The sequence below is a fragment of the Papaver somniferum genome, chromosome 3, assembly GCF_003573695.1.
Source record: "Papaver somniferum cultivar HN1 chromosome 3, ASM357369v1, whole genome shotgun sequence".
NCBI classification, from domain to species: Eukaryota; Viridiplantae; Streptophyta; class Magnoliopsida; order Ranunculales; family Papaveraceae; genus Papaver; species Papaver somniferum.
In genome coordinates this window covers 90,564,347-90,636,435 of record NC_039360.1, presented here as the reverse complement: position 1 = coordinate 90,636,435, position 72,089 = coordinate 90,564,347, and the positions used below count along the sequence as shown (strand labels likewise).

The 72,089-nt window shown below is 36.3% G+C and overlaps 1 protein-coding gene and 1 pseudogene across 1 annotated transcript; both read right to left on the bottom strand.

Moving 5' to 3' along the window:
- Positions 1–42,207: 42,207 nt before the first annotated feature.
- On the bottom strand, positions 42,208–45,236 carry LOC113359728. Its single transcript, XM_026603316.1, has 8 exons — positions 44,977–45,236; positions 43,969–44,048; positions 43,489–43,523; positions 43,284–43,366; positions 43,118–43,173; positions 42,643–42,773; positions 42,442–42,532; positions 42,208–42,330 (listed from the first exon to the last, which is right to left on the bottom strand). The coding sequence occupies exons 4-8, from the start codon at positions 43,324–43,326 to the stop codon at positions 42,208–42,210; spliced, it is 444 nt and encodes a 147-aa protein (XP_026459101.1). The 5' UTR covers positions 43,327–43,366; positions 43,489–43,523; positions 43,969–44,048; positions 44,977–45,236.
- Positions 45,237–47,656: 2,420 nt separating this feature from the next.
- On the bottom strand, positions 47,657–52,204 carry LOC113356792 (annotated as a pseudogene).
- Between the last annotated feature and the right edge of the window lie 19,885 nt (positions 52,205–72,089).

Below are 72,089 nucleotides of genomic sequence, written 5' to 3'. Positions count from 1 at the left end.
CTTGTTTCTTACTCAAAAAGGATCTCCCCCTTCTTTACAACTCGAATGACTATTTATAAGGAAATACATAGTGGATGACAGCTAATCTGTCCTTTATTTTCGGATATGGTCTGCGACATTCTCGCAACCTTGCAAATATTAATTTCGCAAACTCTCTAATTTTCGCAGGACTATCATATCTTTCTCGTGATCTTAGCTGTCGTCATTTATTTTATCATTTCTGGAATTGTTCTGCGACGCTTAAGTGTTGTGTCATTAATAATTTTGCTGAAACATTATCATTGCGAGATTCTGATCCTACACCACCACCATCTCCTGATATGTCCTCCATACAGTATAAGCTAGCTTCTCGCAGCGTATAGCCTCTTGCAATGCACCCGTCAATGTACTTTCTATTACGCACCAATCCTTTGAAACCTTTCATTAACCTGTAAAAATCAGTGGCAAAAATTTAGTATTCAATATCGCAGTTCAATAATGCCAACTTCTCAAATTATAAATTCTAAAACAAAGTAAGTTGGGTAGTTACCTCTCAAAGGGGTACATCCACCTAAATCTAACCGGACCGCAGATTAAAGCTTCATCCGCTAGGTGCACCATCAGGTGAATGCTAATAACGAAAAATGATGGAGGAAAATGCTTTTCCAGTACATACATTGCTTCCACCAGACTCGATTTTTCTTTTAAGAGATGTTCTCTATTAATTACCTTCGCACACAGAACTTTGAAAAATATACTTATCCGCAGAAGTGCAATTCAAAGATCTTTAGGTAGTGATGTCGCGATATGAACCAGTAAAGGAAATAGATGTTGCATTAGAACATGGTAATCATGAGACTTCAGATTCCTTATCTCCGGAGGATTGATGCTGATGTTTTTGCGAATATTGGAAGAGAAATTTGAAGGGACCTTCAAGTTCTTCAAGATAGTACAAAAAAAAACTTTCTCTTTCTTCGTCATTGCAAAACTTCCATCTGCCATTGTTGCTTTATCAGTCACTTCATCTGTTTGCAGCCATAACTTCCTTTTAGTTCCCATAGCCTCCAAATCCTTGTGCGCATTAGGACCATCCTTTGACTTGTTATTCCCCATTATAGTATTTATAATATGCTCTGTTATATTTTTCTTCGTATGCATAACATCGGTGCAATGCCGAATAGAGTTTGAACTCCAGTTTGGAAAATCATATAAAATGGACCTTGTTGAAAACAAAGAGTGCTCAGATACCTCTTCTTCTTCATCAGCACCGTATTCAGATCCTCTTTTACGTTTCTTTGATGGTTGTTTTCCTTTCCCTTGTCTGCATTTCAAATTATGTACCATGTCTTCAACCTGCTGCCCTGTTGGTGGCCATGGAGCTGTACCGCGTTCTACCCCTCCAGAGAAATTCAATCTATCCTCTCTGCACTTGCGTTTTGATGGCAGCCACTTACGATGTCCCATGTAACAGATCTTCTTGTTGAACGGCAGCCACTCAGAAACTGTATATTCTCCACAAGTTGGGAATGCATAATACCCATGAGTCACACATCCAGACAACGTACCCAAAGTCGCGAAATCATGGATAAACCACAACAGCCTCGCTTTTATCATAAATTCCGTCTTACTGAAGGCATCGTATGTTATAGCACCTACATTCCATAATTGCTTAAGCTCATCTATCAATGGCTCTAAATAGACATCTATATCCTTGCCTGGTGCTCTTAGGCCTGATATCAACAATGCCAACATCGAGAACTCCCGCAACATGTAGTACGAAGGAGCAAGGTTGTAAGGCTGGAGAATTACCGGCCAACAACTATAATTCAGAACAAAACATCCATTCGGGTTAAAGCCGTCTGTTGCTATCCCGAGTGTAACATTTTGTGGCTCCTTAGCGAACTCTGGAGAGAACTTATCCGCACACTGCCAAGCTGCAGACTCAACTGGATGTCACATCACATTCATATCTGACTGCGCTTTAGAATGCCAAAGCATTGCCTATGCTATCCATGGTACACTGTAAAACCTTCTCAGCCTTTCAATTATTGGAAAATATCTTAATGTCTTTTACGCAACTTGGGTAAGTTTCCTCTCATCATTGAAAACTTTTATATATCTTGGTTCTTGACAAACAAGACACTTCACCAATGTACTTCTGTCCTTCCAGTATAAGATGCAGTCATTTACGCACGCATCATACGTTATATAATCCATACCCAGTTCTTGAATCATCTTCTTAACTTCAGGGAACTTGCACGGAAACGTGTTCCTTCAGGAAGCAACTCTTTCATCAATTCTAAGACTGCGGTTGCACCGTTATCTGAAATTCCATACTGGATCTTGATGTTATTCAGACACATAGAAGCGCACAGAGCTATTTTTCCTTTAGGACATAAATCATACAACGGTTGTCTTGCACGCTCATGCAGATACTGTCTTCTCTTACTCCTGCTTGTTCCAGCATTTTCATCTACTCTGCTTGTTCCAGCATTCTCATCTACTCCATCTCCAGCATTCACACCAACACCTTCTCCAACATTCTCATTTGCACCATATGTTGTAGTAGGATTAACTGAGGGATCGACTACAAGTTCAAAATTGTCAGATGCATCTTCTACATTGACATCCACACCTTCTGCTGAAGTATCACCCCTATGTGCTTTTACCACAGATCTTTCACCATGAAAACGCCAAAATGTGTACGAAGATTCAATCCCATGTTTGAGAAAATGTAAGGAAATCATACCAAGTGGCACTAAACCGTTACAGTTGATACAACGCTTACAAGGGCATGAGAACAACGTACTCCCACCACCATTATTCTTGACAAACATTATAAATGACTTGACACCTTCTGTGTATTCTCTGACTTATGGGCACAATTCATCCACCTCTTGTCCATATCAGATGACATGACACCCTTCAAGATACACAAGATTAAATTAAGTAGACCTAGTGGTATTAAGGGTTGCCGAGGCCCTAATAGTTAACATAAGAAATATCGTCTTATGTATGCGACAGAATTAGCTACGAGTAGCCAATGTATAACCACTAGGACTAAATAACCACAACATACTTAAGACTGTAAAACATACCATGTACCTAGTAACTGACTACAAGATAGCAAGGATACAATATTGAAACATCTTTCACCTAGTTTCGATTCGGTTAGTTCTTTCAGTTTATAAAATCTTCTTCTTTTGTTTGTATTTCAGAGAGTTTCATCTTGATTTTCTTAGTTTCTATGTGACCTTTTCATATTGAAAATAATTCAAGATCCAAAATAAACCAAATCTAAAACAGCTTAACATAAAACACTTAATGTATTTCATCAATTAAACACCCAAATCTAAAAAAAAAAAAAGCTTGTTGCTTAGGGTTCCGGCGATTTTCAGGCGACTGAAAGCCTGAAAATCTTTCAGCCATTAAACTTAGCTTCAACCTCCATTAGATCACCCTAGTACACCTTTAGAGTTTTGCGCCTTTTCCCCTTCTTAATTAGGATACCATTTTTTCCTAGTTTCATCCTGATTAGGGGTTTAGAGATGGTCCTTTTTTAGGGTTTTTACTAGCATGCCTAGAACCCGATCTTCTTCAACCTCTCAAACCCAATCTTCAGCTTCAGTAGTTTCGTCTTCTGAGCAAGCTAACCATAACAATTTAGGACGTATTCACTGCCCTTTCAAGAATCTTGATGGCTGCTATGATGGCGTTGGTGGTAACGGTTATAGTAAATCTGGGTTTTACAGACATTTACATGATAGGCATCTATCGAACCCTGAACGTAAAGCAGCTTGCAGGGAGAGGATCAGTTCTGACAGAGCCGTCTATGATGCTTGTGAGAAATCTCTGCAACAGATGCAGATGTGGATGTGTGGGTCTTGTATGCATATACATGCTTGGAAGAAAACATGTAACTCTCATGTAGGTGATGCTATTGCTGGTCCACTTGATGGGTGTGCTGTTAAATTTCTCATTCACGGTATCGACAAGCCTGCTGATATTCTCGACTCGGATACAACAGACAAGTAGGAAGAGATTGTTCTTAATCTGGATCTTCTCAACACGGTCTTTCAGAAGCGCTTCACCACTGTTTACAGTATCCCCCTACCTTGCAGGCTTAGCTTCTCAAGGACCTTAAAGGTTGCTTTGGACAGAGTTTTGATCAGTCATTCGGATTTATCAGCATGGTTGCAACTTTTATTGCTGCCAATATGCACTTTGAACCTTTACATTCCTAGATGCTCCAGGGAGGAGAGAGCTGGTGCCAGAAAAAGGATTCAAATGGACAGTATCAACCAAGCTTTGCTGAAATGGAAGGAGACGAATGGGTGCATCCAAATCATCGAGCAGCTTCTCGAGTTATCCAAGCAGAGTCAACAGGTCAGGAAGCCTAAAAAGAAGAAGAAGAACACTAACGTGTTAGCTTGTAAAAAGAAGCTTAACTAGGGGAATTACACTGCATCTATAAGAGTTTTGTCTTCTAGAGGTATTGCACCTAACTCTGATGAGACTCTTCGAGAGCTCAAACTGAAACATCCTTGCGCACCACCGCCCTTCATTTCGTCTGAGCATGTTGAAGCTGTTGCCTTCTATGTGGATTCCAGGGATGTTATCGATGCTTTAAAATCCTTTCCCAAGGGAACTTATTGTGGTAGGGATGGCCTTAGGCCTCATCTGCAACGGTGAGTGAAGAGCTTCTTGCTTCCATTACTGGTGTAGTAAACTTATGGCTAGCTGGACAGTGTCCATCTGTTTTAGGTGAGTACATTGCAAGTGATCCCTTAACACCTTTGCTTAAACCAGATGGAGGGATTAAGCCTATAGTTGTGGGCACTATATAGCGAAGATTGTGTTCGAAATTGGCTGCTAAATCGGTTTGCAAAGACATACCTTGGTGATCACCAGTTCGGTGTTGGTGTTCCGTATGGTGCTGAGGGCATTCTTCATGCTGCGAACAGACTTCTGGAGATGAAAGGTACTGACCACACAATTCCCATGCTTATAATTGACTTTTCGAACGCGTTTAATATGGTGGATCGGACTACTTTGATTCGTGAGGTTAGGCTGAGATGCCCTAACATCTCCAGGTGGGTGGAGTTCTGTTATGCTTCACCTGCAAGATTATATTACAATGAATATATTATTTCATCTTCCCTTGGTGTGCAGCAGGGAGATCCCTTGGGTACTTTGTTGTTTGCCTTGGTTTTACACCCTCTTGTGAATATGATCTCAAGTCAATGCACCCTAGACTTCCACACATGGTACCTCACTGATGGTACAGTTGCAGGTGACACCTTGGAAGTAGCTAAAGCTCTCTCGATTATTCAAGCTGAGGGTAGTAGTCGTGGTCTTCATCTTAACATTAATAAGACTGAGTTGTTCTGTCCATGCAGTGATCCAAGGAGCCAAGCAAAAGGTGTATTTCCAGCCAGTATTAGTAGGCCTTCCTGTGGCGTAAAATTGTTGGGGGGACCTATCAGCCTCGACCTGCAGTTCTGTGGTGATATAGTTAAAAGGAAGATCGACAAAACCTTGCAGCTTATGAAGTCTGTTAAGCAACTAAATGATCTGCAATGCGAGCTGCTACTAATGCGAAGTTGCTCAGGCGTTTCGAAGCTCTATTTTAATCTTAGAACTACAAACCCTGTTGCGGTTCAACAGGTTACCCACTATTGTGATCAACCTTTGATACAGTTTCTGCGGAACATTGTAACAGGTGACGGTGCGGGGTTTAGTCCCTTACAAAAACGTATTGCTACGTTGCCAACAAAGGATGGTGTTCTCGGGGTTCTCACAATGGCAGACTCGTGTACCTTTTGCTTTCTAGCTTCCTGTTTTCAGTCTAAGGATTTGCAGGTGACCATTCTAAAAATCTCGCCTGGTGCAGATCCTAGACGTGCCTATTCACACGCTATGTCTCAGTACACGCTGGCTTGTGGACTACCTTCTTTCGACATCAATTCTATTTCCACCCGTCCTATGAAATCTCTGGCAGTTATGTAATTTGATGTGGTGAAGAAGGATATTCCCAATAAGTTTTCTATGTCTGAGCGTGATTCCATTCTCTGGAAATACAACAGACGTGACCGTGCGCAAGATTATCTCAAGGCTATACCAATAGGTGGGCTTAACCAAACCCTTGGGCGTCGGTAGTTTAGGGCTGTTGTTTGCTACAGGCTTGGTATTCCAATTTTCACCGGTATTGAGGCTTGTTCCCGTTGTAAAAGGAAGATGGATGATTTTGGTGATCATGCACTCCATTGTGCCAGTGAAGTAAGGCAAAAGTTTAGGCATGACCTTGTCAGAGATGTCATCTCCGATATATGTTACAAGGGAGGGGTTGCAGCTAGAAAGGAAGTTAATCTTGGCTTTTTATCTGATGATGCAAAGTCTCTAAGGCCTGCTGATATTATCCTCTACAACTGGGAAAATGGTCAAGATGATTGCTTCGATGTTACAGGTGTTTCACCTTTTGCTGGTAATAACGGTCGTGTGTTTACTCCGGGAGTTGTCATTTCTGATGCTATCTCGCGTAAGCACACCAAGTATTTGGATAAGTGCTTTGTTCATGGTTACGGTTTTGGAGTACTTGCCTTTACTACTTTTGGTGAACTTGGTGAAGACATGGTAATTTTTCTGAAGAGATTGAGAAATCGCATAGCTAATTATGACCTTAACTATAAGATTGGTAATTCTCTTTTTTATAGATTAGGTATTTCCATTCAAAAAGGTGTTGGGGCTCAGCTTGTCGCTAGGCTTCCCTCCACCGATGTTGTACCTAAATTCGATTTTTAATAATATGCCATGACGGCTCTTTATATAAAAAAAAAAGGTGGTTACTTTCAGTGTTCTATTCCCTAAAGAAAGTTTTTAATCTTATTTTATTTTCTATTTCAGAGAGCTTTATCTTGATACATCTTAGTTTCTATTTGATTTTTTTTCTTATTTAAAAAAAAATCCAAATCAAAATTGAAAATAAACAAATACCTAAATTTATCAAACACCCAAATTGAAAACATCTTAACATAAAACCACATGCAACATCTGATTTCATCTATCAAACACCCAAATCTAACATACAAGCAACTGTCAAACACCCAAATCTCAACTGACCTAAATTTCAATTTGAAAGAAGAACAAAAAGAGAAAACTTTATACCTAAAATTATCACGATTAGTTGTTAGTTGATGACTAGTTCTTCCAACTGCAACAGTACAACAAATATAAGTTAGACCTAACAATTGAAACGAAAATCAAAAACAAAATATGAATCTAACAGAGGATAAAGTGAGAGAGAGTTACACAGTGAGTGGGTGAGAATATGAATGCAGAAATGAAGTCTCTTCTTCACTCTAGATCTAGTTTAAAGGAGATAGTAAAGAGAGATAGAGAGAGATAAAGAACGAGTGGGGGAGAAGAGGTCGTACAGGGAAAAAATAGGGGGAAAGGAAAGAGATATCCCGCCCAAAGGTATTAGGGTAAAATATCTTGCACACTAGCCTTTCGCATGAGGGGCTGAAAATGTGTTTAGAAGTGTAGGCAACCACACGGTTTATTGGCACGCGTACAATAGGGTTTAGTTGCAAATCGCAACAGAATCAAACAGTTGCGAGTTTAGTAACAGTTCGAAACAGTTGCGAAATTTTTGCAACTGAAATTCGCAACAGCTTAAAAGATGTTGCTAATCTGAGTTGCTAATCCCTGAATTTGGTGTAGTATTCACAGCAAATGCAGCAGTAACTCCTTCTTTTAATAATCTGGATTTCAGAAGTATTGATGCAGTTCATCAAATTTGGTTGGAAAGAACTTTTTATGAGGAGGAAATATATGGTGCTATCAAGAGTTGTGGTGCAAATAAAACCCCTGGACCAGATGGCTACAATATAGAATTCTACAAATCTTGCTGGAGCTTTATGAAGGTGGAGGTAATGGCTGCTATGCAGGAATTTCACTGCAAGGAAAAACTAGATTGGAGATTGAATATGGCTTTCATGAAGCTGGTCCCTAAAAAAGAAGATTCTGCAACTGTTAAGGATTTTAGGCCTTTGAGTCTAATCAGTAGCTTCTATAAAATTTTATCTAAAGTGCTGGTTGAGAGAATTAAGGTGGTAATTCCAAATCTTATATCAAATGCTCAAGGAGCCTTTATAAAGCATAAGTAAATTTTAGATGGGATTCTTATTGCTAATGAGTGCATTGCTAGTAGATTAAGACAGAAAAACCTGGAATTTTGTGCAAAATTGATATGGAAAAGGCATTTGACAATGTCAACTGGCCTTCTCTTTTTTTTATCTTGAGGAAGAATGGTTTTGGTGATAAATGGATAAGATGGATAGAATGGTGTGTCAAAGGTGCTCAGTTTTCTATATTAGTGAATGAAGATGCTACAAATATCATTAGACCTTCTAAAGGTATTAGACAAGGTGACCCTTTGTCACCTTTCTTGTTTCTTCTTGTGGTTGAAGTGCTGTCTCTGTTACTTGATAAAGCTGTAGCAGAAAACATAATTGGTGGTTTTCAGGTGATGGAAGGTGGTACTGTGGTTTCTCATCTACAATTTGCTGATGATACAATCATACTGCTTAATGCTTCAACTGTGGAGGTAAGAAGACTGCTTGTTATTTTGATGTTGTTTGAACTAATGAATGGTTTGAAGCTGAATTTGGATAAAAGTTCAATGACAAGTATAGGTGCAAATGAGTATATTCAAGAGCTGGCTTTAGAGTTGGGTTGTAAGATTGATTCTTTGCCTATTACTTATTTGGGCATGCCAATTGGTGCCACTAGAAGAAGTGTGGCAATCTGGGATGTAATAATAGAAAGAATGAAGAAGAAATTGGCTCATTGGAAGAGAAAATTCCTCAATAAGGCAGGTAAAGTAACTCTTATCAGAACTTCTCTTGAGAGCATTGTTACTTACTTTATGTCTGTATATCATCTGCATGTATCAGTGGAGAAGAAGCTAAACAACATAATGAGAAAGTTTTTATGGGAGAGGATGAGGAGAGAAGAAAAATGAGTTGGGTGTCTTGGAAAAAGATATGTAAATATAGAAAGCAGGGAGGTCCGGGAATCAGAAATCTAAGACATACCAATAGAGCACTGCTAGCAAAGTGGCATGGGTAATACTGTAAAGAGAAAACAGCTTGTTGGATAAAAATTGTTTGTGAAAAGTCTAATTCTGATGAGCGTTGTCTAGTTCCATTGCAATCTAAGGAATCTGTGGGCAGAAGTATGTGGTTTGACATCTTAAGAGCAAATAAAATTTTTTATTTGGCAGGCACAATTCAAGTTAAAAATGGCAGGAGCATCAGATTCTGGCACGACTGGTGGAAAGGAAAATATGCTTTCAAGGATAAATATCCAAGATTGTATAAGCTCAGTAAGCAAAAGTTTGACACAGTTGAAATAGTTCAAGGCAATACAGGAAACATTTGGAACTTTGAGTTCTCAAGAGAACTGAATCCAGCAGAACGTATTTATTTGCTGGAGATAAAGTTTGAGTTAAGAGATATTAGGCTGTCACCTGTTGAAGAAGATACGCTGGAAGGTTTATGTAATTCTAAAGCTTTGTATGCAAAGATTGCAGAGACTGAAGAAGAATGGGAGTATAACAATGTTGTGACAAGCAAACTAGCGCCACCAAAAGCACTATTTATTTTATGGGCAACAATGCATGAATCAGTTCCAACAAGGGTTATGCTACAAAACAGAATAGTGGAGGTTGCTTCAACTAGTTGTTTGTTGTGTAATACTCAAGTTGAATCGCAAGATCATCTTTTTTTACACTGTGATTGGAAAAAACTGCTGGGACTTTTTCATGAACTCTTTACAAGTGAAATGGGTTGTGCAGGATACTTTACAAAGATCTTTACGGAGCTGGAGCATTCAGGGTATGTCTAAGAAAACGAAGACAATTTGGCATCTGATTCCTATAGCTATTTGTTGGGAGTTGTGGCTTGAAAGAAATCGAAGGGTGCATGGGGGAAGGATAAAAACAAAGGAAGAACTAATATGTGCTATGAAGCTAGACATTCATTTATGGATCTCAAGTACAGATATCTTTACAGGGCATTCTATGAACCAGATTCTTTTTCAATGGGAAGAAATTATGAATTGAGATAGAACTCCATGTTAGTTTTTGATTGGTTTTGCAGCCTCTTGGCTGAGCTTTCTGTACATATTCTGTAAATACTTTTTTCTTAATATATCCTTTCTTCTTCAAAAAGAAAAAGATGTACTATCGTTTTAAAATATATTTTTTGCAACTTATATTGGTGTATTCACTTTTCAAATTGATGAATATTAGCACATCATGTATAAAGCACAATAGTTATTAAATTACACTTGAGTGCATGTATTCATTCTAAATTATATGAAGGAACACAATCATTTATCAGCTGAAATAATGCATCATGCTTAAATGGTTACCTCGTGTCTTCACGAAATGCAATTCGAATTTAAATTTTCTGCAATCAACCAATTGAAAAAAATAAATTAGTGGGACTTTTTAACATAACTTACTATTTTACCATAATTTTATCAAATTAAATCATAATGACATACTCACTCGGTTACCGTAAGATAGTGCCATTGACTTCTGTTAAAAATCATAATGGCATACTCACTCGGTCGTCGTAACATAATTGACTTATGTTTACTTCTTCCATAATCGCTACAAAAGCTTCAATTCAATTGTTAATCACATTGAATATATTTTTAACATAGATCTTAGTTATGTTATTTTATTTCCGGTAAGATCTTCAAACGCCCTGAGTACACGGTTCAAAAACCTATATCCTTCATTTTCAAATGACTTTAAAGCAATGTTATTTGTAATTGAAATTCAGGCTTCCAAAACACCGACATATTCTTCATAACTAAATCGCATGATTCATTTCCTAAAACTTGCTAAATATAAGTACACATCGATTCTATTGTATAGACAAATAAATTTGCGACTTTAAACGCACGAAAGTACAACTCAACACCTAAAGAAGGTATTTGCAGACACGACGATTTGAATCTCATTTCGAGTAATCTTTCTAATAGTAATAGTAAGCGATTACTCATACGTATTAATAGCAGAGATAGATTTTCTCATGTCAAGTTTTCAAAACAACAGGGACAGAAAGCGATGAATATGAAATATCAATATCAATCAGTTATCATCTTCTCATGTCGAGTTTTCAAAACAGCTTTGACAGAAAACGATGATGCATACATATCAAGTGCTAGTGAGGTACGTCTTCTCAGATCGAGTTTACGAAAGAACAGTGTCATAAAGGCATGACAAAAAAAAACTCACTAAGTTGGATACTGTAAAAGGCATGGGTGACATGTAGTATGTCATCTCAAAACCATTAAATTTCCCTTGTTTCGTTTCAATCCATTAAAAAAATACCTTCAACTTTTATAGATGCCTTTGGTTCTTCGAAAGGTTTGGTTATCATGAAAACTTGGGAGACTAAAAACTCGCGTCGAGAAGTTATGTAAGGTTGGTTACAAACTGATACCTTCTGGCACCATGTGTGGAACTGTTACAAAATAGGCTTTGGAAATGCTCGCCAAAGAACCATGTAAATTATTAGATATTATGTATGGGTTAATTTAGGAAGCAATCCAATTATTTTATGCCTTCCAAGCAAACCATATCACCAGCTTCCGAGATCTTGAAACAATTACGACTGAAACCATGATGAACGTTTATCCAATTTGTATATTTGAATTTATTTATGTTCATACTAACAAACATCGATGTTAATGTTTCAATATTGCAGGAGAGGTTGACACAATTGAAATATTGTCATATAAACACCATGGAGTTTGAATACGAGGAGGTTTATCAACTCTTAAAGAAAAATTTCTTTGACTTCCTAATTGAGTTTAAAAGAATTCCCGATGATGCAGGATATTCTTCTTCCGATGATGCATGATGTTCTTCTGAAGAATAGTTAGATAATAATAGTGAAAAAGAGGGGGTCTAACAACCACACCCAATATTTCGCTTAGCAATATGTATGGACAAACTCCAATATACTTTTATGAGAATCAACTAGACAGTTAGACTCAATCAGTAGAAAAGTATATCATAGAGTTTATATCTCTATCTCTCGATTTGATATATACTCAAGCAAATAGAAATCTATGAGTCTTTATCAAATACTAGAGAGATAACTTGGATGGTACCAATGACCAATATCCAAGTGTCAATAAATATAAATCAACAACCAAAAGGTCGGATATTCTAACTGATTGAACAACACACAACCTGTGATTTTTCAATTATATAATAAAATATAATGCGAAATAGAAATAACACAGACACCAGAATTTTGTTAACGAGGAAATCGCAAATGCAGAAAACCCCCGGGACCTAGTCCAGATTGAACACACATTGTATTAAGCCGATACAGACACTAGCCTACTCCAAATTAACTTCGGTCTGGACTTTTGTTGAAGCCCAACCAATCTCACACTGATCCAAGGTACAGTTATGATCCTACGTCTCTGATCCCAACAGGATACTACGTACTTGATTCCCTTAGTTTATCTCACACACAACTAAGAGTTGCTACGACCCAAAATCGAAGACTTTAATAAACAAATCTGTATCACACAGAAAAGTCTAGGATAATAGATAAATCCGTCTCCCACGAATATACATACAAGTTTTGTTCCTTCTTTTGATAGAAATCAAGGTGAACAAGAACCAATTGATAAACCGGACTTATTTCCTGAAGAACAACCTAGTATTATCAATCACCTCACAATAATCTTAATCGACGCGGCGAAAGAAGATATTGTGGAATCACAAACAATGAGACTAAGTGTTTGTGATTACTTTTATATCTTGCCTATCGGAGATATCAATCTCAAGCCAATCCTTACGATTGTACTCGTATGATAGAAACAACAAGATCAGTTCCCAATGAAGTCTTTAAGTCGTTAACCTGGTTTAGAAGAAGAAATCAAAGGTTAAAGGAGAATCGACTCTAGCTTAGCACAATTAGTATCACCCAAAATGTGTGGGATTAGGTTTTCCAGTTGCTAGAGTTCTTCCTTATATAGTCTTTCAAATCAGGGTTTACAATCAATGTTATCTTGGTAACAAAGCATTCAATATTCACCGTTAGATGAAAACCTGATTAGATTCAAGCTAATATTTATCAACCGTTAGATCGAAAACATAGCTTGTTACACAAAAATTAAATGTACGTTTCTAGGCTTGTGTAACCATACCTAAACTTGTACATTTGTTGGTTCAACAATAGTTAACCAAATGGTTAGCCATATGATCACTTTCATATCAACCATATTCTTCTTCACCATAACTAGTTCAAATGACTCAAATGAACTAGTTAGAGAGTTATTCAATTGCAAGGAAATCTTATGTACTACACAAGACACAATTGAAGCAAAAACAATTTGATTCACTCGAATCGGTTCATGAACTATATAGCCACGGTTTGCAATTGCATTACTTAGTTAATATGAATAAGTTCACAAACATCGTTTTTAGATATAACCTATTCAAGTTTGCGGAGTGGGTTCGCGGACTTAAGTTCCCAGACGGAGTTCGCAAACTCCAGCAGAAATTCTCGGGTCGAGAACTTCCGCCAGTTCGCGGAATGGGTTCGCGGACTTAGCTCACGCCACTATTCCGGTTCACTTGATCAACAAATTTCGCAAACTTCGGTTCAAGGAATAAGGAGTTATACATATATGTGTTTCCACAACAATGCTTATATCCTCCAATGGTTATATTATCTAAACTCTTATTTCAATCATTTGGAACATTCTTAGAGGACTTTATTATATAGTTGTTATTCACAAACTATTTTTCGTCAAAGTAAGCAATTTCCAAAGTGATTGAAACTTGTCATGACTTTCGTCACTAGGCAAAGATGAACTTGGCTAAAGCGAAAGCTTACCAACACATATTTCGAGAAATAGATAGACGAGATAAACTTGGCTCGAAATACCAAATGTGTATAATCTAAGTCTATATAGCAAAACGACTTTTGTCTCAAGATAGGAGATAAATATACTTTTGAGTGATAGATAAGTTCAAGTCTCCACATACCTTTTAGTCGATGAAGATCCACCGGTTCCTTGAGTAGTCCTTCGTCTTGTATGATGATTGCCATGGAGTTCTTGAGCTCAACTATACTTTCTATCCTAGTCCGAGACCTTAGCTATAGTAGACTAGAAACCAAGACTTATAGTTTTGATTACTAACATTGACAAACATGCTTGAGATAGCAACGCATGCGAGTTCAACCGAGCAATGCTCTAACAATCTCCCCCTTTGTCAATTTTAGTGACAAAACTATCAATACATATGGAATACAAAAAATATATAAATGAACTTTTATAGCTCCTATTCCACATGCCTAATCTTCAACATTACTCGAAATCTTCGTCACTTCCAAGTACTCCAATGATCCCAAAGGTTGTAAGTTTAGCATCATCGTTGTTGAAAATCCGTAGCTATAACAACGAGAAAACAAGAGTTCTCAATCATTGTTATATAGTGTCATAGTTCAATTGTATCACAACTTTAACAACAATACTATGGTGATATGTCACTCCCCCTTAGTCAATACTCCATCTCACATGGAAACCACTCCCCCTTACATAATGATCCGAAAACCATATGTATTTGTAGTGTGAACTACATATTAATTCTCCCCCTTTTTGCCAATAAAATTGGCAAAGTTACAAGAACGGGATCCTAATGAAATTTCTGAAAGAGACATTTCATGACCAAAAGAAAGCATATATCATCTTATTTAGATGCAATCATAAATCCGAAGCTAAATGCATTCATCAAGGAGTTTATAAAGATACAAGATAACCCCTATAATATTCCACAGCCGCACTCCCCAAAAAGATTTTACAATTAAGCACAAGTTCAATTAAGAACTCTCCCCCATAATATGTCATTCTCGAAAGAACAACAAGATCGACCTTAATTTCAAAAAGAAAAGAAGGATTTCTTTGGACATCACAAATCACATACAAGTATGAATTTGAATCCAAAATATTCAATTAAATTAACCATAAGAGAACCCATGATTAATTTAATCGTACATGCTCAACATAAATAAACTTATGGAGAATCAAAAATACTCAATTAGATTAATCACAAGAAAACCCATAATTAATCTAATCGAAATACACAACTAAACTAATCACAAAAGTAATCAATTTAATTGGTCATGCTCGACATAAGAGAACTTGCGGAGCAATAACTAAATTACCAAAAAGATGATTAATTTAGTTGAACATGCTCGACACAAAGTATCTCATGGAGCAACAACTATGCCAAAACAATGACTCAGTCGATAAAGCTCAACATATGACACCTTATGGAACAACACAGTATGTACACAAAAATTGTGGATCGGAGATCGACCTTATACCGTGGAATAAGCAAGGACTCATTCTATTTTCCATCACCATTTGCACAATGACATACAATAGACATAATCCTTGAATATAAAAGATGTTAACCTATCTTCCATTAAAAATTGACATAATAGGCTTAACTTTTGTATTTGTCAGAAGTTTATTCATTCTTTTATCAATACATGCATATCGACATACGAAAGACTTTACTTTTGACAAAGTATGGGATAATCAAGTTCACAGACGTAAACACACATATCCCATAACAATATTGCAATATATAAAACCATAAAGATTAATACTGCAAAAATCATCTTCCAAACAAATTTAGAGTTTAAACCAATGAATCTAAAAACATGAAGATGAAAACGTTGGACATAGTTATGTGTAATCACAATAATGTCTATTCCAAAATCTAGTCATTCTTCTAAATAAAACAAGAAAAATAGAAGATTTACTAGGCAAATAAAAATCAACAAGCTAAACCAAAAACAGACTTCTATGCCAATGCCGAACACAAACTGAAATCATATAGACGGTTCTGGATCCTCGTGAGTCTTGAGATCGTTGAAATTGTGATCGACGACATCTACAACAACTTTCTAAAAGATATCTTCATTGAGAAGCTCTTTAATTTGTGCTTTCATGAGACCAAGGTCATACGTAACCTTTTCCAACTCAGTTCTTAACACGTTAAGAACTTCCAAGGTATCAACAAGCTGTAGTTTTTCTTCCTTGTAATATTTAAGAATGTCATGAACCACTTCAGCAGAGATCATATCCCCATTCTCAAAATCCTCATGTGAGTAGGTATTACGGTACTGCAAGTGACGCACAATGATTACGCGTTACAGAGTTGCAGGCCAAGTCAGTACTCCGCCGTAATGGTGCAATGCGAAGCCATAATAGCGCAACGTAAGCTATAATAGTGCAACATAATCCATAATAGCGGTATTACTGTATAGACTGTCAAGTGTCGAGAATGGCATAAACCCACAGGGCCAATGTAGTGCAAGTGCAACACTACATTGTAAATACATTTGGCTAAGTGATGAAGCTTATTGGCCGACACAATGAAGCTTCATTGAAGGATTGGCAAGACATGGGCAAAGTTGAAAGATGCAACATGCGATGTTGGCATCGATGCATATCCATGGAATTGAGTTAGACCAAACTTAAGGATGATGCAAGAGTAAAGAATAGGACAGGAGTTGGTCTATGGAATTAGTTCAAGGTTGGACAAAGCTTGAACAAGTGCAAACAAGTTATTAATGCAAGAGTGGCATTACTATTGTCATCCAAGTTGGCAAAGTGAAGCATATGACGCATGAGTAAATAGAGTGAGCTTAAGAAGCTGGCCTTGATGTTTGAAGCATAAGGATTGTCCGTGCATGAGCTTAGAGTGATAAGCATGCAGGGCCAAGAGGGCTGAACGTTGGAGCAAGACAGAATCCAGTATGGTACAACAAGTGTGCAATACGACTCAAGTGACGGTTGCAAGTTAGTTACGAGCTTCACAAGCGTGCCAATGATGTGTGATGATGTAGAAAGGTTATAAAGGAGTTTATAAGCATGGGAGAAGTTTTCATAACCACTAAGAACATGTGTGGCATCTGTTGGCTTGACAACACAAAAGGTGGCAGTTGGAAAAGAAAGCTTGCGGTTATGGAAACTACCTGATGGGACACATGGATGTTCCATGCGTGTGCAAGTGTTGTGCACGGTTTTGGCTAGTGGGTTTGCTGTATAAATAGTCCTAAGGAGTGGGAAAAATCAGTAGGCTTACATAGGAGAGTTAGTCTCATGTTTGAGAGAGTTAGGCATTCACCAAGAGGGTGAATGGCATGTTTTTGGTCCATGTGATGGACAAGTTTTATAATCTTCCTTTAGTGCAATAAAATGGGTTTGTTGCAGTAATCTTTGTGTTCATTATGTTGCTGATCTGTGTTAGTTGATCAATTGGTTTGATGCATGGCAGAACCTCTTATGCTTATGTGGGCATGAAGAGTTAGAGAGAAAGAAGAAAAGACTTCCGTTGTGCAATGCCTTATGAGTGAAGGCAGATGCGTACTTTGATGCAAGTATGCAAGGCTGAGTGATTGTGGGTGAAGATGATTCATTGAACCACAATCATTTCCGGTCATGTCCCATGAAAATTTTAGGTGATTAAATGGGCGTGTGACAGTAGGCATAGTTGAAAAAGCGGGGGTCTAACAACACCACCCAATATTTGGATTAGCAATCTGTATGGACTAACTCCGAAACACTTTGCTAGAGAATCAACTAGACAGTCAGACTCAATCTAGATAGAAAGTATCTCAAGGAGTTATTATCTCAATCTCTCGATTTGATCTTTACTCAAGCAAATAGAAATCTGCGAGTCTTTATCAAAGAGAGATGACTTGGACGGTACCAACGACCAATGTCCAAGGATCAATCAACTACAATCAACAACCAAAGGTTGGATTAGAGAAGTTGATGATCACGAATGCATAACCTGTATTATTTCAATTATATAAAATATAATGCGAAAAAGAAATAGCACAAACACCAGAAATTTTGTTAACGAGGAAACTGCAAATGCAGAAAAACCCCGGGACCTAGTCCAGAATGAATACACACTGTATTAAGCCGCTACAGACACTAGCCTACTGCGAACTAACTTCAGACTGGACTATAGTTGAACCCCAATCAGTCCCCCACCGATCCAAGGTACATTTGTACTCCTACACCTCTAATTCCAGCAGGATACTGCACACTTGATTCCCTTATTTGATCTCACCCACACCCAAGAGTTGTTGTAACCCAAAATCACAGACTTGATAATAAACATATCTGTCTCACACAGAAAAGTCTATAAGAGGATAAATCTGTCTCCCATAGATAAACCCTAGGTTTTGCTCCGTAGATATAAAATCAAGGTAACAGGAACCAATTGATAATCTGGTCTTATATTCCCGAAGAACAACCTAGATTAATCAATCACCTCTCTACAATCCTTCCTGACTACACAAGCGGATTGTCGAGGAATCACAAACAGTGAGACGAAGATGTTTGTGACTTCTTTATCTTGCCTAACGGAGAACTCTCACGATCTCAACCCAATCAATCGATTGTACTCGTACCATAAAAGATGCAAGATCAGATCACACAACTACGATAAAGTAGTATCGGTCTGGCTTCACAATCCCAATGAAGTCTTTAAGTCGTTAACCTGATTTTAGAGAAGAAAATCAAAGGTTAATGGTCGACTCTAGCGGGCTCACTAGTAGCACACAGACGTGTGGGGATTAGTTTTGCACAATGATAGATGTCTCCTTTATATAGCCTTCAAATCAGGGTTTTGCCTTAGTTACAAAGCAATCCTTATTCACCGTTAGATGAAAACCTGATTTAGATTCAAGCTAATATTTCTCAACCGTTAGTTCGAAAACTTAGCTTGTCACACACACTTGGGTAGACGTTTACTGGGTTCGTGAAAATCATGCCCAAACGTGTACGTGTATGTTGGTTCAACATAGTAACCCAAAAGGTTAACCATATGAGCATTTCATATTAACCTTGTTCTTCTTCACCATAACTAGTTCAATTGACTCAAATGAACTAGTTAAAGAGTTGTTCAATTGCTATGAGATCTTATGTAACTACACAAGATACAATGGAAACAAAGATGATTCGATTCGATTGAATCGGCTCATGAACATTATAGCCACGGTTTTCATAAAGCATTCCTTAGTAATTTAATGTTTCATGTTCAGAGTACATCTTTAGATCATAACCTCTTAAGTTCACAAACAAGTTCGCGGACTTACGTTAATCGGCTAAGTTTTCCAAACTCAGCAGAAATTCTCGGGATGAGAACTTCCGCCAGTTCGCGGACTGGGTTTGTGGACTTAGTACACAAACGAGTTTTAGAAAATCCAAGCAGAAATTCTCGGTCGAGAACTTCCGACAGTTCGCGGACTGAGTCTGCGAACTAGGCTCGCGGACTTTGCAAGTCAATTTCACAATCCTTTCGATTTCTCTTGATCAACAAAGTTCGAAAACCTCGGTTCAAGGAATACATGGTTATGTAATTTAAACTCTCATCTCAATCATTGGGACATTCTCAGAGGACGCTATGTAGCCGTTATTCACGGACCCATTCACGTCAGAGCAATTCTCAAAGTGATTGAAACTTTTCATGACTTTCGTCACTAGGTGAAGATAAACTTGATGAAAGCGAAACGCTTTACCAACACACGATTTCGAGATAAAATATAAGCAATGAATGATTAGCTCGAAATGTCAAATGTGTATGATCTAGTCTATATAGCATACGACTTTTGTCTCATAAGAAGTAGGAGATAGAAGAGATAGACTTTTGAGTGATAGATAAGTTCAAGTCTCCACATACCTTTTTGTTGATGAAGTTCCACGGTTCCTAGTATAGATCTTCGTCGTTGTATGATGAATCGCCATGAAGTCCTTGAGCTCAACTACACTTTTCTATCCTAGTCCGAGACTTGGCTATGTAGGCTAAAAATCAAGACTTATAGTTTTGATCACTAACATTGACAAACATGCTTTAGATAGCAACGCATGCGAGGTTGACCGAGCTACGCTCTAACAATCTCCCCCTTTGTAAATTTTAGTGACAAAGCTATTAATACATATGGAATACAAAAAAGATAAACCTTAGTGGCTCCTATTCCATAGTCTAATCTTCAACGTTCCTTGAAATCTTCGTCCTTCCAAGTACTCCAATGATCCCAAAGGTTGTAAGTTTAGCACCATCGTTGTTGAAGATCCGTAGCTATAACAATGAGAGAAATCAAGATTCTCGATCATTATTATACAGTGTCATAGTATTATTATATAACATCAAAGTCCAGTTATATCACGACTTTAACAATAATACTACGGTGATATGTATAACTCCCCCCCCCCCTAGTCAATACTCCATCTCGATCATGGAAACCACTCCCCCTTACACAATGATCCGAAAACCATATGTATTTGTAGTGTGAACTACAATATTTCTCCCCCTTTTTGACAATAAAATTGGCAAAGGTACAAGAATGGGATCATAATGAAATTTCCACAAGAGACATTTCATGACCAAAAGAAAAATACATACCAACTTAATTTAGATGCAATCTAATAGCCGAAGCTAACATCATTCATCAAGGAGTTTTAAGATACAAGATAACCCCTATAAAATTCCACAACCGCACTCCCCGCAAGATATTACCATCACTTCAAAAGAACTCTCCCCCATTTGATGTCATTCCCGAGAGAACAACAAGAGCGACCTTAATTTCGAAAGAAAAGAAGGATTTTTTAATTGGACACCAAAAACCATAGGAATGATTTTCTATATCCAAAGCTCAACCAAATTAACCACAAGTAAACCCATGATTAATTCAATTGGAATACGCAACTAAATCAAAACCACAAAAGTGATCAATTTAATTGAAAGTGCTCAACATAAGTAAACTCACTGAGCTACGACTAAGTCAATCACACGGAGATGACTAACTTAACCATTCAAATACTCAACATAAGGAAATCCTTACGGAATATATGACTACATTAACCAAAGAACATGATAGTGTAGCCTTTCATATACTCAACACAAGAACTTGTGGAATATATGAAAACTCAACTAGAGTAATTACAAGAGAACCTATAATTAATCTAATTGGAATACAAATAACCAAACTAATCACCGAAGTAATCAATTTAATTATCTTGGGCTCAACATAAAAGAACTTATGGAACCCCGACTAAGTTCATCGTAGAATATGACAACCTTAACCGTACATGTACTCGACATAAAAAAGAAAACTTATGGAGTACAAACTAAATAACCAAACAGGTTGATTAATTTAGTTCTTAATGCTCGACATATAGCATCTTATGGAACAACCAACAAAGCCAAGGTAAATCGACTTAGTTGTAAGGTGCTCAACATAAGACACACAATGGAGCCTTCACGGTAAAACATAATAAAATGGATCAATGAATATCAATACCGTGGATAACATACAAGGATCTATTTTACTTTCCATCATAACGACATAATAGACTTTATCCTTGTTGAACAAAAGATTTTATCCTATTTTCCATCAAATTAATGATTACATAGGCTTAACTTTTGTATATGTCAAAAGTCCATTCGTCCTTTCATCAATACGAATACCGATTCATGAACGACTTTACTTTTGACTGCAATATGGGACCTTCAAGTTCACGGACGTAAACAATACATATCCCATAAAAATATTGCAATAAACATCATCCTCCAAATATTTTTAGAATTTAAAACCAATAAACCTAAAAAATAACATAAGAAGATGAAAAAAAATAACTATGTGTAGTCACAATCATCGCTATTCAAAGCACTAGTTATTCTTCCAACTAATCCAAAACGGAAGACATACTAGGTAAACAACTAGAACCAAGATCATACGAAACGCTAAATCTTGTCTGCAACCAGGGATTGAACAAGAACGAGTTCCTCAGTTGCCTTCCTTAGTTCGTCTTTTAGGTAGTCCAGATTCCTTGTTGGGATACCAAGCTGTTCGCGAACGATCTTAAAGTCTCCAAGAAGATTTCCTACCAATTGTGAAGAAATCTGAATTGGCAGTTTGACTTCGTTTTCATGATCAAGAGCATGAAAGCATGAGATATCAGTAGGCCATAGCTCAACATCATCAACTTTGTTGCTTCCCTTCATTGTGCATCAAAAATACTTTTAGAAAATCTTTTTGCACCTTTGGAACACAATATATATATATATATATATATAAGAAATTCCTTCAAACCCTAGGAACCATGATGTTTGTGAGGGTTGGTGCGTGTACTAGATAAACGGGCCTATGATAGACCAGGAAGCCCAAAAAAAAAGAATAGATGTTGAGGAGCAAACAGAATAAAGTAACAACGAATGCAGTACAATCCTGACAACTTTCTCAAGACGAAAAATCCTGAGAATCAAGAGCATCCCTTTTTAACAGGACATAAATTAAAAAGAGATGCAACATGAACATGTCAGGGTGTAATAAGATGAGCATCTTGCTCATCATTGTTTACTTATTCTTTTTCCTTTTCATCGGTATTTAACAAACTACCTGGTTTAGTTGAAGAAGTATTATCAAGAGAAGATTTAGAAGTACCTGGGTTAACAACATTCCATGTTTTCTTGATATTCCGTCTTAGCCTGTTTATGTGAATCTTCAGATCAGAGACACGATTGTTGACAAGTAAGAAGTATAAATTGGAAGTCTTGGTTTCACAGTCCTTTTTGAGAGAATTTGAGGAACCTGACCTTTTCTTCCTTTTCTTCCTTTTCTTCCTTTTTCTCTTTTCAGACTGATTTAACAGATCCGTTATACTTTTGCCATTCTTTTTTCTTTCTTTGTAGAAATCCTTGGAAGGAACATGGCAAGGATCAACTTTATCACACTTCATCCCTTGATAGCGAGAGTCCTTGATTCTGCCAATCTGTGATACAAGTTTAACAACTTCTTTAGACATCCACGTAAGAATGTTACAAAGTTTTTCATTCCTTTTCCGAATACGACATCTTGCTCAGAGTGTCCTTTGTTCCCGCAGAAATAGCAGTGAAAGGATTTATATTCAGTGGTTCTCTTACTAGAATACTTTGTTGAAGTAGAATCCTTGTTCTTGCAAGATGACACAGGTCTTTCACATGAAGTATTATTAGCGGCTCTAACAAAGTTGATCTTACCTGTGCTTGGAATGTCTATACCTTTATAGCCCAGACCACGTGTATCACGATGTTCTTTACATGCTCCAAGCATAGATGATAGCTTTGTAGAGCTAATGTTGAATCTCTTCAGATTTTCCTCCAGAGATTTTACCTTCTCAAGCACGGCCGCAAGTTCAGTTTTCAAGGATTTTTCTTTGGTAAGAAACTGATGTTCTTTGTCCTTGAACCATTTACGCTGAGATTCATATCTTGCTTCAGTTTCGTCAAGCCTTTCCTTTAACACACCAAGGTTACGAAGAAGATTATCGCATTCATTTTTTTTAGCGTACCTCTTCTTCATGATCTTTAACGGTAGATTGTAATAGTTTGTATCCACCATCATAACCCTTGAAGAGTTTTCTCAATTTTCTGTTTTCTTGACATAGAGGACCCATGAATTTTCTCAGGGAAGCAGTTATCTTGGTTTTTTTTAATTCACGATTAAACAACATGATGTATTGAGAAACTTCCTCATCAACGCTCTGTTCTTCTTCTGAATCACTGTCATATGAAAGATCATCCAAGTGTTCATCAAGAGATTTTTTCCATTTGAATGCAGATTCGCAGAAGGAGACGATAAGGAGTTTTTCTCAAAGGTTTCAGATCTCTGAAGCTTATCTGAATAACCCTGACCTGATGTTGCGTTATCAGAGATAGTACTCTTGTCCATAGAGTCAGATCGCTACAAACATAGACTGATGAGGTATTAAACGTGTTTTCCTGCTCTGATACCAATTGAAAAAGCGGGGGTCTAACAACACCACCCAATATTTCGATTAGTAATCTGTATGGACTAACTCCAAAACACTTTGCTAGAGAATCAACTAGACAGTCAGACTCAATCTAGATAGAAAGTATCTCAAGGACTTATTATCTCAATCTCTCGATTTGATCTTTACTCAAGCAAATAGAAATCTGCGAGTTTTTATCAAAGAGAGATAACTTGGACAGTACCAACGACCAATGTCCAAGGATCAATCAACTCCAATCAACAACCAAAGGTTGGATTAGAGAAGTTGATGATCATGAATGCACAACCTATATTATTTCAATTATATAAAATATAATGCGGAAAAGAAATAACACAGACACCAGAAATTTTGTTAACGAGGAAACCGCAAATGCAGAAAAACCCCGGGACCTAGTCCAGATTGAATACATATTGTATTAAGCCGCTACAGACACTAGCCTACTGCAAACTAACTTCGGAATGGACTATATTTGAACCCAAATCAGTCTCCCACCGATCCAAGGTACAATTGTACTCCTATGCCTCTGATCCCAGCAGGATACTGTGCACTTGATTCCCTTAGCTGATCTCACCCACAACCAAGAGTTGTTGTAACCCAAAGTTACAGACTTGATAATCAACAGATCTGTCTCACATAGAAAAGTCTATAAGAGGATAAATCTGTCTCCCGCAGATAAACCCTAGGTTTTGTTCCGTCTTTAGATATAAAATCAAGGTAACAGGAACCAATTGATAATCCGGTCTTATATTCCCGAAGAACAGCCTAGATTAATCAATCACGTCTCTACAATCCTTCCTGACTACATAAGCGGATTGTCGAGGAATCACAAACAGTGAGACGAAGATGTTTGTGACTTCTTTATCTTGCCTATCGGAGAACTCTCACGATATCAAGCCAATCAATCGATTGTACTCGTACGATAGAAGATGCAAGATAAGATCACACAACTACGATAAAGTAGTATCGGTCTAGCTTCACAATCCCAATGAAATATTTAAGTCGTTAACCTGATTTTAGAGAAGAAAATCAAAGGTTAATGGAGATCGACTCTAGCGGGCGCACTAGTAGCACACAGACGTGTGGGGATTAGTTTTGCACAATGCTAGATGTCTCCTTTATATAACCTTCAAATTAGCGTTTTGCCTTAGTTACAAAGCAATCCTTATTCACCGTTAGATGAAAACCTGATTTAGATTCAAGCTAATATTTATCAACCGTTATATCAAAAACTTAGCTTGTCACACACACTTGGGTAGACGTTTACTGGGTTCGTGAAAACCATGCCCAAACATGTACGTGTATGTTGGTTCAACATAGTAATCCAAAAGGTTAACCATATGAGCATTTCATATTAACCTTGTTCTTCTTCACCATAACTAGTTCAATTGACTCAAATGAACTAGTTAAAAAGTTGTTCAATTGCTATGAGATCTTATATAACTACACAAAACACAATTGAAACAAAGATGATACGATTCGATTGAATCGGCTCATGAACATTATAGCCACGGTTTGCATAAAGCATTCCTTAGTAATTTAATGTTTCATGTTCAGAGCACATCTTTAGATCATAACCTCTTAAGGTCACAACAAGTTCGCGGACTTAAGATAATCGGTTGAGTTTTCCAAACTCAGCAGAAATTCTCGGGATGAGAACTTCCGCCAGTTCGCGGACTGGGTTCGCGGACTAAGTTCGCGGACTTAGTACACAAACGAGTTTTGGAAAATTTCAGCATAAATTCTCGGTCGAGAACTTCCCACAGTTTGCGGACTGAGTCTGCGAACTAGGTTCGCGGACTTGGCAAGCCAATTCTATAATCCTTCCGATTTCTCTTGATCAACAAATTTCGAAAACTTTGGTTCAAGGAATACATGGTTATGTAATCTAAACTCTCATTTCAATCATTGAGACATTCTTAGAGGACGCTATGTAGCCGTTATTCACAGACCCATTCACGTCAGAGCAATTATCAAAGTGATTGAAACTTTTCATGACTTTCGTCACTAGGTGAAGATAAACTTGATCAAAGCGAAATGCTTTACCAACACACGATTTCGAGATAAAAGATAAGCAATAAATGCTCAGCTCGAAATATCAAATGTGTATGATCTAGTCTATATAGCATACGACTTTTGTCTCATAAGAAGTAGGAGATAGAAGAGATAGACTTTTGAGTGATATATAAGTTCAAGTCTCCACATACCTTTTTGTTGATGAAGTTCCACGGTTCCTTGTTTAGATCTTTGTCGTTGTATGATGAATCTCCATGAAGTCCTTGAGCTCAACTACACTTTTCTATCCTAGTCCGAGACTTGGCTATGTATGCTATAAATCAAGACTTATAGTTTTTATCACTAACATTGACAAACATGCTTGAGATAGAAACGCATGCGAGGTTGACCGAGCTATGCTCTAACAATAGTAATATGAGGCATTGGGATGATCGTCTTCAACAAGGGTTCTTTTCTTGCTTCCTTTGGACTCAAAACCAATACCTTTAGCAAGAAAGCCTCTAGCAAAACCACAAGCTCGTGAAGAGGAAGACATTTCTTGACAAAACAAAATAACCTAGAGTACGCAAACGTGACTCAGAGGTTTGGTATTTAAAGGTTTCTTAGGGAGGAAAGTTTTTAGGGTTTTCATACTGTTGACTCGAGATGGTAACTCGTGTATGCATACGAATACAACATGCCTACAAGGAATAAAACAATTAAAACTTTTGCTACATGAGAGTTCATAAATGGCTCAATAAAATTCATAACTTCAGAGAAGCAATTTAGAGCACAAGTGTAGCAGGAATCAAAATTGCAAAAACACTTTCTTAAGAAAACAAGGAGCAACTTTAAACACAAAAAATACTTGAGAAAAACTTGTTTGTAAGTAATAGTTCAGATATGTACGATAAGAAAATAGCTCAACTAAACAGAAGTAATTTTGCCAAAGGTATACCTGATTATTAACACATCTTACTCAACAAGATTTTTATGAGTAAGTTCTTAAACCCTTGTGATTAATTAGCACAAGTATGAGCTTTGAGCTCATTAAAAGAATTGTGTTTATGATCGAGTCTCTTTTTCCTTCTGAATGTAGAGAGGGATCCCTTTTGATGTGAGAAATTATCATAAATACAAGAGAGATAAACTTTTGAGGGATCCCTTTCAAAATAAGAGACATAGTTTGAGTTCTTACCCGAAGAATTTTGACTTGAGGAGGAAGACAACCTGTCGACGATTTCTTTATACCCTTCAATTATCTTCATTAGGTCTTTTCTCATATCATCGATTTTTTCTTTTTCTCCCGCGATTTCGTTCACATCAAGGGAAACGTTATTTCCATAGAAAATGAAGTGATCTTGAAAAGGCGGGGTCTAAAAACCACACCCAATATTTCGCTTAGCAATTTGTATGGACAAACTCCAATATACTTTCTAGAGAATCAACTAGACAGTTAGACTCCATCAATATAAAAGTATATCAAAGATTTTTTATATCTCTATCTCTTGATTTAAATCTTACTCAAGCAAACAGCGAGTCTCGATTAAATACAAGATAGATAAACTTGGATGGTACCAAAGACCAATATCCAAGTGTCAATAAATTTAAATCAACAACCAAAAGGTCGGATATTCTAATTGATTGAACAACGCACAACCTGTGATATTTCAATTATATAACAAAATATAATGTGGAAAATAAATAACACAGAACCAAAATTTTGTTAACGAGGAAACCGCAAATGCAGAAAAACCTAGGGACCTAGTCCAGATTGAACACACATTGTATTAAGCCGCTACAGACATTAGCCTACTCCAAACTAACTTCGGTCTGGACTGTAGTTGAACCCCAACCAATCTCACACTGATCCAAGGTACAGTTATGCTCCTACGTCTTTGATCCCAGCAGGATACTACGTACTTGATTCCCTTAGATGATCTCACCCACAACTAAGAGTTGGTACGACCCAAAGTCGAAGACTTTAATAAACAAATCTGTATCACACAGAAAAGTCTAGGTAATAGATAAATCCGTCTCCCACGAATATACCTACGAGTTTTGTTCTGTCTTTTGATAAATCAAGGTGAACAGGAACCAATTGATAAACCAGACTTATATTCCCGAAGAACAACCTAGTATTATCAATCACCTCATAGTAATCTTAATCGACGCAGCGAAAGAAGATATTGTGGAATCACAAACGATGAGACGGAGTGTTTGTGATTAGTTTTATATCTTGCCTATCGGAGATATCAATATCAAGCCAATACTTACGATTGTACTCGTACGATAGAAACAGCAAGATCAGATCACACAACTACAAGAAAGTAGTATCGGTCTGACTTCACAATCCCAATGAAGTCGTTAACCTGGTTTAGAAGAAGAAATCAAAGGTTAAAGGAGAATCGACTCTAGCTTAGCACAACTACTATCACACAGAATGTGTGGGGATTAGGTTTCCCAGTTGCTAGAGTTCTCCCTTATATAGTCTGTCAAATCAGGGTTTGCAATCAATGTTAGCTTGGTAACAAAGCATTCAATATACACCGTTAGATGAAAACCTGATTAAATTCAAGCTAATATTTATCAACTGTTATATCAAAAACATGGCTTGTTATACACAAATGAAATGCATGTTTCTAGGCTTGTGTAACCGTAACCAAACTTGTACATTAGTTGGTTCAGCAATAGTTAACCATATGATCACTTTCATATCAACCGTATTCTTCTTCACCATAAGTAGTTCAAATGACTCAAATGAACTAGTTAGAGAGTTGTTCAATTGCAAGGAAATATTATGTACTACACAAGACAAAATTGAAGCAAAAATGATTTGATTCACTCGAATAGGTTCATGAACTACATAGCAACGGTTTGCAATTGCATTCCTTAGTTTATAAAGATAAGTTCACAAACATCGTTATTAGATATAACCTACTCAAGTTCGCGGACTAGGTTCGCGGACTTAAGTTCCCGAATGGAGTTCACAAACTCCAGCAAAAATTCTCGGGTTTGAGAACTTCGCCAGTTCGCGGACTGGGTTCGTGGATTGAGTTCGCGGACTACTTCGGTTTACTTGATCAACAAAGTTCATAAACTTCGGTTCAAGGAATAAGGACTTATACATAAATGTGTTTCCACAACAATGCTTATATCCTCCAATGGTTATATAATCTAAACTCTCATTTCAATCATTGGAACATTCTCAGAAGACGTTATATAGTTGTTATTCACAAACCATTTTTAGTCAGAGCAATTTTCAAAGTGATTGAAAAAAACATGACTTTCGTCACTAGGTAAAGATGAACTTGGATAAAGCGAAATCTTACCAACACATATTTCGAGAAATAGATAGGCGAGATAAACTCGGCTCGAAATACCAAATGTGTATAATCTAAGTCTATATAGCAAAACGACTTTTGTCTCAAGATAGGAGATAAATAGACTTTTGAGTGATAGATAATTTCAAGTCTCCACATACCTTTTAGTCGATGAAGATCCACCAGTTCCTTGAGTAGTCCTTCGTCTGATGATTGACATGGAGTTCTTGAGCTCAACTACACTTTTTATCCTATTCCGAGACCTTAGCTATAGTAGACTAGAAATCAAGACTTATAGTTTTGATCACTAACATTGATAAACATGCTTGAGATAGCAATGCATGCGAGTTCGACCGAGCAATGCTCTAACAATCTCCCCCTTTGTCAATTTTAGTGACAAAACTATCAATACATATGGAATACAAAAAATATATAAATAAACTTTTGTAGCTCCTATTCCACATGCCTAATCTTCAACATTACTCGAAATCTTCGTCACTTCCAAGTACTCCAATGATCCCAAAGGTCGTAAGTTTAGCATCATCGTTGTTGAAAATCCGTAGCTATAACAACGAGAAAACAAAAGTTCTCAATCATTTTTATACAGTGTCATAGTATCATTACACATCGTCAAAGTTCAATTGTATCACAACTTAACAACAATACTATGGTGATATGACACTCCCCCTTAGTCAATACTCCATCTCACATGGAAACCACTCCCCCTACATAATGATCCGAAAACTATATGTATTTGTAGTGTGAACTACATATTAATTCTCCCCCTTTTTGTCAATAAAATTGGCAAAGGTACAAGAACGGGATCCTAATGAAATTTCCGAAAGAAACATTTCATGACCAAAAGAAAGCATATATCATCTTATTCAGATGCAATCATAAAGCCGAAGCTTAATGCATTAATCAAGGAGTCTATTAAGATACAAGATAACCCCTATAATATTCCACAGCCGCATTCCCCCACAAAGATTTGGCAATTAAGCACAAGTTCAATTAATAACTCTCTCCCATAATATGGCATTCCCGAAAGAACAACAAGAGCGACCTTAATTTCAAAAGGAAAAGAAGGATTTATTTGGACACAACAAATCACATATAAGTATGAATTTGAATCCAAAATATTCAATTAAATTAACCATAAGAGAACCCATGATTAATTTAATCGAACATGCTCAACATAAGTAAACTTATGGAGACTTAAAAACACTCAATTAGATTAATAACAAGAAAACCCATAATTAATCTAATCGAAATACACAACTAAACTAATCACAAAAGTAATCAATTTAATTGGTCATGCTCGACACAAAGTATCTCATGGAACAACAACCATGCCAAACAATGACTCAGTCGATAGATCTCAATGTAAGACACCTTATGGAACAACACAGTATGTACACAAAATTGTGGATCGGAGATCTACCTTATACCGTGGAATAAATAAGGACTCATTCTATTTTCCATCACCATTTGCACAGTGACATACAATAGACATAATCCTTGAACACAAAATATTTTAACCTATCTTCCATCAAAAATTGACATAATAGGCTTAACTTTTGTATTTGTCAAAAGTCAATTCATTCTTTTATCAATATATGCATATCAACTCATGAACGACTTTACTTTTGACAAGGTATGGGACAATCAAGTTCACAGACGTAAACATACATATCCCATAACAAAATTGCAATATATGAAATCATAAAGATTAATACTGCAAAAATCATCTTCCAAACAATTTTAGAATTTAAGCAAATAAATCTAAAAACATGATGATGAAAACGTTGGACATAGCTATGTGTAATCACAATAATGGCTATTCCAAACTCTAGTTATTCTTCTAAAAAAAACAAGAAAAATAAAAGATTTACTAGGCAAATACTTAAACGAAAATCAGAGTTCGTTGAGAACCTCATATCTTTCAATGAATCGATCAAAGAAGGTATCACTGATTTCCTTTATTCTCTTTACCGTAGACACACCATGTTCGTGAGTTAGAACGCTAACTTTATGATCAACAACCCGAGCAAGCTGTCTAGCCTTGACGCAGTCCATGATGAGCTTCTTTTGATTCCGTATCAGAAGATTCTGATTAGCAAGAATTCTGGCCTGACCATCTAGAAGTTGGTTTATTTGCAATTGAAGATTTTCAAACTCGTCCTTTGAATCGTTCTGAAAACGAGTTAATTCCTTGACAGAATCATCAATCCAGGATTTGTGATCCTTTCTTTCAAGCATCTTCTTTAGAACCATCTCCTGAATTGACTCACGTTCCTGATTGTCTTCCTCCATATCAAGATGCAGAATCTCTTGAGATTTTGCAGAGTTGTCCATAAAATTTTAGGGAAAGAGAAACACAATATATATAATAAATATATATGCATTTGTAAACAGGAGTTGTGAGCTCTAGTTTCGAAAACCTTAGGAACTCACAATAGGAGGACGCGAACGTTATGGACCGCCAACATACAAAAAAAAAAAAAACTTAACCAGAGAAATATACAACATACTTGAGTAATTCTCAATTTTCATCCTTGCACCTCTCAAGTTAGGAACAAGGAAAATCATACCTGGAATCAGGTGGTAGAGTGAGAAATAATCCCACTACGGTTATTGAGAAAGGAGTTGTACATATTATCTGACGGTTTGATCTTTGTTTTCTTCGCCTTTCTTTGGTTGACTTTCATCCCTGAAGAGTAAGACATGGAGTGTTTAACATATCCGTCAGAAGGATTTCTCTAAGGACTAAATCTAGGACCTTTTGCAATTGGTTCAAGAAGATCAGAATAGATAGGAATCCATTTTCTAGACTTAGATTTACCAGACTTATTCTTATAAACACGAGGAATGTGTTCATTAGTGGCACAAGAGTTTATACCACTGATATGAACTTGTTCCCTATGATGATTTCTAGAGTAGATATCATTTTTATAAGGTTTCTGGTTTTCTTTGGGCATGCGATTCACTGCAGTAGTCGACCGACTATTCGTTCATTGACAGTGAAGAGAAGTAAATTATGAAGTTTAGAAATTTGTTTCCTTCTGGCAAAGCAATGAATAGCATAGTGATTCCTTTTCCCACAGAATGTACAGGTTTGTGGAAGAGAAATAATAATTGGCACCTGTTTTAACTTCATATCCATGCGAGAAGATTGTAAGTTATGTAAACTTTTATTGACACAATCTTCTTCTGGACAATGTTTCATCATGTACTGTACTTCATGAGAATTAACTTGTATAGAGGACTTTCTCCTTAAGACAGAGTTTTCCTTTTCCAAGGATCTGCATTGTTCATGGGCCAAAGTAAGAGATGCACTTAGATTCTCTTTTTCGACACGAAGTCTGTTAAGATCTGATGAATGCGTCTCGATCAAACGTTTTTCTCTAATTGAGTCTTTCTTGACAATATCCTCAAGAACGCTAATCTTTTCACGCTGTAGAGTAGTTTCTTGGAGAAGTTTCTTAATATTGTTAGAGAAGGACTCAATGATGTTATAGAGATCACATTCTCGATCAAGAGACTTTTCAAATTCATCAACAAGTTGATCATGATCTTGAAGATCAATAGCCTCAGTAGAATTTTTTGAGATCTGGTGAGATCCTTTTCAGCTTTTGCTGGAGTGTCACATGCCACATGAGAGGAAGACATGTCAACATCTGATGGAACAATCTTTCTACCTCGGGATTCGGAAGAATCAACTAAGGAGTAACCCTTTGAGGTGTTTCCAAGACACTTGGCGTAATCGAAAGCTTCAGGAGACATCTGGGTACGCGTGAAAGATATTTTGTCCTCAGACTCAGATTGCCACAAACACAGACTTGTAAGGTCTTGAACGTGTTTGCCTGCTCAGATACCAAAAGAAAAAGCGGGGGTATAACAACCACACCAAATATTTCACTTAGCAATCTGTATGGACAAACTCCAATATACTTTTTAGGGAATCAACTAGACAGTTAGATTCAATCAATAGAAAAGTATATCAAAGAGTTTTTATATCTCTATCTCTTGATTTAAATCTTACTCAAGCAAACTGCGAGTCTCGATTAAATACAAGAGATATAAACTTGGATGGTACCAAAGACCAATATCCAAGTGTCAATCAATTTAAATCAACAACCAAAAGGTCGGATATTCTAATTGATAACGCACAACGTGTGATATTTCAATTATATAACAAAATATAATGCAGAAAAGAAATAACACAGACACCAGAATTGTGTTAACGAGGAAATCGCAAATGCAGAAAAACCCCGGGACCTAGTCCAGATTGAATACACGATGTATTAAGCCGCTACAGACAAAGTAGTCTTAACAACCTCGTTAGGAGATTTTTTCCTTCCATGTGATGTGGAACATCCTTGATCAATAGGAATTTCAGACACATCTTTTCTAAGTGGAAAGGATTCCGATTTTACTTCTGGAGCCGTAACATTTTCAGTTGTAGAAGAAGTACTTGGTATATTAGACTGCTTAGAGCATCCTTGAATAGAGAGTTTACTCAAGTAATGTTCTATTTCTAAAGCATCCTTTTTGAGGCTAGCCTCAAGAGACATATAAGAAGAATAATCTTCAGTATTTTCTTTGAGTTTACAGTCTCTTACTACACCAAGGAGAACTTCGACGTGATGTTTTAACCGATTAAATCTATCATCTTGGATTCTAGCAAGATTTAGAATCAACTTACTTTCTTCAGATATCTCCCGTTCATTTAGAGAGATAAACTCTTTTGAAGGGTAATCGGAAGAACACATGTCGGAGCCTGTCTGTCTTGTTTGAACACAAGGTTCATCAATCTTTGAGATTGAAGAATCTTTATCTTTAATAGAAATAGATGAGACAGAACTTTTATTTCTGGCGCGTTTATCAGAGATACTACTCATGTCCACAGAGTCAGATCGCTACAAACACAGACTTGTAAGGTCTTAAACGTGTTTGCCTGCTCTGATACCAATTGAAAAAGCGAGGGTCTAACAACCACACCCAACATTTCGCTTAGCAATCTTTATGGACAAACTTCAATATACTTTTATGAGAATCAACTAGACAGTTAGACTCAATCAATAGAAAAGTATATCAAAGAGTTTATATCTCTATCTCTCGATTTGATATATACTCAAGCAAAGAGAAATCTGCGAGTCTTTATCAAATACTAGAGAGATAACTTGATGGTACCAAAAACCAATATCCAAGTGTCAATCAATTTAAATCAACAACCGAAAGGTCGGATATTCTAATTGATTGAACAACGCACAACCTGTGATATTTCAATTATATAACAAAATATAATGCGGAATAGAAATAACACAGACACCAGAATTTTGTTAACGAGGAAACTGCAAATGCAGAAAAACCCGGGACCTAGTCCAAATTGAATACACATTGTATTAAGCCGCTACAGACACTAGCCTACTCCAAATTAACTTCGGTCTTGACTGTAGTCGAACACCAACCGATCTCACACTGATCCAAGGTACAATTATGCTCCTACGTCTATGATCCCAACAGGATACTACGTACTTGATTCCCTTAGCTGATCTCACCCACAACTAAGAGTTGCTACGACCCAAAGTCGAAGACTTTAATAAACAAATCTGTATCACACAGAGAAGTCTACGGTAATAGATAAATCCGTCTCCCACGAATATACCTATGAGTTTTTTTTCCGTCTTTTGATAAATCAAGGTGAACAGGAACCAATTGATAAACCTGACTTATATTCCCGAAGAAAAACCTAGTATTATCAATCACCTCACAATAATCTTAATCGACGCGACGAAAGAAGATATTATGGAATCACAAACGATGAGACGAAGTATTTGTGATTACTTTTATATCTTGCCTATCGGAGATATCAATCTCAAGCCAATCCTTACTCGTACGATAGAAACAGCAAGATCATATCACACAACTACAAGAAAGTAGTATCGGTCTGGCTTCACAATCCCAATGAATTCTTTAAGTCGTTAACTTGGTTTGGAAGAATAAACCAAAGGTTAAAGGAGAATCGACTCTAGCTTAGCACAACTATTATCACACATAATGTGTGGGGATTAGGTTTCCCAGTTGCTAGAGTTCTCCCTTATATAGTCTTTCAAATCAGGGTTTGCAATCAATGTTAGCTTGGTAACAAAACATTCAATATTCACCGTTAAATGAAAACCTGATTAGATTCAAGCTAATATTTCTCAATCGTTAGATCGAAAACATAGCTTGTTACACACAAATGAAATGTACGTTTCTAGGCTTGTGTAACCGTACCCAAACTTGTACATTTGTTGGTTCAACAATAGTTAACCAAATGGTTAGCCATATGATCACTTTCATATCAACCATATTCTTCTTCACCATAACTAGTTCAAATGACTCAAATGAACTAGTTAGAGAGTTGTTCAATTGTAAGGAAATCTTATGTACTACACAAGACACAATTGAAGGAAAAACGATTTGATTCACTCGAATCGGTTCATGAACTATATAGCCACGGTTTGCAATTGCATTCCTTAGTTAATATGAATAAGTTCAGAAACATCGTTTTTAGATATAACCTACTCAAGTTCGTGGACTGGATTCAAGGACTTAAGTTCCCGGACGGAGTTCACAAACTCCAGCAGAAATTCTCGGGTCGAGAACTTCCGCCAGTTCGCGGACTTAGATCACGCCACTATTCCGATTCACTTGATCAAAAAAGTTCGCAAACTTCGGTTCAAAGAATAAGGACTTGTACATATATGTGTTTCCACAACAATGCTTATATCATCCAATGGTTATATTATCTAAACTCTTATTTCAATCATTTAGAACATTCTTAGAGGACTTTATTATATAGTTGTTATTCACAAACTATTTTTCGTCAAAGTAAGCAATTTCCAAAGTGATTGAAACTTGTCATGACTTTCGTCACTAGGCAAAGATGAACTTGGCTAAAGCGAAAGCTTACCAACACATATTTCGAGAAATAGATAGGCGAGATAAACTCGGCTCGAAATAGATAAGCGAGTTAAACTCGACTCGAAATAACAAATGTGTATAATCTAAGTCTATATAGAAAAACGAATTTTGTCTCAAGATAAGAGATAAATAGACTTTTGAGTGATAGATAAGTTCAAGTCTTCACATACCTTTTAGTCGATGAAGATCCACCGGTTCCTTGAGTAGTCCTTCGTCTTGTATGATGATTTCCATGGAGTTTTTGAGCTCAACTACACTTTCTATCCTAGTGCGAGACCTTGGCTATAGTAGACTAGAAATCAAGACTTATAGTTATGATCACTAACATTGACAAACATGCTTGAGATAGCAACACATGCGAGTTCGACCGAGCAATGCTCTAACAAATAGATTTTGTAGGGACACCTCTTTATAAACCCTCGTGAGAAAAAACGCGTCTGATAGGGTCGCATACTGATTTAAAGGCTTATTGCTCATGTTAAGTGTATCCGTTAATCATACGAATCCGAGTTAGGGTTTACTTAAGTTTCATGTTCCCTTTTGGATGAATAAGATGACGAAAGTAACATAATTAATTATTTAAAAATGAAATGACATCATCTTCATCGCATTATGTAATGACCCGTCCCCCCACCGATATTATCCCCACTTAGCTATTGCGGTTATCCGGTAGTGTGGGGTTTTCAACGAGCATCGCTGCGGTAATCCAGCAGAAACTTCCCGGATGGTCACCCATCCCTGGATTACTCCCGCCCGAGCACGTTTAACTGCAGAGTTTTCTACCAACTCTGGAGCCAATTGTGATGAAAAGGACTCGGTAATAGGAAAGGGCAAATCATTACTTATATTCCATTTGTTCAACGACTGCCGAAATCAGGGTATTACAATACCACCACCTTAAATTGGAGTCGTCCTCGGCTCCGGAATATATTCGCAAGCACAGATCTCCGACGTTCCCTGCCCCTCATGAGAAGCACCTGGACCCACCCCATGCATCGTACCTTCCCACCCTTGGCATGTGAATAGTCATCGGCTCTGATACCATTTGTAATGACCCGTCCCTCCACCGATATTGTCCCCACTTAGCCACTGCGGTTATACGGAAGTGTGTGGTTTTCAACGGCATCGGTGCGGTAATCCAACAGAAACTTTCCGGATGGTCACCCATCCCTAGATTACTCCCGCCCGAGCACGCCTAACTGCAGAGTTTTCTGCCAACTATGGAGCCAATTGTGCTGAAAAGACCTCAGTGATAGGAAATAACAATTTATTACTTTCCGTTCGTTCAACGACTCCCGAAATCGGGGTACTATAGATTCACTCAAATAATAACGATAATAACATACTCTCTCCGTTTCTAAAAAATAGGTTTGTTTGGTTTTCACAGAAATTAAGAAAACCAATCATTGTAGCCACTTTTTCATGTTTTTTCCTAAACTATTCTTTGGTCCGCACTCATTTTTTATTAGAGAAAGAGGAGAGAGAAATGGTCCCCTTTTTGTATTAGGAGAGAAAAGAAAAAGAGGAAAGTGGTCCCTCTATGGGTATAGTAGTAAAATCATAACATTTGACTTTCCATATATGAAAACAAGCCTATTTTTTTGACATACCCAAATAAGGAAACAAGCCTATTTTTTAGAGGGAGTAGTAAACTATTTCAAAAAATACATTACATCATATTGATTATCCTCAAACTGTTGATTAAACTCGAACATGACGACACCTAATCTGTCCATTCCACTGACTGAAACCTGGGATGTTTCCATAAATATTTTTCATATGTGTACTTTGCTCTCGAGCAGTGCATTTCCATATAAGTTTTACAACCAGGGGTATCACATGCAATTATGTTTTCTCATTCAATCTCAAATATTCCTTTAAGTTTGAAGTTTTTGCACAGTTCTTCTACCTTTTTTTATTCTTTAGCGTTCATAGCATCCTCTAGCAACTTTCTGCTTCACGACAATTAGGATATTGACGTTCCAAATACCTTATCTTCTCTGGTACCGGTCAATTACCTTCTTGATTTTGGAACAACCTATTTGTGGACAATTAGAATGCATCCAAGGGCATTGCATCAAACTATGTTTATTCATGAAACATGATGGACTAACCTCTCTTGCTTCCATGCATATTATTTATTTTCCTTTGATTTTATAGCACATAGTTCATGGTGTTGCTTGAGAATGTTATTTTCATGTGTAGGTTGTGTTTTGCAAAAATGATATAGGCTTGAAGTGTGATAGTCGTTAGTATCACACTATTGGTAATTTAAATAGCTCCTGGATGTTCTGTCCAAAATGTATCCATTGATAAAGATGATGGGCGTTATGTTCGAAATATTAATCCTTTGATAAAGATGTTGGGAGTTCTCTTCCAAAAATTTATTTGTTGAGAAAGCTGTTGGGCGCTCTATTCAAAAAATGTATTCGTTGGTATCCCACCATGTATATATATACCCATGCAACCCTATTCTAAAGCTGAAATGATGAGGGTACCAAGTACACCAATCTATTCGATATCAACATATCCGAGACACACAGTGTGTAATCTAATTCGGACATGTACTGTCAAGGAGATTACTTTTCAACAAGGTAACAACGGGTGTATAAAATAGGTATCGAAGCCGAACCTAGCTAACATGATCAAACCCAAGTGTTGGATTAACGTACAAGTGTATTTTTAATTAATTATAAAGGCAATCTAAACAATGCAGAAGCAAAGTAAATGATACGACATAAGATTTTATTAACGAGGAAACGACAAAAAAAGAAAAACCCCGGGAACTTGCCTAGTTTTGAACGCTCTCAGAATTAAGTCGTTATACAGTGACTACTACCAACTTCGTATAGTTGAGACCAAGTGAACCAACTCCAAGTTACCTAGTTCCTTCAGTATCCTGCGCTTACTACCAATCTGGTAAATGCACGTGAATTCTAAGATAAAATCTACTATCTTAAGTTGCTCCACCCGTTGTGAATACTTCTGCCACTCAAGATATAAAAATGAAAACAAGTCAAGTCTTGTATTACTAACCTCAAGTAGAAGGATTTTTTCTTCTTTGATGTCGATACGTCTTCGGATTCTTCAAGTCTTCAGAGTAATACTTGTATGTCTCCACATTTCTATACTTCCTAGTCTAACCTAACAAATTTGACTCAAGTACTCTAATCAACCAACTTTTGAGTTTTGATACTAAAATATGACAACCAACCTTGACATACCAACGCTTGGCGGGTTTCAACCGAGCAATGCTCTAACAATCTCCTCGTTTATCAATTTTAGTGACAAAATTCTAGTACATATGGGGAATACGTGAATTAAGAGATAAATATATTACATGACTGTCTCTTAACTCACTCTTCATACGCTTGATTCCAAGTTTCAACAGCACAATAACCTGCACTTATTCAAAAATAAATGTTGTTGTTGACGCATTTGAATAATAAAAGCTTTACATCCCCCCACCACCCACCCACATACACACCCCACCACTCCCTAAAGGAAAGCTAGGTAGATATTCAATCTAAACATATTTGTTATTCCTTCTTGTAGTATGTAATGTTACACAACATAATGATATGTTTCTCCCATATGCTTTCCTCTTTTGTTAGATATATATTTTTCAGCATATATGTAATTTTTCAATGATTGTAAAATACCCTATACTCCATATATTTCTCTCCCTTTTTATTACAAAAATGACAAAGAAACAAAAAATACGTAAGCAAACCGAAAGGATCTTACGAAGTCAAAATAATTCATACAACCTATAAGAATGAGGCACAAAGGTTTGACATACCATTTTAGATAAACAACACTGAAACCAAAACTAACTAATTAGTAATTAGTTTTAGCCTCTTATCAAGGAAACAATTGCCAGAAGCATTTTTCCCTTTGATTTGATAAGTCAAACTAAGATCAGAATTAGCTTAGTTACTTATCAGGATCCAATTATCCATAAATAATTGTACCTCATTTTGACCAGATAAAGCTATGTTAGATAACTAGTTTTTCTTATCAAGGACCGATTAGACTTGGATAATCGTACCTTGTTTTGATAAGTCTAAACTAAGTTCAAAATTAATTGACCTAGTTTTTCTTACCAGAAATCAATTGAACTAAAGAAATTAAACCTCCTTTTGTTAAGAAAAAACAAAAATCAAAATTGACTTACCTTTCCTTAATCGGAACCAATTGAAACTTAACAATTATACCGTACTTCATCAAGCAAAAGCAAGAATAGGCATTTAACTAAGTTGTTCTTAACAAGAAAACAATTAAAAAAATACAAATAAATTGTCACCCCGCTTTTTGATGTGACAAACTAAGATACGAACCGAACAAGTTTTCATATCAGGAAAGAGTTTATTAAAATAATTTTCACAACCACCCACCCCACAATGAAATGACATTTAGGTACCAGTTCAATACATAACTCCAACCTTTGCCAGAGAAAGGTTGACAAGATCTTAGCTATTATATGTCAATAGTAAAAAGCTAAAACCGAAACGCATATGTATACTAAATATACAATTTATGAAACATAAAATTGATAATAGTATAATCGTATAATCGTGGCTTCACACATGAGTTTGCACAAGATCTACTTATGATTATTTGATAACGCAACCCAATAGGTTAGATTAGAAACCTGCTATACCAAAAAGTCACATAATCATAAGAGATAAACATATTACGAGATTGAATTATTAGAGTTAGTAAAAGCTGAAACAATATCTCATAAACCTAAACCAAAGCAAAGAGATAACCAATCAGATCAAGCAATCAATCTTAACTATCAAAAGAATGACACGAAGGATTTAAAATAAAAACTTAATCATTCATGTATATCGATATCTTGAATAAACTTTACACAAATAATGAAATAAATCAACAATTGATTAGTCCATTCATAGTTTAAGATTTCTTAATGAAATCTCTTCATAGTGTTGAGATCTTCTTCGTTTAATAGGAATAATTCTACGAATTCCTTGAAGAGATCCTTTATCAAAGTATAGTTCCTCAACTTTGAACACATTTGGTTCTCCTTCATCTAATCTTTTTAGAAGAATTTCTTGATGTTTGACAAGTTGTTCTTGAACAAGAAAAGATCTCTCAAGAGAACGTTTCAACACCAAGACTAATTTGCAGATTGATTCAAAAAGTTGAGGTTGAAAAAGGATTTTAAGGAAAATAAATATCTGGATTTAGACATTTATCTTCACATACATTCCATTGGAAAAGCTCTTCGCTAAGTATTCTTCCCCCTTTATTTTCCAGTGATGACACGACTCTTAAATCTTTATATGGTTGAATGACACTAGAACAGAAAGACCAAGAAATGAAATATTTTTTGAGCGCGTCTTCTACATAGACCCATAATGGCTTGGGGGTATTAAGCAAGGCAACAAAAGCAATTATTTTTGGGGAAAACGGTTTAGTCCAAAAACGCTTGAAAAATACGAATTAGTTCATTCCAACTTAACTAGGTACAGTTTAGTCCAAAAATTCTTAAAAATATGGAAAATACACCTATAACTTTCCTGATTTAAAATTTAGTCCAACTATTTAAAGTTTAGTCCAAAGTGATTCATAATGATGTCAACAATTTACATAATATAAAAATAATTAAAAAACAATTTATCTTCTGGAACCGCGCTTGTCCAAAATTAGCAAACTTCATATATTCGGAAAGCTCTTTCCGAGAGCTACAAAAAGAGGACCCCTGTGACTATATAGTTTTCATCTTTAAAAATCTCTATTTTACATTGGTGTACAAACATGTACACATCTACAAAAATACAGAAAATTCAAAGACAAGTCGAGGTGCACCAGTTTGTACACCACATACAACTTATACAACTTGAATCGTCCACCTAACACCACTAACAAACATGCTAAAATGCAATTCATATTTTGTACTGTTCGGAGAAGAAGACCACATAATCGAGAAACCAACTGTTTTTGATTTACTTTGATCCCAAAGTGACCAGCTCAGGCATAGAAACTTCACTCACTTGTATAAAAAAGCAGGTTTAATATTAAAGAAGAATGACAAAGTTATACCTTTGCTACTGATAGGGATGAACAGACGGTGCTCCTTGAACGTATATACAGTCACTCCCCGAAACCTAAGCTGGAGAATGGATATAGTTACATTCGTGTAAATATATACACAAGACAAGATATCTCAAACCGTTACTTGAGGATATGTAATTGCATAGAAATGAAAATGATATTGACCTACAATGTTACTTATATCTGTGAAAGTATCATCGAGGAAAGTTGGAGAATTTTGTGCAACATCCAGAATTTCAAGGTATGATTTACCGAACTGTCTGCATGTCAAATTTCAAACAAAAGATCCACCATTAAAAGAACAAAAACGTTGAAGTTACAACAAATAGTCCAAAAACGAACACAGTACTGATAACTGTAACGGAGAGACCTGTAGCTGCAAGCAATTAAGTTGTTGTTGCCATTGGTCGGGATGAAATCAAAGGAGCAATCATCGAAATACAGTTTTGTAAACTCAGCAATAATGGAATAAACTGATACCACCTCGCTTCTGTGCTCAATCTGCATCAGGGAAACAAGACAACAGAGCGATGAAAATATGCGAACTTATTTGATATTATTTATTACATGAAAATAACTCCGTTATTCCTATATGATAAACATCTTTTCCAGATCCTGTAAATATAGACCAGAGTGTCTGGAGGCATGGTGGAGTCCTATCAGCTGACATGAACAATACCGAAGGCAATTGAGCCAAAGCAAATACTAAATACATACTGCATCCAGGTTGGCCAACTTGCAGTGAAACCCGATTGACAGCTTCACATTAGACTTGACTGGAATTAAAATTCCAATTCATGAAATATGTTACCCAAATATAATGTTAGAGTGAGTACTGTACATACCCAATTGTAAAGGTTCCAGAATCGATTTTTCCTATTTGTAATGAAAAATAGTTCCCCTACATACAGGACATAATATAAACATCCAATGAATTTGGAACACTAAAATCCCATATATTGCTTTTTGTTTAAAGCCTTCAGTAAGTATTAAAGGTAAAACAGTAAGTACCTTTAGAGGACCACTTGGGCTCAGATGGAGACTCTACCAGCATAGGATCACCACCGGCAACACAGATCCTTTGGCTTATATCTCTGCACAGATGGAAAAATCAAAACGCTCATTCACAGGAACAAAACATAGCTTAAAAATCCACAAACTGTTAGATTAGAAAGGACCCACAAATATGACAGTATAAACACGAAAGCATACACACCCATCCTTGGAAATGTAACCAACCAAAAGTTACACCTACAAAAAATTCAACACTTGTTCATATTAGTGCTTTCCCTAATTTTTGGTTAAAATATAGTTCTGCTCTGCAAGTGCACAACTACTTACACCTAAATAATCAATATGTGGACAACTATATACACCTAAATAACATAACCTGTGTGTACAACTATGTACACATTAATGCTTTCCCTAATTTCTTAGACTTCAAAATGAATAACATGTGTACAACTATGAACACCTAAACAATCAACATGTGTACAGCTATGTACACCTAAATAATGAACTGCCTGATTTGTGGAACTCACGAGCCTACAGTAAAAGAAGATGAACACACTAGATACTTACAATCAAATTGTGTTCGAAATAGGTTCAACCTTCAAACGTAAACCAAAATTAGAGACAGGTGAACCATTTATAGGCATCACTGACAAGAAAAATCAATTGTAGTTTAAGTTCTTACTTGGCGAACATATCTGCATTCCGGGTATATGATAGGGAGAGAAAGTCAATTCTGTTTTGAACACCCCATGTGTTTATAACCTAATAGGAGGAAAAACTTAACATAAGCAAAAGAACACAAAAACATATAAGAACATGAAGTCTTTTGTGAATCAACATGTGTATAATTATGTACGCATTAAGAATCAATATGTGTACAACTATGTGCACATTAACAATTCAAAAGGAAAATGTGCACAAACCGGAAACACAAGCATAAGCTTATAGAGTCGTTTTTCTACACGTGCACCAGTTTGTACACCTAGGCATCTACGCATCATAAGCATCAAGTCAATCTTTTTCAATTTGTACACCCTAGTTACTTACGCAAGAATAAGCTTATGGAGTCATTTTTTCACATGTGCACCAGATTGTGCACCCTAGTTATAGTTTATGCAATCATTACTTAGTAATTTTTTAGAACCTGCTCGCTCTATACTACATTGCTATCCACAGTAGTTGAAATTAATGGATGATATGGTACTGAACTGAATGAAAGCGAAACCTCGTAGCTCTATACTGCATTGCTGTTAGAGCACCTGATTAATCTCTGGAGCAGGTTAAGACCATATGGTTTGAACAATTGATTTGAAAACACAGAGTCTACATTTCAATGAGCTACTTTCGTTATGTTTGGAGTCATTTACAAGAATCACAACCAATTTACAAGCATTTATTTCTAATTATGATAAGCTGAAATGACTGCACGCCACACTCGTGCTTAACTCATCGAATGTTAACGTGAATGATGTGCATAGACGATAAGGTGCTCCAAGTCTAATGAGTAAAAATTCGAAACGTGCTTATGCATGAGGCAAGTTGGTATGTAACTAGTTCTATTAGTTGGGCATGTTGGTAAGTAAGCCAAAAAAAGACAGCTCTAGCTAATGGGGAACATGGAGAAAAATGAAGAAGATATGGATAGCATTTGATTAAGCATTGGTGATTAAAATGGCATGCGAAGACATACCGACAAATTCTTTGAAACTCCCTTGGGCTCGTGTCGCAGCCCGAGCCAACCCCACCATCAGAACCGAGAGATTTTTGGGGCAACAGGTGGTGTCGGCTATCGATCATCACACTTTGGGCATTTAGTAGATTACACACATTGAGGCATGTTGTTCATCGCCATTAAAGCTTCATTTGAGCACCTGGTTGAGACGTTTTTACGTAATGGTTTACCTAAAAGAAAAATTTATAAATTACACCTTTTCTCGATCCCTCTCCTCATCGAATATTAGCCGTTTATTAGCTTATTTCCTTCTTTGGTACAAGGGATTGCATCGATGGACGCCCTTCCTTCTTTACAAGGGACTGTATCGGTGGACGCCTTTCCTTCTCTGGTGCAAGGGACTAGCTTATTTATTTCTTTTTTTGGTACAAGGGACTATGTCGACGGGCGGCTTTACTTATTTGGTACGAGGGACTGTGTCGACGGACGCTTTTCCTTTGCTTTTTGGTACTAGGGACTGTGTCGATGGACGCCAGGTACAAGGGACAGTATCAATGCACACATCGGTTTCGCCATCCCTGTTTACATGGATAAACAAACTAGCAAGTCAGAATACATGAAGCTGTTTACGTGGATAAGCAAACTAGCAAGTCAGATTACATGAAGCTGTTTAGGTGAATAAGCAAATCGAGAACACTAAAGGTGGGACAAAAGACACATCCAGGGCTTCACAAAATGTGCACCCCACTAGAACTCCCATGGAGAAGAGGCACATCTAGTGCCGCATTTGTCCCACCTCTAGCCAGGTCGCAAACCGAAAACTGGCAAGCATCTCTAACAGGTAATTAATTGCCGAACAAAAGGAATGAGACAAGAAATAACTTACTCAAGCATCAACACGTCATCCTCTGCTATATAAGAAAGAACAATCCGGTGAATTTCCTTGCCTGGTATCATCCCCGACTGGCAATACAGAAAGGTTTTGTGACCGACAGCAAAAAAAGGCACGACAACTTTAAAGGAAACCAGAAAAGTACCCCAACTTTTTTTTATAAAAGTAAAGAAAAGAAAAAGAAAATTGTACCCTGCGAGATGAGATATTTACTTGAGAAGCGAACATTCAGTAAATTCAATTCGTGAATTTTTTTTTTTCTTCCATTAACAGTTCATACAATTGTCTGGCAGATAGTCTAATGGAACAAATAAACGTTGCTGGAACATCATAAGGCCCCTGTGGAGTGATTGCTGGTTTAGAATCTGGTTCCAACAGTGGCATATTATCCATTTTTCCTACAGATAAATTATCCATTGTACCTACAGAATCCAATACATTGATTTGTCAGAAACCAAGACAGGGAGAGTTTCATCACAATCAGAGAATTACTAAGCATGGTCTTCATACTGAATCATACAAAACGAGAAAAACTAAATATCATGATCTTGAACATACAATAATTACTAAACAGAGAAAATAAAAACCCTAACCTGAAACAGCGGTAGACAAGCGCTTCTTCACAAAACTAGCCAACTAGGGTAGACAATATATATGAGTTCCCCTGTTTCCCTTCTCACTCCCTAAAAACTATTACATGAGTTTCCATAAGTTGAACACCTTGTTGGGGCGTTTTTGTGTAATGGTTTCTATAAAAGCAAATATCAAGCTTAAATAACTCGACAAGATGGGTTTTGGTGTATACTAACGGAGTATTCATTTTTACAGAAACTTCGTTTAAGAATGACTTGTAAAAAAGAAAAAAGTACACCTTCTGATCGATCCCCTTTAAAACTAATAAATGATCCTTGCTATCTTAAAATATGAGGAAACAAGAGGGAAGAAATAACAACTTCTGCTACTTTCACTCTTTAAGATGGATTTGTAGACATGAGAAGAAATGCGAAAATGTGTTCTCTCAGTCTCTCTCATAAGAGAACAGAGATTTCTACAAATTGCAAGGGAGTAAAAAGAAGTTGAAAACTAAGAAACTTAAGATTAGTAACCTGAAACCATATTTTTTTGTGAAACCTGTTTTTTACTGTCATGATAGCTTCATCCCTTTTCCTTGAGATTTCCTCCATAGCTTGATTGTACTGTAATTTAATCATTTCTAACGCCAGTCTTATCTCTTCATCCACATCTATACAGCAACCATGTTGGTTTATATTCAGATTTCTCATCTCTAAGTCAACCGAGCTTAAATTTTTTGGGGGTCGTCTGTTTTGTGATACCTAAAAGCTAAAAGTACAACTGACGTTTCAACTGATTTCAAGAAAATCAAAGTTGCTAAAAACACCATCCTTTCACTGTTGTTATTTGGTATCATATGGCTACTATATATTTTTGTAGATTTTGTATTTTGTGATAAAGGAAAACTGTGGCATATTATAGACAAACATATTACTTAATAATCTCCACATAGGATTTTACATACACCTCACAGTAAGGTGTTTTGGCGGACGAGTTAGAGTTAAGAGGGTCTCAAACAGTAATTGGTTTATCAAGTGGCTTCCGAGTTCCCAAAAATTAAGGTGAATCGGGTAAGGCAAATTGTAATATGTATGCAACATTGGCTAATCATCATCTTAGGCAAATGAGGGTATCCGATATGAGCTTAGGACCATTGGTACCAGTGCAATGCTAGGGAAAAATAGGCTCCAGTAAGTCAACTTATAAGATCAGCAATTTAGACTGCACCAGAAGTGAGGTACTTAGAGTTTCTTTTTCAAAAACAATTTGGCAAAAGCTTAGAACCTTTAGAGTTTAGATAATGACTCAAATTTGATGCTAAAAAATAAACCACTGATAACTGCAGTTGAAAGTAAACAAGCACACCAACATAGTTACCACTGAGACAAATCAAACACGCAAAACAGAAGAATTTGTACCAACATAGTTACCACTGATAACTACATAAACAGACATCAGACAAGTGAAATGTCTCGTTGTAGAATATGTACGTGTAGCATCGTGACTTGTGCCGATAGCGTGGTTGCCTCCGTTTGAAGTGTTTTGCACCTTCCTTTCCAATTCGCTGGTGTAACGGATCTTCCTTGCTGCGGAGTGTCTATTTGCAAGAATTCTACGTGGCGAAACAATAGAAGTCAGAAATGAAGATAATAAAAATATCAAACAAGAAATCCGCAGACAATTCAATCAAATAATTCAGTTTGTCTAGAAACAAGTTACTCAATTTTTTCTAATATCAAAAGAAAACTAGAGCATTTAGACCTTAGAGGCTCAATTTCATAAAAGCATCAAACATTCAGATTTCATCTAGGAAGGAACAATTATCTACTTTTCTTAGTAAAACCTCAAAACAGCTCAAAAAAAAAAAAAAAAACCTGCCAACGAAATACAAAATTCTCTTTGTTTGCCCTTCAAATTTAGTGAACCCAGAGACCCATTGTTTTCAGGGAGCCACTAAGAATTGAATTCCAGTAGTGAAATGGAGAGAGTAAAAATGATACCTTTTAGCTCTTTTAGGGTCCATCAAAGCAATTCAGCCAATCTATCAGGTCCCATGGCTTTCTTAGCATAATCCATAGAAGAATCAGCTTCATAAGACGAAGAAAACCCATGCATTGAATTACTACGTATATAATGCATCCTTCTCTCTTGAATTCCACCATTCCCCCCAAATTTCTCAACACCATGAGATGGTTGAAACCCTAACCCCTCAAAAAAATCAGCTCCAACTGATAAACTCCTAAAATGACTAGTAGTTCCCGCCAGTTTGCTTCCCATAAATTTCTCACTACCATCAAAACCTCCATTAGATTCTTTTTCTTCTCCACCATCCCCATCATTTTCTTCAGACACAGAAGGTATATCCAAACCATTTATGTTAAAATCAACATCGGCATCAAAGAGTATATCATATGGAAATCTGAACAGAGTTTCTGACTGTGCTCTGCGATGACGCGTCCATGGTGTTTCCGTCATCTGGTCTATCTCAATAATTCTACCGGTAAATGCCTGAAACTGGTCGTTACACTGCGGTTATTCAAGGAAATGATAAACAAGCAGCAGCTGATATGGGACGCGTTCTTGATATCGATATTCAAGCAGATGACGAGAAGTTAAGAGCAGTTTAAATCAGTTAACATTTATCCCTTATTGTCAGTCCACATGGTTTACATCTTTTGGGCACAACAACAACTTGGTTTCTAGTAGATATCGCATTTTACAGCCAAAACTTAACCCAAAAAGATATATTCCTTGCCGTCGGTTTAATAAAAGAAGTTTTTGATATCTCAAAAGCCATGTTCATCATTGCCATGTTCGGAACATTTCTGGTTCACAGATTTCTTCATCGAGAAAATCGGTAGATTCATAATCCAACTTGTTGGCTTCTTCATGATGCCAGTATTTATGCCAGTATAAGGGATCAAATATCACTACCTGAAGGACTACCATAAACTGTTGTGCAAACTTTGGGCCGAACAGTATTACATTTATTTTACCAGCTGAGCCTTTCCAACTAGAGTTCGGCCAACATACAGTATTACATTTATTTTACCAGCTGAGCCTTTCCAACTAGCATCAGTAAAAATGCCAGTTGATTCGATAACAACATCAACCTTAACAGTTCCCCACGGGATCTCATCTGGTTTCCTAATATAAACATAAAAAGAAATTAATAATTTACACTACACTATTAGTAATTAACATTGAACGAAAAGCTTAAATACATACCGGAAACCAAAAACACGAATCTTTTTCCTTCCAGGTAGGAGTTTCTCTATGTTACCAGTGTTACAATATGGATCATTCATGGCTACAATGTCCATATCACTCCTTTTCAGAATGGCCTTAGCATATAAAATGCCCACTTTGCCGAATCCTACATTGCACAAGCAAAAATGTTACCTGCAGCATTTGAATGCCTTAGCCACGTAGTAAGGCAGGTATTATCGTCAACGTACAGCACTATAAACAGTATTGAGTAAGCATTTCAGAGACTAATTTGTTGCCTAGTTCCCGAATTCAATTGATATACAATAAAGTAGAAAAGTGAAATCCAAATTGAACTCGTCACAGTTGTTATTTTTCCCTTACATGACGTGGATTTGCAAAATGAACTAAGCATGATCATATCCCTCAGAATCAAGAAATCATCAATATATAGAAGTCCATTACTTTAACTTTTGAACATGATCTTAGCATAAAAGAGAGAGAAGACAGACAGATGAAAATACTCCAGCAGATCATTTGCTTTTACTGGATAGAAGGTTGAGATAGAGTCCAAAAAACCAGCATACATCTAAACCTTCTAAGCAGCGAAATCAAAAGCATCATTTCCAAAAGAACTAATTGCAAAGGCACCCCTATAGTAAGGTTCTAAACAGTTGACTAGTTTCACTAAGAGTCGGGGTGGATCTAGTAATAAAGATTGAAGATATTATCCATGTTAATCTCCTTAGACGAGATAAAAGATTAGAGTAAAGGTTTCCGTTCTTCAATCTGATCTACGACAATTAACAATTAGGTTGACAAAAGCAAAAGTAGTGGATGCAGTTACCATTTATTCCAATCTTCAGCTTCTTGTCAGGTTGAGTGCTTTCAGTCTCCACATTCTCCCTAACAGGCTCAGGAGTGCTGCTAGCTTCCACCTCACTATCGGCATGGTACATAAAAGAGCTAGTCCCCTCATCATTCGTTACATATATATCGTCCTTTTTACTTGCTATGTTATCTTCTTGCTGCTCCTCAGACATAGCTTTTTCCTTCCTCATTTTCATTAACTCCCGATTTCTTTCCTTATCATCCGTCACTGTCTTACTATCCTTTTCATATCTCTAAGCTTCGCTTTTTGCTTCTGACTAATCTTCTGTTTCAAAAGCTCAGACCTCTTTTCCTTTTCCTTTTCCCTCTCCTCTTGCCTGTCCCAATCATCCTGTCTCCTCTTCAGATCCTCTCTCTACTTATTAGCCTTCTTTCCAATGTTTGTTTCAGTGTTTTCCATTACACGGCCCCTTCCATTTTCTCCTCTTGAGGTCGTGGTTGGTGTCCCGCGACCACGACTTCTTCCTCTCTTCGTGCTAGAGGTTTTCTTACTATAAAAACCGGGCCTGTAACGGCATTTCCGGAATTCCCACCTCCTAGGAGTGTTTACTTCATCCCTAATTTGAACGTCGTTATCAGAAAGGTCGGTGGAAGAAACGACAACATCAGCACTATTTAAACGTGAATAATGATCTTCAAGATATCTATCAGCCTCATCACTGTCATAGGTGCACTTAGAATTTGAAACACCAACTTCACTCTCAATATGAGGCCCAGTTTCCTTGCTCCTCTCACCCTGATCTTTCTCCTCAACAATCAACCCAGAATTTGAAACACTATGTTCCCTCTCAATAACCGGCTCCATTTCCTGCCTCTCACTGGGATCTTCGTCCTCACCATGTTCAGTCTCAACATCCGGCTCAATTACTTTTTTATTATGCATCTCACTGTCAAATCCAAGGAAGTTTTTCCTTAAGCCTTGTATATAAAGATAGAACTCTTTTTGATCCTTTGGGAGAGTATCAAAGAGATCACAGAGAGGCTTACGAAGCAGTTCCAATTTTGTATACCATCCTGCAAAGTCGAAATCAGGCTTACTGTTTTTGAAATCTTCGACTACTTGTCCCATTTCGGTGGCCATTTGAACAAGAAGCCCATAATTCACCATAAAATGATTTAGTCTTTGTCTCTTCGTAAGGACGACTGTATCATCACCCGGAAAAGGAAAAATAAGTTCGGATCGGCGAGAAACATCTGTCTGCAGAATACATATTAGGTTACGTTAGGGTGGTATAAAAACGTTATCATCTAATGAGTATTACTACCTCGTCATCAGGGATTTCCATCTTTGGTATTGAAGCCGATTAGTCGCAGGAGGAAGAAGTGATTAATCAGAGAAGAATCAGAATTAGGGTTTTTCTGAGTTGAAGCCGAGCTGAAATCATTATGACAGAATTAGATTGTCGTGGTTGAAATTAGTTAGGAATTGAGTAGATACTGAGATATAAGAACATGGATTTGATTGAGGAATTAGGGTTCCTGTGAATTGATTTTGATTTTGGTGATGATTAAGAAGAAATTAAAGGATGGGGTTTAAAGAGCACGAAGTGAAGAAGATTATGATGCTAGTTTGTGCATCCAGTTACTGAGAAGAATTTTAATGGAGAAATTGAGAAAATTAGGATTTTTAGTTCTGATTTTAAGATTGTCTGGGATTGATGTGCGTATATCTGTTTTAGTGGAAATTTGTCCAAAACCCTTAACACGCAGTGGGCCTTTATCCTTTTCTTATTGTAGGACTTAACGATTAATTCCAAAGTTGTTGGTCTTTGGACACTCTAGTCCTCTCCTCTTAAGCCTAATACTAGGAGGTCCAAATTTACAAAATTCAAAACGAGTTGGTCTTTGAGGAAACGATTTAGTCCAAAATGCATTCTTTTTGTGACAAAAATACCCATCAACATCCTTCTTCATAGTCGGTTTCGTTTTCATTTGTCGAAACTCGAAAGAGCTCTCCATCTACTCCGGTTAAAGACGACAACATAAGATTCTACCAAAATTTCATCTCGGATTCGATTTAACGGGGAGTGATGAAGAGAATAAGGAGAATCATTTAGGAGAAACCTTGGAGAGATTTGAAAGGAAAAGTAGTGATGGTCACTGGTGCATCATCTGGTATAGGTCATTAGTTTTTTCTAGATTTAGCAAAAGCCGGTTGTAAAATTGTTGCAGCTGCTGGAAGAATCGATAAATTAAAGTCTCTTTGTGAAGAGATTAATCAATTAAATAAAGAAAGATTAATAGTTTATGTTGCTGTGGAACTTGATTTGTCTGCTAGTGGTGATGTTAATGATTCTTCTGTTCAAAAGGCTTGGGATTCATTTGGTTACTATCCATGCTCTTATTAATAATGCTGATATCAGAGGTAATAATACAATTTCCTATTTATTGATTTTCTTGCAGAATTTTTCCTTCCAATTTTTGCAAATACTTTCATGAGTGATTAATTTTGTTGATTTTATTTTATTTTATTTTTTGATTATCAGTTATGAAATTGCGCATCCAATTATGCTTTGAGAATGTTTAGAAAATGTAGCAAGTGTAGTTTTTTTTTCTCATTTGCAGTAAAGGAGTTACAGTAGTGATTTCTCTAGGGATTTTGAAGCCATGTTTTTCTTGCATTGATCCTCAACCCGAAATAAGAACAATTGCAATATACTATTGTTGTCTGCTTAGACAAATGCAAGAGTGATATTTAGAGTGCAGTAGTTCGAGTAGAGTAGGAGTTGATTGCCACGGTCATATAAGCAGGAGTCAAACTGTAGTGAGAAACTTAGGATGTAGGAGTTGTAGTAATCTGGTCGCAAACATCGTTTTACCCCATACCCCCGTAGAGATGATAAATCTTCTCCTTTAAATTCATTGGGAGGGTTTAACTTTTGAGTTCTGAAACTGTTGGTGCAACGAGCTTTCTGCAGTTACCAACACACTGTAGCATTTAAAGCTGCAAGATTCACTCCAAAACCCTCAAGACATGAACAAAGTTTCCATTTAACCAAATTTGATTTAAGGCCTCGTAAAATTATTATTGCTAGTAGAAAAGTTACAGGATACTAAGAGAAAACCAAAATTCCCTAGCCAAAGGTGCAAACTATTCACAAGCTAAGTTATCATAGAAGAGCTCAAAAGTTAGCAATCCAATTTTGAGAGCACAAGTTAACATTAGAATCATCATGAAAAATTCTAAATGATTGCAGATGATTCATGGGTTTGAGAGCACAATTTAACAGAATCTCTTCGCTCAAAGCTTTATTTTTTGTCAATTTGAGAAAGTTATACAAACTAGAAGTTGTTGATGTGTACAAGAAAATACACCCGTTAGATGGGTGCATATAAAAGTGCACTCTCTTTTTTATCGCGTCGAATGTAACATGCCATCCATGTGTTTCCACTACTATGTTTGTATAGCTTTCCTCACACTTAGATCTTAATAATCAGTTTATTGTGTTTATCAGTAATGCGTCGATATCCTAAGAATCCATTCAAGAAAGATGAACTTGATGTGACACATTAATCCAAAGAAGATAGCAGAGAAGAGTAGCGCCTCTGATGCGAAACTTGGTGGGATCCCACCATTTTGTAGGGTTCTCTGTTTCCCTACTAACGATATTACTGAACTACATCAATAACAGATTAAAAAGGTTGCTAACTTCAAGCAAGTATATCGGTGTTGGGTGTAAACGCAGCTCCTCCTCCTCCACTGCTTGACAAATGCAAGACACACAACTAGCAGTTACTCATACATCAATAACAGATTAAAAAGGTTGCTAACTTCAAGCAAGTATATCAGTGTTGGGTGTAAACGCAGCTCCTCCTCCTCCCCTGCTTGACAAATACAAGACGCACAACTAGCCAGTTACTCATTTCGACTTGAATTTGTAAATGGAATTTCATTTCTAAATCTAACGATTGCTTGTCATGTGAACCATGCGTGTGTGTGTGTATATATAGATTTAATGATTATTAAATAAATTTTGGTTCTTAGATGAGAAGAGTAAACTTTGCTAGGGAATATTTGAGTTCGCATGAGGAAATTTTAAGGCATTGAGGAATGTGTTAGATAGGTGCATGAATCTGTTTGATATTATTACTGACCCACTTTTCCCTCTTTTAAAGACTCTTGGAGTCTTGCCCGTTCTTTATTTCAGTAAAAAATTGATATTCTTAGATTGTATGATTCACTGATTTGATGATTATTACATGCGTTTTTGGTTCTTAGTGGAGGAAAAGAAACTTGTCTTAAAGATGAGAATGTTAGATGTAATTTTTTTTTGAAAATCTTATAGTGTGTAGTAAATTAATGTCACTTTGAAAACACGGGCAAATGCGTCACCCTTTGAAAACCCGCATTTGTCATTTTGGAAAACTTGTATTCAATAATGTATGTCATCCTTGTTTATAGCGTAAGATAATTAGACATTTGGTGTGGAATATGTGGCAAGTTGTGAACTGTAAGTATTATTCTCAGTTTATTGATTCAGTTTAATATTGAAAGAGGTTCACTTTTTTTTTTTTTTTAATAGTTAATCTTGTTCACGGTAGCTTAATACAGGTTTGGCCATTTTGTACACAGTATATATTGTTTTCTGATCTTTTTTGCATACCTCTTGTATAGTCATTGGTTAGTGAATCAAATTTAAACCTTCAAGAGTCCACATTGTAACGTCTTTCGCTGGCAAATCTACCGCACCTTTCCCTGTTTATAACATCCCTTTGTGTCAATGTTAAATCTTCTGAGTGCATTATGGTACTTGGAAATGACTAATTGTATCATTACAATAAGAATTGAGCACGCGATTGTAGTTGCAGGAAATCTTACAACACACCCCTTGTATTATCATGACTATGATTTCTAGATCTAAACTTATTTGATATGAAAATAAAGATAAAGATAACGAAAATAGAAAATAAGACACAAGATTTACGTGGTTCGATCAATTTGATCTACATCCACGGGGTTAGGTTTCACTATGATCATTGAATTACATATGAATTACATTGAGACTCCATTAGTGAGTATTTGGAGCTCTCTCTCTCTCTGGTTTTTGGGGAAGAATAAGAAGATAATAATAATACCAGTTACTTTTCTCTCTCCTACCTTTCTCTTTATATAGGATGCTACCTAGTGGATGACAGCTCACATATAGTGGAGTACAGCTCATATTATCTCGCGCCCAAACTACATTCTCGCAAGCTTCGCTACCTTCTCGCAAACTCTCTCTATAATTTCGCAGGCTCTATCTATAATTTCACAAATTCTTACTGTTGTGCGATATTCAGATCCTACATCTTGCCTCATTTTCCTTGAATATTGCTTGAAGAGCGATCTTTAAGGAAAAATCCACCTTGTTGTAGTCGTTGGAGGAACGAGCGAAAGAATATTGGACTTGAAAAGTACGTACTTGCCTCTATTCTTTTGTGAAGTTCCGGAATGTTGCGAAGTAAATAAGAAGTATCATCTTTTGAAGTATGCGAAGTATGAAGTATCCTTGAAGAAGTATAAGAAGCATGAAGTATCCTTGATGAAGTATAAGAAATATTCAATTCTCGAAATGTAAGAAGTATCCGTCCTTGAATGAGAATAATAAGTATTGCCTCTATTCATGCGAAATTATTACTCCATTTTTGGTGATTCTTGCCGAGAAGATAAAGAACATAAAATGTTTTCTTGGTAATCCATAGTTGCCTCTGTTCTTTATCTAAGAGGATAGAATCTTTGAGAAAATGTTGAATGTGTCAGAATTTCGTACGGATCCTACATGCAATAATAATTGAGCACGCGATAATGTACTAGGGGAACATAATGCAGGTCAAATTATTACATGCAAAAATATATGGTGTGTAGATTCTCTTTGTGTTGATGATAAATAGGATATGCAAAGTTAGCATTGAGTAGTTGGTTATCATTTTTTTTGTTATACCGTCATTTGGAGGCTACCAAAACAGCTTTTCATTATTTGTTTATACAGTTGCATCCGTTATACTAAATAGACTAGTAGGGAGGCATAATGTGTACATAATTGTACACCTGTCGACTCTTAATGTGTACATAATTGTACACATATTAATTTTTGATGTGCACATAGTTATACGTCTGTTGATCGTTAATGTGCACATAGTTGTACACCTCTTAATAGTTGATGTACACATAATTATACATGTGTTGTTAATGAGTGCACATGTTTAAAGGTGGAGGAAGAAGCTCATGATCTTAGTAGGGAGGATTTTTCTCATTTCATGGAACAATGTAGCAGTAGGGAGGCTTAATATATACATAATTGTACACTTGTAGTGTACACTTGTAGATTCTTAATGTGTACATGATTGTACACATATTAATTTTGACTAGGTTGCTACTGGTATTGTATATATGAGGCTAGGTTGGGATCCACGTCAAGGTGAGAACTACTTGGATGCTATGCTGAGAGGAGAGATTTTGACTGCTCTCTCTATTTTTGAACATGATCTTCCACTAAAATATGCAGTTTGATGTTTCCATGCATTTTCATACGGTACATACACACCTCTCCTCCTTCCTGACTCAAGAAAGGTTAGTGAATCAGAAGGGTCACTTTATTTCTGTTCTTTGTGTTCCCCTGGTCAAACACGTTACTATTTGTTATTTAAATATATATTTAACACAACCACAACCTAAATGATTGATGATGAATTGGAATTAAGCATGTAAGTGCTAATTCCGGTTCAAGATTTTCATTTATGTGCTCACTACGCATTTACGTACCTGATATACGCAGTTTACATAGAAGTGCACTTTTTTTGTCCTTGTTATAAGAGGTGTATATGCTTGTACACCACTTATATGGCTTCTTGTATATTCCATATGGACTATTTTTAGTTTTACATATGAAAAACTTGGCCTTCCTCGTGATGAAATGGGTATCGTAACAATCTTTATGATTTCGTGCAGATATCCTACCTCATGTTATTGTATGTTTGCATTAATTTATTGGGATAAGTAAGGGTGGATTCATTTATTCATTCTCTTTTTTTTTTTTTCCAAAAATGGCTGAGAACAAAGGTCATGACTACTCATCTGGATGGTGGGAATTCCTTTTTGGGTTCCACAATTCGAAGCCGAGACGCAAAACGAAACATTTAAAAGGTATTACTTAAGAATTTCCACCCTTCTATTTGTTTCTTTTATTTTGCATCCTGGTTATTCTATTTGTTTGTTGATAAGTACATAATTATATAAAAGCAATTCAGATTCCTGCACCTTTAGTATTATCGCGTTCCTATTTTAATTAAACCAGAAGCTCTCAATGTGTGGCACGATGTATACGTAGTTGTACACATGTTGAAGATTAATGTGTACATAATTATACACATGTTTACTGGGTACGTTCTAGGTGTTGATCGATAATTCAGGAATGAGCTTTGGTTAATGTTTAATCCTTCTACTGGTAATTATTACTCGCATACTTATTTCCAAATTTCAATTCTGCATGCAAATTTGATAATGGTAGACTGGAATTTATATCAACAGGTGAAACGCTATCGTCAGATCACAATACAAGATTTGTTATGAGGTTTGCACTTTTTTGGCTACTTGACCAGCATCCTAAGCTCTGCCCCATCAACCGTTCCACGGATCTTGCTGTTCTGAAAGAAAAGTTTGAAACACCCACAACTGGCAATCCCACAGGAAAATATGACTTGCCGAGGATTGATGTTTTTGTTTCTATTGCGGATCCAGAGAAGGAGCCTCCTCTTGTCACTGCAAATACTATTCTTTCCATCCTTGCTACTGATTACCCAGTTGAAAAACTTGCTTGTTACGTTTATGACGATAGAGGCGCCTTACTGACCTTTGAGTCCATGGCAGAAGTTGCAAGTTTTGCAAGCATGTGGATTGTTTTTATATAATTATGGCAGATGTGTACATGTTTGTACATCAATGTAAACTAAGTTTAAAAAAAAAAGAATTATATAGTCATATGGGTACTCTTTTTGTAGCTTTCGGAAAGAGCTTTCCGAATATATAAAATTTGCGAATTTTGGACAAACGGTTCGAAAGATAAATTAATTTTAATTTTTTTTTTATATTATTTAAAACTGGTGACATCATCATGAGTCACTTTGGACTAAACTGCAAATATTTGGACTAAATTGTAAACTAGGAAGATTATTTGTGTACTTTCCATAAAAAGGACTAATTTCTACCTAGTTGAATGGATTAGGACTAAATAATATATTTGGATGGGATTTTGGACTAAATCATATTTTTTCCTTTCTTATTAGGCCTATTCTTATGCATATGGCAAACATCAGATTTTGCCATATACAGTATGTAGGGGTGTGCAACGGACGGATGCGGATTAGGGGTCACCCGCGTCCAACCCGTAAAAGTTGTGGATTCCACCCGTGTCCGATCCAAACATCCGCGGATCAACGGGTGATGCGGACCGGATGCGGATTAAAGGTTGTTGTAGTTAAAAGAAAAAAAAGAACAAAAATATTTACATCTTAGTGATATTCGATTGATATTTGATCCTTTTGATATGTACGTTTGCGGTGACTTCTCTTTATCTGGTCTCAGTGATATTTGATCGAGGTTTTGATTTTTTTGTTGCTTTGGTAAATCCGTTAGAAAGTGTTTCCCAAATGTGTAAAACCCCTTCCAAACTACGAACCAAAAATTTGCTGCTTGTATGCAAATTCTCCAAGGAATCATAGAGAAATCAACATTCGTCTTTGAAGTGTACTTGTTGGAATGGTCAAACAAATTCAATGGAATTTTACTGTAAAGGTTATTCATCTCAGATGATAAATCTGTAGTTTCTTCATAGGACAGAGGTTGACAATCCCATCCAACCGAATGTTGGAATATTTTCAACGCCGCTAACCAAAGGGGGGTCCTGGGGGGCACCATTGATGTCTGTTGATGAAGGAACCTGACGTTTCGTGAATAGAAACCTGTTGGCGAATAAAAAACCTATTCCCAACAGGTGCAAAACCCTTTATAAATAGCTTCTCCCAGTTTCGTTTAACATAGAAGAAAAATCAATCTGTTTTCTCTATTTCAAAAAGCATCATCAGAAATCAGAAATCTCTTTGTGTGTTCTTGATTGAATCAAGGGGTACAAACCTTGAATTCAGTTTTCATTGCAGGGCTTTCATTGTATCCTGAAGGCAATATTTCGCATACCTGTTGTAATCGCCAATTGTTATTGGGAGGGTAGAAATATTTGTCTAAAAGAAATTTATACAAGCCTTGAAAGTTTTGGAGTGCAACAATTTCTTCTCTGTGTCATTCATCCTTTGTGAAACCCAATTTTTTCCAACACCGAATTGAACTTTGCAAGAACTTGTAAATCTGCTGCAATTTGCTTCATTGGTGGACTTTCTTCGCCCTTCCACCGGAGCCATTTCTTTGCAATTACAATGACTGGAAGGACTTGTTGCAGGTGTCCCTCGTCTGCGGGAGCATCAATGATCTTGAACTCTTCATTTTTATTGGATAAAGATCAATTTCAAATCTTTCCCCTCTGTTGGGTTTCTCAATATATCTGGTGATGATTTTGTTCATCAGGAAAGCCATAATACTTTCACGATTGGAAAAAGATATCTACGGTGCGGGTGAATCCGAAGATTTTAAAGTCTAACCGCAACTAAACCACTAAAGATGTCGATTTGAGAATTCCACCTGTGTTTGGCCCATAAATCATACGGATTGGATTTCACCAGCAATTTTACGGACAAATACACATGAAATCCGCGGTTCCGTATTTTTTGCTCACCCCCACATATATGCACCCACTATGGGTTTCCAAACTGCCAAACTCATATGCATATATGTCATGAATAACATATAGGCATACATGATGGGGTTTCAGGCGAGCGATAGAGAGTTCATCGCTCGATGGTCATAACAACGCTCGCTGGTCTTTATAACGCTAGTGCTAGTCAATCTATCGCTCGTAGGTCTGGTCATCGCTTATCATATCTTCATCCAATGGCTACCAATTTCCCCCTATAAATACCTAATTTCAACTCATTCCAACCCAACTTCAAATTCATTTCAACATGCCTAGTGCTCGCATAACCGAAGTGGATTTTACTCCAGGCGAAGATGTTTCTCTAATTCAATGTTGGGTTTCAGTTGCTAGCGATAGAGATTTCAATTTAGAGACTTTTAACTTATGGGACACTGTGTTTCAAAGGTTTACGAAGTTAAGTCACGTAAATCTAGGAAGAAAAAATGAGTGTCTTTTCATAATCATTATTGTTTCATCAATGACAATGTTAGAAAGTATCAGCAAATTATGTGGTTGATAAAAGGGGATAATCCTGGGTTGTCAAATGAAGAACTAAAAATTAGAGCTCGTACCAAATCCGTCGGAGACAACGGAAGATGGTTTAACCACGACGAATGTTATGAACTGTACAATGTTCATGTGCAGGGATTCAAATTTTAAGTATTGTGTTATGCAATCAAGGTTTTAATGAAATGTAAAACTAGTTTTTAAAATATAGTTTCCATTAATAAAAAAAATTACATTTCAACTAAATTGCTTACTTTTCAACTGAAAGGTTACATTTAAACTACTCATTATCTTTTCCATTTCTTCTCTGACCAAAGATCTAATTGCCATGTTTTCTGGATCAAGAGTGTTGTTCAACATATTAGTTAGCGAGCCGATTTGAGACTCACTTGGTGCTTGAGTTTCATCAGAATCACCATAACCTTGATAAGCAATGGGTTTGGGGCGTATGGTAACCCGATACAAATCTTGAAATACGTGTTGTTGATATTCTTGAGGAGTTTATTGCAATGGTTGAAATGTTGATAAGCTTGAGGCAATTGGGGGGTGGAGGCAATTGGGGTATACAGAGTCGATTTACTAATTACTTCCATGTGCACACCACCACCTGGAGTCATTATGTCAGTTGACAAATGACTAAATATACGTGCAGGAGTTGTATCCAAGACAATGTTTTCGTCGCCACCACGTACTCCTTAAGTATCTAACACTTGGTTTGGAGTAGAACTTTCTGGTACCTCCTGCATAAGACGACGTCTTAAACTTCTTTCACTTCCACGACTTTGCTGACTTCCAGTAGGAATCATTCATCCACCACTTGGACTCAAATGAGTCATTCCTCTACCATCTATACCACTGGGACTCATTCCTCTACCAATGAGACTCATTCCTCTAACACTGAGACTCATTCCTCTACAACTACCTCAACCATCATTACCGTCAAATCCTCGACTCATGTCTAACATCATGCTTTCCCTCAGTTTTTGCAACTCATCCAAGTGGAATCTCTGAAATCCCTGAAATAAAGCATGATAATCATTCAACTGGGTATGATACTGCAACTCTGTAGCATTGATCCCCCAGTATGGATAAGTCCAATCAAGTGCACTAGCTAGAAGCAATTAGATAAGTAAAAATCTGTCTAGATGTGCTGGATATAGTCTGTACATCCCAAGAAAATGGTGGCATGGTTGACGATGAACTTTGAGAAGGATATGCAAATGCGTCACAGTCTTTGGTGGAGGTTTGGGAGGTAGAAATTCATAGGCAAGTGGCATCCTACCTAAAGCTGGGAAATCCATCCGACCCAAACTTTGTGGTTGCATAACAATATTGGGCTTGAAAATAGTGTTAAACCAAACTAAGTGGTCATTTCTTTCCATTGGCTCCTGGATCAATTCATCAGTTTCTTTCCAATGATGACCTTCCCTTATCAATTTCAAGTAGTCGTCTTCGGAACCCTCTGAACTTGGATAGAGGTTGACAGCTATCACTGATCTTCTTTGCAACTGAAGAAGTTGTCTTTCACCATAATACCAAAGACCCTTTTCAGAAATAGGGTTGTATAACACAATCCTTGTGAGGCTTAGTTGTACCATTATCTGAGCTTGTTCTTCTTCGAACTCAGGTATTGCTTCATACGCTGGGAAATCAGGTTAAGGCTTGCTCTACACAACTGCTGAATATTATGAGCAATAACAGTATGTCGACCATCTTCAATCTGTTCTCATTTCCAATTCTCATAATCGTACTTCAGCATGACAGGAAAAACATTGTTATATTCTTAAGAGAAGGGTCGAAACACGGAACCATGTATACCACCAATACTGAAAATAATAATATTATTGGTGTTAGAGCATAGATCGGTTGAACCCACCAAGCGTCGGTATGTCAAGTTTGGTTGTCATATTTTCGTGAACCAAAACTCATTTAAAGAGTCGCTTGATTATATTCTAGAGTCAACTTCGTATAGGTTAGCTTGAAAGTGTTAGGATATGAGACTTACAAGTATTACATGAAGACTTGAAGAATGTGAAGAAGTATAGAGCTACAATGACGACATCATCCTTCCTCTTGAGGTTAGTAATATTTGACTTGAACTGTTTCATTCCCTAACGTATCTTTCAAGTCGTGCATTTTGAAAACATAACTGCGAAGCTATGAATGATTATATTCTAGTTAGACATAGTATAAGGAATACAATACGGGGTTTATTGCTTAACCATTGAACTTTGTATATAAGACATCGACATAATCGTAGGAATGCTACTGTGATTATGTATGGGTACGGGTGAAGATTTCGTCCTAGTAAACAATGTTTTTACATTCGTATAAAGGAAGTAAGTTCATAAACTTGTTTTGTGAAATGAAAGGGAAATCTCTAGGCTTATTGGTATTGTTATTCATTGCAAATCTATTTTAAATTACCAGTATGTGTGTCTAGTATAACCTCTCTTAAACTTGTTTATGCATCTTGGTAAAACTATTCACAAGGCCTGACTTATGTATTGGTATGACTTTTATTAGTGAAACCGATCTTAAGTAATCACTCAAGATGGTATGATCGATATGTTGTAATTGGTACGATACGTTGTAATTGGTACAACTTTAATCTAGCAATTGGGAAACCGATCCTAATAAGAGGTGCAACCGATCACAAGTGGGGAATCGATCCTTGTAAGAGAGGCAACACGTTTTTAGATATTGGGGGAACCGATCCTATGAACATGTGCAACACTTTTTTAGACATTGGGGGAACCGATTCTATGAACATGTACAACCGAATACAAGTAGTTACCATAAGTATGTGGGAAACCGGTTCTAGATCATGAGAATAAAGTCTCAGAAAAGGTCAATGGAAATTGGTCTCGAAAGTCTTTTAGAAAATCAAAGAAAAAGTCTATGACTGATAATTTGATTGAGATTCAATTTTTTGATCAGAAAAGAATGAATCCGAAACCCAAGAACTCTGTCTTGGATCCTACTTCAATTCCTAGGGAAAAATCGTCTTTCCCAAATTGTGAAAATAGATTAGATTCACTATCTTACCCACGTTCTGAATATCGAAAGATGATGATTAGGTTTTTCAAACATATTGAAACCTATTCAGAAAAAGGGAAAAACCATTGACAGTCTAGATGACATCATAGAACTTATTGTTCGATTAAATGTAAGGATCTGTGAAGGAAAGCGAGAAACACTCAGTATTCAAAATAATCTGGCAGATTATATGTAACAAAAATTAGCCATGTGCAATGAAGTTCATCAACATACTACTAAGTGTGAAATTCTCAATCGATCGCTGGAGCATTCACAAATAAGTAATAAGATTTTTATTGAGAAACATCTTACATAAACATGTCAAAAGGTATATCTAGACGGATGCTTAGAAATATATTTCCAACAAGGAATGAATACCTTAAGAGGATATATAGAATGTATTGAACAAGAGACATTTGCGATTTGTCTAATGGCAGATCTAGATCTAACGGGTTCAAGTTCGAAGAACATACCATCCTGGGCACAATATGTAATCGAGGATATTGCATCTCGCAATTTTATTGACAAAGAGGATGGGTTCAAAACCCACACAAAGGAACATGATGATGTTCCTAAAGAAAAAGAGGAAGAATTTACTCAAAAAGTATTTGGTGAGGAAGATCCTCATCCCAATGCTTAATTGCATTGGAATGTGCATCCTTACAATGCCTGATCTTTTGATGTAAGGAAGCACATATACCTAGGCAATCGGTATCCTGACAATCGCTCATATTCAATATAGAGAGTTTTATACAATCTATCTAAAAGTTGCTTAATATATCTTCTAGTGTAGAAAGTTTGTCTCACAACAACTTGTGTAAACAGGATAAGTCTACTCGTCCGAGAATATCTTTTGATGTATGATCTAGAAGATTGATTCTTCAAAGAATCTTAGTGCTTCACTGTCACATTAGATGCAAAAATATGTTTCAAATCTGGTCAGAATTATTTATGTAAGGCTGACTCCTATGTTTGGAATGTGTCAAATATATCTCAAATATATACTCGTCTTATTTGAGAATATATGGTAACAAGATGTATCCTCAAACCAGATCTCAAGCAAAACTTCGGAAATCCTTGAGTGGAATGACTTCTAATGAAGCTGTTCATCTTGATAATACTTTCAAGAAATCCGGTTGTGAAGATAAGGAAAAAGAAAAGGAAGAGATGACACATCTCCTTGTCCAAAACAGTTTGGATGCTAAGATTGATATTATCAATCTTCGACAAGCCCTCATCAGTACTACCAAAACACATCATAGACAGGCAGCACTACTAGGAACTGTTATCTGTAACCAAAAGAAGTTGATTAAACTTACAATCGGTAACAAGGAGTATGCTCGGAATATTAATCGAAAGGTTAATGCTTTAGCCTGTGAACATAATCAAGGTACTATGAGTAGAATCAGGGAAATCATCCTAAATGCATTGATGAAGATCTTGAAAATTTTGAGGATATAGAGGATGATCTCTAATAAACTTCTTAAGAGTCTCCAATAAAGAAAATAAACTTCAGTTTTTGTTTTATTTCAGTATTTGTAAAGTCTATTTTGAATAAAACTATCTTATTTATGAATAAAATTATTATTTATAATTTTTCTTGTGATAGTTTTCGGTTACATAGCATGTGCTTGAATGCTTTATTTTATTGCTATGTATGTTTATGGGATGTTTGATTTCGATTTTATTACCTTAATATTCGATCTCATATGTGTGAACCCTTATGGTTTGGGTGACTTTTTTATTTAGAGGGATTGAGTTCTAGCCCATGATGGTAGTCTTTATCAAAGGATCATAAGGGATTCCGATTGAAACAAATATGTGAAAAAGTCACAATATGTTGAATCTTTTGGTTTAACATAGAAGCATATGTTTTTCGGGGTTTCAACTTTTGCATTGCGTTAGTTAAAACCTGTGTTCAACCTTTCCCTGGTAAAGGTTGCTCTTTGTTGTTGTTATTTTGTTTTGGCGGGAGGATGACAACTTCAACGGGGGAGAATTCTAAGTGAACTTGCGCTTAATGACATATCTTTTGGGGGAGAAGAGGATGCGGAATTTGAGGTAACAATCTTGTTAGTTAATTGTTTTCCTGTTTAAAAAAAGCATGATTTTATTAAATATTTTTTAGATTTTTGTTATAGGGAAAGCTGATTTGTTTAGCGGGAAAGCATTTTATGGGGAAAGCTAATATTATTGATATGTGTATAGGGGGAAATATTAACTGAAATTGACTTTTACCATTTTTTTGGTACTACCAGATTACCACCACACCCATATCCAACCGACCATGAATGAATCTTTGTTTTGTTCCGGGAAGAAATAGTATAACGCAGGCGACATACATATAATGATGATGATTGTGGTTCTGTAACTCCACTAGATTAAGAGGCTAATGCTAGTTCTTGACTTCGGGTCTACAAATTGGATCGTCCAAATTCACATACATTACTTGTCTAATCTGCATATTGTAATTCGATCATTTAGTGGGAATTAGTAGGTATAAAATTTATATTCCAACAAACAAATAAGACAAATCAACGAAGTATTTCTATTATGAATTTCATGATATCACAATCAACACTCTCGTGAACCTCTTGCTAAATTTAGTGTTGCTTTTAGTAGCAACTCCTTATGCTATGTTGATGATGATATCGACTTTCTTCAACTTCCTTGAATCCATCTTCATGTATGTACCATGAATTCAATTACTCGTCTCCATTTTAATTATCGATGATCATCGGGATTTTAAAGATTGAGGACAACCAATCGATGAAACAACCATGAATCAGTATATATCTAGACTGTAAATCAATTGAAAAAACATGAAAAACGATTAGTACTTCTATTTTTGAGAGAACGAAAGAATTTAATCTTAAAAATGGTTTAGGGTTAATCATTTCCATATAATGGCTCATATATACAGTTAAGCAGAGGACATGATGGTGAACTTCTGTGTTCTGTTAGGGGGAAAGACAATTTTTTACTCCTCCCCTTCAATGGCTCAAAGTCAAACGAAATATACCTTAGTCAAACAATTTTAGCTTTCCCCCTGAACAAATCAGTTTTCCCTATAACAAAATTTCGGTACAATTTTTTCCGGTTAAGAAAAACTATTTTGTACGGATGTTTGAGTGTGATACAATATTTCCGGTTAAGAAAAACTATTGCCTTTGCTTAACAAAATTTCGGTACAATTGATGTTTATTCCATTATTTGTGTATGGATGTTTGAGTGTGATTCAATTGTTTCCGGTTAAGAAAAACTATTGTCATCTTTCGTTATTGTTCGGTATCAAATGTTTAGGCTTACAAAATTCGGTGAAATTACGTTACTATAATGTCTATGTTTGTTTCAATTGCTTCCGGTTAAGATAAATAATTATGCAAGTTGATTTATTTGGTTTGTATGAATTGTTTATAACTTAACAAAAAGGTTTCGGGATCATTTTTTTATTCCAAGTGAATTCCAGATAAGAGAAACTAAGTTAATTAGGATCTTAGTTAGACTTATCAAAAGTGGAGGTTTCGGTTATTCAAGTCTAATCGAATGCCTTAACAAGAATTACTAGTTAACTAACCTAGTATTTGTCTTGTTTAAAAGTGAAAGTTCTTAGGTATTATTGAGAATAATTAAAACCTGATGAGAAAAATAAAGTTAATTCTGATCTTTATTTTTGTCTTATCGAACAAGCAATTGTATTTGTCGGTTTATCAATATAACTAAGGTGCTTAGTCAATTTTGATTTGCTAAACTATTAGGAGAAATTGCTTCAGGCAATTGTTTCCTAGATAATATATTAAAACCAAACTACTTGTAGTTTCGGTTTTTATATTGGATTATCTAAAATGGTATGCAAAACCCTCGTGCTTAACTCTTATAGGTTTGCAAATTCTCTTTGTGAAATTTGTAAGATCCTCACAGTTTGTCCTTTATTTTTTCGTTTCTTTGTCATTTTGTGATAAAAGGGGAGGGATATTGATTTTGAGTTGGTATCACTAAGGGAAATGACAATGGTACTAAACCGTTTTTATCTAACGAAAAGAATGAAAGAATAGACTAAGGGGGAGTAACATATCATATATATATGATATGTATTTATGAGGAACTACATGGAAATAACAAAGACGTGCGGATTGAAAATATACCTATCTCACCTTTAGGGGGAGTATTAGCTTTGTTATTATAATGTCAGCAGCGGCATTTAAGGATTGAATTTAATGCAGGTTTTTTGTTGTTGTACTTGGAATCAAGCGTATGTGTATAATGAATTCTTGTAAGTTGTTTATCCATATGATGTAAGAGTTTAGTCACTAAAATTCACAAAGGGGGAGATTGTTAGAGCATAGCTTAGTTGAACCCACCAAGCGTTGGTATGTCAAGTTTGGTTGTCATATTTTAGTGAACCAAAACTCATTTAAAGAGTTGTTTGATTATATGCTAGAGTTAGCTTCGTATAGGTTAGCTTGAAAGTATTAGGGATATGAGACTTACAAGTATTACATGAAGACTTGAAGAATGTGAAGAAGTATGGAGCTACAACGAGGACATCATCCTTCCTCTTGAGATTAGTAATATTTGACTTGAACTGTTTCATTCCTTAATGTATATTTCAAGTCGTGCATATTGAAAACATAACTGCGAAGATGTAAATGATTATACTCTAGTTAGACATAGTATTAAGTAATACAATACGAGGTTTATTGCTTAACCATTAAACTTTGTACGACATAATCATATGAATGTTATTGTGATTATGTATGGGTATGGATGAAGATTTCATCCCAGGAAACAATGTTTTTACATTCCTTTAAAGGAAGTAAGTTCATTGCAAATCTATTTTGAATTACCAATATGTGTGTTTAGTATAACCGCTCATAAACTTGTTTATGTATCTTGGTAAAACTATTCACAAGGCCTGACTTATGTATTGGTATGACTTTTATTAGTGAAACAAATCTTAAGTAATCACTCAAGATGGTATGATCAATACGTTGTAATTGGTACAACTTTAATCTAGCAATTGGTGAAATGATCCTAGTAAGAGGTGCAACCGATCACAAGTGGGAAATCAATCCTTGTAAGAGGTGCAACACGTTTTTAGATATTGGGGGAACCGATCCTATGAACATGTGCAACGCGTTTTTAGACATTGGGGGAACCGATCCTATGAACATGTGCAACCGAATACAAGTAGTTACCATAAGTATGTGGGGAACCGATCCTACTACCTAGTCAACCAAGTTTTGGTAACTAGCGTGACTATGTCCTGTACTCACATGGAGGTAGAACCAAAACTTGTTTTGGTAGAACGGTTAAACCCATGATTGGTGATTTGATAGGATCATAAATCACATCGTTCTTGGAAGTTAGATGAACCAATTCTAAACTAGTTTGGAACTGTGGAAAGTCGGTTCCAAGATTGTAAATATGAAAAAGGATTTACAAAGTAAAGATGTCGACATACTTTCAACATGTGCAGTAACTCTTATCATTAATTTTTCAAAGATATTCATTAATAGCTAAAGGAGAATCCCAGGATCGAAGTAAATTATAATATTTTAATTAAGGTTGCTTAGTTTTTATATGCTATTTAATTTCCAGCAATTATATGCATATCTTTAGAAAATAATAATAAGTAATGTGCATTTCTTAATTGTAGATTTTCTACTGAGATTTTGGTCAATATTTGGACAGTGCATTTCCAGGAATTATGAAAACCGAATTTGTGTTTATTGCATATCTTTGAGAATATTCGGTTTTTGGAAATTCCTTGGTGTCCAAACTTCCTTGTCTATAAATATTGAAGTTTGCATTTCTAGAAGACTAATCCTCAAAGCCATCAAAACTACCTAGTTGTGTTGATACTGGTGGAGCCGCCTATTCGGAGAGGAAAGTAACTTAATTAGGCGAAATCTCTTACGACCACTCGGTTTAAAGAATTCTTTGGGATTGAGAAGCTCTATTAGTACCGTTGGTGGGAAACTAGATAATTGCAGTGTTATTAATTTTCGATTTGATTTGATTGACTAACGATTTTTGAACTTTGATTGCACCTAGTTTTTTATGCTTGAGAATCTTCTCTCCTGATATAAGATTCGTTCATACTAGATCTAAGTATCTACGAGGATCTTTATACTGTTTATAGATCTAAAGACATCTTATGATAATCCAACGTTAACAGACTCTGTGTTGTGTGTGATTGATCACAACAGATTCAAGTTGATTGTGTGCAGGTGTTTATTGAAGATTAAGGAAGATTTGAAGACAAGAAGACTTTTTGGGTTCATAATATTTGGTGTGCACAATACTTGATTCAGATGGATGGATTCAACTATAATCGGTTTAATTTTTTAATCGTGATTGATTGGTTGAGTAGATCGACATCAATATATTGTCTTGTGACTGTGTTTATTGATTACAAAATGTAAACCCAACTACTCTGGTAGTTGTATTATTGGATAGATCTCGGACCCGACAAAGGATTTTATTGGTTAAACGGAAGAACCTTTGTTAGACTCATATCATTTTGTTTGAAAAGAGTTGTTACCGAACAAATTTGTTGTTCCTTTACTGTTTGGAATACGAACCAAAGGAATTGTTCCAAGTGCTTGACTTACTGCAAGTTGGAGGCGCATGGATATTAAGGAAACTAGGTGAACTATAGGTTTAGTTGCTTGGTCTCAAATATCCGAAGTTGGTTTGATTTTGTATAGCGGCTTAATTCTGAGAGTATTCAATTCTGGACTAGGTCCCGGGGTTTTTCTGCATTTGCGGTTTCCTCGTTAAAAAAATCTTGATGTGTCTTTCACTTTTCTATTTCTGCAATTATAATTGTTTTATTATAATTAGAAGTAAAATACACAAACGTTAATTCCTTATTACTTGATAGTCAATCCTATAGTGTTTGGTTAAGTACGAACCTAGTATCAAGTATTCACACTTTGTTGGTTGTATTGTCTCGATCTTGTATCCATAGACGATCACACAAAGTGTGCATAACCGATTAGTTGTATTGTATCAACTCGTTCCATAGACAAGCACTTTCGGAGAAAGGACTTATAGGTGGAAAAGTTTTAGATTGAGGTAGATTTGGGTACCCTCTTCTTTTCAATTGGTTACTAAATTGTCCATGTGAAAATAACAAATTGTTAGAGCACTACTCGGTCGAACTCGCAAGCGTTGCCATCTCAAGCTTGTTTGTTAATGTTAGTGATCAAAACTATAAGTTTTGATTTCTAATCTACTTATAGTGATGTCTCGGACTAGGATAGTTTTGTGTAGTTGAGCATTAGACTTCACGGTTCATCATTGAAGACGAAGAACTACTAAGGCGATCTTGTGAAACTTCATAAATAAAAAGGTATGTGGATACTGAAACTCATCTATCACTTGGAAAGTCTTGTCTGTACCATAATATTTGGACGCTAATATTAACTAACTGTAGCCTGGTTAGTAGGAGCATTTTTGACCCATACCTTGCGACCCGTTTCTGTTGATCCGTATCCGCCAGTCCATTCACATGGTCCAAGAAGAATGTTCTAGAACATCCAGATTACTTAGAATGCAAGTGGAAAAAACATTATCAATACTTGTATCCTAAACCCAAAAGATAGGGGGAGCTAACCACGCAATTGTAAACATCATATCAATACAATAACTCCCCTACGAGATTCAACCGTGGATGTAGGCACAATGCTGAACCACGTTAAATTCTTTGTGTTTTTTGTTTTCCTTCGATTCGTTTATAACCCTAATTTTACCCTAATTCTCAATAATCATCATCAAATCATCGTGTTCGTGCCCAAAAGTAATTTTGGGTACAAACATTGGCGCCGAGACTAAGGGGATTTCGAGTGAAAGAAACGTGTTTTCCCATACAGAAGTTGTGTTCATAAAAATATATGTTCATGTTCTTCAAATAGCATACTCGTCACATCAGATGTGCTAGCTCAAGTAACATAGATAGTAGATCCGGTTGAATACAGTTCGTAGGGTTATTGTAAAAAAAAAAAGGATCATGCAATCTCTGCATATTGCGGTAATCATTAATGGATCCAGGGAGGAAACTATGAACGCATTCGGAGTTAGGGTGGTTCCACTCACATTGTTCGACTAATATGGGTAGAAATCACACTGTTTTAGGATGCTCAAAACACACCGGCTGCAGCAACCGAGTTCGTAAACGAGACCAACATAGCAACAGGCTTCAGAAGCATTCAGCTCGGACTACCAACTTGCATAAC

Coding starts and splice junctions, on each gene's coding strand:
- LOC113359728 (XM_026603316.1), bottom strand. CDS start 43,326: ATGCTGGTAGAGTCTCCATCTGAGCCCAAGTGGTCCTCTAAAG. Junction 43,174..43,283: donor GCCCAAGTGGTCCTCTAAAG/GTACTTACTGTT, acceptor TCCTGTATGTAG/GGGAACTATTTTTCATTACA. Junction 42,533..42,642: donor TTAATTGCTTGCAGCTACAG/GTCTCTCCGTTA, acceptor TTTGACATGCAG/ACAGTTCGGTAAATCATACC.